This window comes from Hordeum vulgare, chromosome 4H (genome assembly GCF_904849725.1).
Source record: "Hordeum vulgare subsp. vulgare chromosome 4H, MorexV3_pseudomolecules_assembly, whole genome shotgun sequence".
Lineage (NCBI taxonomy): Eukaryota > Viridiplantae > Streptophyta > Magnoliopsida > Poales > Poaceae > Hordeum > Hordeum vulgare.
In genome coordinates this window covers 510,976,859-511,048,947 of record NC_058521.1, presented here as the reverse complement: position 1 = coordinate 511,048,947, position 72,089 = coordinate 510,976,859, and positions in this window count along the sequence as shown.

Below are 72,089 nucleotides of genomic sequence, written 5' to 3'. Positions count from 1 at the left end.
CGCGTAAAACTATGCATTTGGCGCCTCAAACTACTTCAAACAAATGTGCAAGTTATAAATTCGTGATCTACGCAAAAAGTTACACAAGATACATATGCTACACGTTGCGATCCGGTTTACGGATAATAATCTACGGGCGATCTAATATTCATCTAATTTCTGGAATTTATTGATTCCGAAAATTCCTAATTACTAACGGGCCTAACAGGTGGGCGCAAAATAGTTAACAACTGCCTGGGCGAGGGAAAAAACAAAAGGCCAGGGGAGGTTCACCTCGTGGGCCTGTGGTAGATCTGGAGGAGGCAGCCGGCCTTGGGCCGAAGGGGCGCGGGATCTGGGCCGGCCTGGGGCTGCTGGGGGAAGACGGCCCACGCGAGGCGTGGAGGCCCAGGCGAGGCGAGGTGGCGAGGCGTGGCGGCTCGGGCGGTGGGCATTCTCCTCGTCCTCTCGCACGGGACCGAGGACCTGGCGGCCGCCGCCGGCGGACGGCTCCGGCCAAGGCGCGGAGGGACCCGGAGGTGCAGATTCAGGCGGATCTGGGGCGGCCGGACCCATTCCCACCGGTGGCGGCTCGATCCGGCGCCGGGGCGTAGAGATCGGGACTTGCTTCCATGGTGGGTTCCTGCATGGCAAAGAGAGAGAAGACGAGTGAGAGGGAGGCCGAGATGGGGAGGAAGAGGGCGGTGGGCTCGACCCGGTGGTCGCCGGTGGCGGGATCTCGCCGGAGTGGTGCGGCGGCGGGGGCCGGACAGGGTCGGCGGGGCACTGCAGCTGGGGCTACTGCCTCGGGCACGGGCTGCCATGGATGTGAGCTTGCTAGGGTTAGGTTACGGGCCCGGGGCGGGCTCCAGATGGGCCTGGCGGGCCCTGGCGCGGGAGGAGAGAGGAGAGGCAGAGGGAGAGGTGGTGGCTGTGTGTGGGGGGCATGGAAATCGAGGCATGGGCTAGGGTTTGCCTAAAATGGCAGGGAGGGCGTCTATTTATAGGAAGGGGCTAGGTTAGAGGGTATCTGGGGGTTTTTCGACCCTCCGATCGCGATCGTACGGTCTGATCGGAGAGGCGGGTTAGGGTTAGCTATGTAGAGTGGCATTGGCTAAGATGAGATGGAAGTGGTGCGGCGCGGCAACGATTTTTAAAACACCGATAACCGTTCGACGATAGACCGAATACGGTGCCGCTACGCTCGACCGTTCGGGTACCAGACGGACTCCGATCGCGACGAAACTTGACAGGCGGCCTACCTATATTAAAATAAGACCGCATGTCAAATCTCAACCCCATCAGAGAATGTTTTACGCACACTTTTGGAAACAAGATTTAAACGTTGTCGCGGGCGCGTGCGAGTGCGGTCGGGCTCAGAACGCACAACGACAAGAACCCGTAACTAACAACGGATGCAAGTTTGAAAACTGGCGGCAACGGAGATGCCGATGCAATGCAGATGATGCGCATGATGCGTCAAAAGAAAATAGACACACGACGAAAACGGAATAAAAGGGGAATCTTCTGGAACGTCGGCATCGGGCTGTCACATACTCCCCCACTCGATGCGATGACGAACCACCTCGGGTCGCTTACAAAAGCAGAGGCCGGGAACCGTACCGGGCTCAACCCGGAGCTGATCTCCGGCACAGCATAGCCCAGATCAGAGGAGCCACTCACCCATTGTGTTTCACAGTTGAGGTCATGCAACACCAATTCCTGAAAGGGTTTGAGCCCGTAAGCATAGAAGATTTCCTTCTCCACATCCATATGGCCAAACGAGACGATCTCTATGCCATCAAATACATGTCCCTAAAACTCAAAGAACCGGCATGGCACTGGCTAAATAGCCTACCTGAAGACTCCATTGGGAGGTGGGAAGACCTCGAGGAGGCTTTCCTATCTAACTTTCAGGGAACCTATGTTCGGCCACCGGATTAATCTAACCTAAGGAACGTCGTTCAAAAGGCGTGAGAATCAGCGAGAGAACTCTGGAACCGGTTCCTCACCGAGAAGAATCAAATCGTTGACTGCCTGGATGCCGAAGCAATAGCCTCTTTTAGGCACAACATCCGGGAGGAATGGCTGGCCAGACATCTTGGCTAGGATAAGCCGAGAATAATGTCTGCTCTTACTTCCCTCATGATCCGCTTTTGCGCGGGTGAAGATAATTGGATAGCCCTGCAGAGACACAATGCGAACGACCTTGGAACCTCTGAAGTTCGGATGGAAATGGCATACCAAAAAAAAAGAACAAATGACACCATCATAACGGTGATGCTGACGACACAATAGTAAATGTTGGATTCTGCAGTTCAAAACCCGGACAGCGGAAGAAGCCCTTCAAAGGGAACAAGGACGGACCGACCGCATGGGATAAAATCATGGAACGACCTTGCCACATCAATAGCACCCAAGATAAGCCCGCCACGTACACCAACCGTAATTATTGTGTGTTCAAACAGGTTGGCCAGCTGGCCACCGACGAACAAAACAGGGGCCCAAAAGTGAAGACGACGAGGAGCCCCGCAGCCCGAACAATGGGGGCCAAAAACAGTTTCCTCGTAAGGTCAAAACCGTGAACATGATCTATGTCGCCCATATTCCCAAAAAGGAGAGGAAGAGGGCCCTTCGAAAGGTTCACGTCGTAGAGCCTATTACACCGAAATATAATCCATGGTCGGCCTACCCAATCCCCTTTGACCACACGGATCATCCGTGCAGTATCCGTCATGGAGGGTCGGATGCCCTCGTCCTAGACCACTCACTAGAGTCCTCATGGATGGAGGAGGCAACCTTAATATGATTTATTTATATACAATGAAAAAGATGGGCATAGACCCATCACGAATCAAACCAAGTCACACTACCTCTAAGGGAGTGATTCCATGCGTCGAAGCCCGCTGCTCTGGTACGATAACACTGGAGGTTATGTTTGGCTCACCCAACAACTTCCTCAACAAAGACTTGATCTTCGACATAATCTCCTTTCGCAGCGGATACCACGCACTGCTCGGCCGCATAGCTTTCGCCCGCTTCAACACTGTGCCCCACTACGCCTACATGAAGCTCAAATGCCTAGACCCAAGGGAGTCATCACTGTCAATGACAATACAAAGTTGTAACAGCCCAAGTGCTTTCTTTCCTCTTTTGTAAGATTTTCCATATGTGGCAATCATGTTGAGGCTATGTTATGGAGTTGAAGTGTGGTTTATCATTTCATGTGCATCTCATGCATCATGCATATCTTGCTTGATCCTTTTGCTTAGTCTTTGTTCTTGGTGTTGTGCCACCCTGGTGATGTGGTTGCATGTATCTTGTGATGTTCTTGTGGAGTGTGGTGTGGGTGCAACAAGGGACCTTAAAAATCTTAGTTGCACCATGGACCAAATAAACCCATCTCTCTTTTCTAACTTGAGGAAGAATTTAAGTTTCTGTTTTGGCCATTAAAACTGTCCAACATCTTTGGAAAACCTTTTAAATATTTGCGGGTGGCAACACTCACCTATTTGAATATTCCTCCTTTGTTTTATTTAAAAAAAACAGGGCCTATTTTTATTAAAACCAATTATTTTCATTGTTCAAAAATGCCACACCTATTTATAAAAAATAGGGGGCTCATTGTCGAGCTCTGCTTGGCCCGGTGCAACAGTCGCGTAGCGCCGCCGTCGTGGGCTAACTCCCAGTGAGTTATCCCCGGCAATGGATCCTCCAGGGACCCCGTATCTCTCGCCGGTGGTTGGTTTGCCGGATAGTCGCCGGAGTGCTCATCGCCGTCGTCCCCTGTTCCGGCTGCCGCTGCTCTGTCTGTTGCTTAGCAGCAACTTCAGTGGTAGCAGTAGTTGCAGCAGCTTCGGTGTGTTGTAGAGGCTTGGCTCAGGTAAAGTGCAGGTGCAGCAGCCCGGTAGTGCGGCTAGGCAGGTGCAGCGACTCTCCTCGAGTAGCAGAAGCAGCTTCGGCGATGGCAGCGCGCGGTAATTGCACGTGCAGAGAGCTTCGTGGTAGAACAGGCCCTGTGTGGTTAGACTTGTTAGGCAGAAGCCCGTTTCGTTCGATCCCCTCCTCCTAGCCTAGTGGCAACCTATCCATCCGCGCTGTGCAATGACCTGTAGGTTCATGGGGTCGAACCCCTACACACACCCCCCCGCCCCCCCAGTTTTATTCCTCTGTTTTTCTCTTCGTGCACTAGGTTTGCTGCAGATTTACCTTACCTGTCTGTTGACCCCCTATATGTTCAGTAGCAGCGGTGCAGCACAGTGGCAGAGGGGTGGACATGCCTGGATGAGGTCCAGGGTTCGAACCCCACTCTTCCTGTTTTATTTTTCCTGTCTCCTGCTGAGCAGGATCTAGTGTGGTTGTGTGTTCATGTGTATGTGGATGTATGTGTTGATCTGTTGTGCCTGTGGCATAGCAGTGTATGTGGCTAGAGTGTGTGCAGATGTCTGTGTGTGTATGAGAGTGGACCCCCTAGTCCCACATGTATATAGTGGGGAGCCACTGCTAGGTGGGACCCCCTCCTCATTATATTTCTCCTTGTAATTATTTATTTATTTTGTTGTGAGTATTCCTGGTGCTAAAAGTGGCATATTCCCATTTATGGAAATGTCCAAATCTGGACTTGCCAAATTGGGTTGTCTAAAGAACAGTTCCTATTCTTGAATTATTGACGTGGTTTGATTCAAAGTCAGATTCCTTTTCTTGTTTATGATGTTTTCTAGATGCAAAGGTGGCAATGTGATATACGGATTTGGGGTAGAAAATCCCAGTGAATCCAATCGTGTTGTTAGTTTCTGGTTTTGGGCATCTCAGTAAAAATCCCCTTGTGGTGAGGTGGCAATAGATTTATCGATGTAGGTCTATTTTATGTGCTTGTTTGGAGCAGTGTATGCATGCCTCAGATTGTCTGTTGCATCATTTCTTGCTGGGGTTTATTAAATGTTGTTTCTTTTGGGTAGTTACGAGGGTCGGAAACAAGTATGAGGATTCTGGAGAGTTCGTGCAGGAAGAACAAGAGCAGTTCAAGTCTGAAGAAATCACACGCAAGATGATCATGGCCTTGACACCATTTCTAGCTTTGTTATGCTTAGCATTACGTCTCCTTCGTTACATGTCCGCTGCCTACCACATGATATATAGGCCATCAAACTTTGCCATGAAACCTGAAACACCTCCCCTCCTAGCAAATATTATTTGGCTAAGTATGCTTGCTCAACCACAAATTGTTAGCGTTGCTAGTTGCAGGTACCAGCTGGTCCATGTGATAACATGGGCAATTTGTTGGAGAACGTTGCATGGGAAATAAAAAATTTCCTACGCACACGAAGACCTATCATGGTGATGTCCATCTACGAGAGGATATTAGATCTACGTACCCTTATAGATAGTTAAGCTAGAAGCGTTAAGAAAAGCGGTTGATGTAGTGGTACAACTTCGTGATTCAAATCACCGTCGTCCCACGATCCATTCCGATCTAGCGCCGAACGGACGGCACCTCTGCATTCAGCACCCGTACACCTCGATGTCGATCTCGTCCTACTTGATCCAGCAAGCAAGACGGAGAAGTAGATGAGTTCTCCGGCAGCGTGATGGCGCTCCAGTGGTGATGATGATCTACTCCTGCAGTGCTCCTTCCGAGCTCCGCAAAAATCCGATCTAGAGCCAAAACTATGTGGCATAGGCTTGAGTTGCACGTGGCAAAGTTGTGTCTCAAAAAGCCCTAAACCACCAATATATATAGGAGGAGGGGAGGGGCTAGCCTTGGGGCACAAGGGACCCGAGGGTGCGCCGGCCGAAGGTGGAGGAGGACTCCTCCTCCAATTCGGTTTGGGAAGAAGGAGTCCTCCTCTTCCTTCCCACCTCCCTCTTTCCTTTTTTTCTTTTTTTCCTTTGGTTTTTTCACATGTGGCGACATAGCCTTCTTGGGATGATTCCATGATATGTCTTCGTCGTATCTACTTTTCCAAACTCTTTTGCCCTTATTTGAACTCTAATTTGCATGATTTGAATGGAACTAACTCGGACTGACGCTGTTTTCAGCAGAATTGCCATGGTGTTGTTTTTGTGTAGAAATAAAAGTTCTCGGAATGTCCTAAAAATTTACGGAGATTTTTTCTGGAATAAAAGAAAAATACCTGCGCAAAGATCCACCGGAGGGGGCGTGCCAGTGGGCCACAAGCCCATAGGCCGCGGCCAGCCACCTAGGCCGCGCCGTGCAGGCTTGTGGGGCCCACGTGGCACCATCGCCCCAAACTCAGCTCTATTTATTCCACCTCGCCCGGAAAAAAAATCAGAGAGAAGGTTTTACCGCGTTTTGCGATACGGAGGTGCCGCCACATCCTGTTCTTCATCTAGAGGGCAGATCTAGAGTCCATTTCGGGCTCCGGAGAGGGGAAATCGTCGCCATCGTCATCATCAACCTTCCTCCATCGACAATTCCATGATGCTCTTCATCGTTCGTGAGTAATCTCGTCGTAGGCTTGCTGGACGGTGATGAGTTGGATGAGATCTATCATGTAATCGAGTTAGTTCTTGACGGGGATTGATCCCTAGTATCCACTATGTTCTAGATTGATGTTGCTACTACTTGGCTATGCTGAATGCTTGTCATTAGGGCCCGAGTGCCATGATTTCAGATCTGAACCTATTATGTTGTCGCTAATATATGTGTGTTTTATATCCTATCTTGCAAGTTGTAGTGACCTACTATGTGTTATGACCTGGCAACCCCGGAGTGACAATAGCCGGAACCACTCCCGGAGATAACCATAGTATGAGGAGTTCATGTATTCACCGCGTGTTAATGCATTGGTCCGGTTGTTTATTAAAAGGAGAACCTTAATATCCCGTAGTTTCCATTAGGACCCCGCTGCCAAAGGAGGGATGGACAATAAATGTCATGCAAGTTCTTTTCCCTAAGCACGTATAACTACATACGGAATACATGTCTACATTAGATTAACGAACGGGAGCTAGTGACTTATCTCTCCGTGTTATAGCTGTTACATGATGAATCACATCTGTCATACTCATCCATCACCGATCCACTGCCTACGAGTCTTTTACTACTGGTTCTCGCTACGTTACTTTATCTTGGCTTGTCCCTTGCTACAAAAGGGATTGGGCCATTTTTTCTACTACTGTTGCTGTTGCTGTTACTTTGCTGCTGCTGCTGCTACTGCTCTTCCTTGCTACTCCGCTGTAACTTGTTGCAACACTTTTCTGGAGCCGTAGCCGGGGAAGCATTCTTCTCAAGAATAATCCCCCGTCAACATGCTATTTACTGGCGCCATTGATACAACAGTTAGGAATAGTCTGCCTTGCCAACAGATCGTTTCTGGCACCGTTGCTATCATACTACTTTGCTACTGATACTTTGCTTGCAGACACTAATCTTTCAGGTGTGGTTGAATCTGACATAAGCAACTGCTAATACTTGAGAATATTCTTTCGCTTCCCTTGTGTGAACCAACAAATTTGGGTTGAATACTCTATGCTCGAAAACTACTGCGATCCCATACGCTTGTGGGACATCAAGGCTTTTTCTGGCGCCGTTGCCGGGGAAGCACAGCTATATTCTCTGAGTCTCCTGGGATTGACGTCTGCTGATCACTATGAGGAATCCGAAAGATCCAAGAACTAAAATCCTGCCTTCCACTACGAGGAGAGGTAAGGAACTGACATCTAGCTCTGCACTTGATTCACTTTCAGTTTTGACTAAGTTTGCGACTTCGCCTCCTGCTAGAAATCTTGATATGTCGCGGGTGCTTGATGATGCTACTTCTGTTACCCATGATGCTTATGATGCTATGCTTTATACTATGCCTGATGATGCTATGCTTGATACCATGCCTGATGATGCTATGCTTGATACTATGCCTGCTATGCCTGATACTGCTTTGCCACTTGGTGCATTCCTTGATCCACAACTTGCTAGAGCTGCTGCTAGATGTGATGATACTTCTGAAACTATTGATACTATTGAAGTAGAACCTGCTACTATGCCTGAATTGCCTGTTATGCCTGATACGTGCTATGTTATGGAGGGAGAGATAGCTGAGGATTTTCTTGCGTGTAAGGATAGCTATGATGTTGAGGAACTTCTGCGCAAGTGGAAAGAAAAATCTCTGAACGCTAGGATGAAATACGACCCGAAATTTGCTACTTCGCCTATCTTTATGACGATAAGGATTATGAATTATCTGTCGACCCTGAGATAAGCACTCTGGTCGAATCTGATCCTTTTCACGGTTATGAGTCTGAAACGGTTGTAGTCCATCTTACCAAACTGCACGATATAGCCACCCTGCTATTCACTAGTGAGGAAAAGATCCGCCACTACTATATGCTCAAGTTGTTTCCTTTCTCGCTAAAGGATGATGATAAGACCCGGTTCACTTCTCTTGCTCCTAGTTGTGTGCGTAGTCCCCCGGCTATGGTCTACTACTTCTCTGAAAAATATTTCCCTGCCCATAAGAAGCAAGCTGCCTTGAAGGAAATATACAACTTTGCTCAAGCTAAGGAAGAGAGTCTCCCACAAGCTTGGGGGAGGCTTATCCAGCTACTGAATGCTTTGCCTGATCACCCTCTTTAGAAGAATGAGATACTTGATATCTTCTATAATGGACTTACCGATGCTTCTAAAGACCACCTAGATAGTTGTGCCAGTTGTGTTTTTAGGGAACGAACCGTAGAACAAGCTGAGATTCTGCTGAATAACATCTTGTGCAATGAGAATGCTTGGACTATTCCCGAACCACCTCCTAAGCCAACTCCGATGAAAAGAGGTATTCTATTCCTCTGTCCTGAAGATATGCAAGAAGCCAAGAAATCTATGCGAGAGGAATGCATTAATCTCAAGATGTCAGAAATCTACCACCTATCAAAGAGATCCATGGTCTCGATAACCCGATACACGTAGTAGAAGTAAATTCTCTGCGTAGGTTTGATGAGAGTGATATTCCTTTTGATAAACCTGCTAGCCTATGCATGGATGAATTTGATAACTTTGTTGCCAAACAACAGAGTTTCAATGATTATGTTAGCAGACAATTGGAACAAAATGCTCATATGCTCAATCATTTAAGTGCTTGTGTGGACAGAAATGTCAATGATCTTAAGCTTCTGAGTAAACATGCCTCTATGGTTACTACTCAGGTAGAACAAGTACTTAAAGCACAGAATGACTTGTTCAATGAGTTGAATGACAATTCTGTTAGACTCGTCACTAGAGGCGGTAGAATGACCCAGGAACCTCTGTATCCTGAGGGTCATCCAAAGAAAATTGAACAAGATTCTCAAGGAGTTAGCACTGATGCACCTAGTCATCCTAGAAAGAAGAAGAAAGATGATAGGAACCTGCACGCTAGAGACCCTGTTGCTGCTACCCCTGAGAGTCCAAACGATGCCTCTATCTCTGATGCTGAAACACAATCTGGTGATGAACATGAGCTTAATGATGATATCAATAGTGATGTTCATGAAGATGCTCAACCTAGCAAAGAAAAGGATGTGGAGATTGAACCTAGTGTCGATCTTGATAGCCCATAGCCTAAGACAAAGAGATACGAGAAGACTGACTTCACTGCTAGGAAGCATGATAAAGAAAGGGAACCTTGGGTTCAGAGACCCATGCCCTTTCCTCCCAAACCATCCAAGAAAAAGGATGATGAGGATTTTGAGCGCTTCATTGAAATGATCAGACCTGTCTTTCTACAGATGCGTTTGACAGATATGCTCAAAATGTCTCCGTATGCTAAGTACAAGAAAGATATTGTGACTAATAAGAGGAGGATACCTGATCTTGAGATCTCCGCCATGCTTGCTAATTACACTTTCGAGGGTGGAACTCCTAAGAAACTAGGTGATCCCGGTGTGCCCACTATACTGTTGGAAATATGCCCCAGAGGCAATAATAAATTAGTTATTATTATATTTCTTTGTTCATGATAATCGTTTATTATCCATGCTATAATTGTATTGATTGGAAACACAGTGCATGTGTGGATACATAGACAAAACATTGTCCCTAGTAAGCCTCTAGTTGACTAGCTCGTTGATCAAAGATGGTCAAGGTTTCCTGACCATAGGCAAGTGTTGTCACTTGATAACGGGATCACATCATTAGGAGAATCATGTGATGGACTAGACCCAAACTAATAGACGTAGCATGTTGATCGTGTCATTTTGTTCCTACTGTTTTCTGCGTGTCAAGTATTTGTTCCTATGACCATGAGATCATATAACTCACTGACACCAGAGGAATGCTTTGTGTGTATCAAACATCGCATCGTAACTGGGTGACTATAAAGATGCTCTACAGGTATCTCCGAAGGTGTTCGTTGAGTTAGTATGGATCGAGACTGGGATTTGTCACTCCGTGTGACGGAGAGGTATCTTCGGGCCCACTCGGTAATACAACATCACACACAAGCCTTGCAAGCAATGTAACTTAGTGTAAGTTGCGGGATCTTGTATTACGGAACGAGTAAAGAGACATGCCGGTAAAACGAGATTGAAATAGGTATGCGGATACTGACGATCGAATCTCGGGCAAGTAACGTACCGAAGGATAAAGGGAATGACATACGGGATTATATGAATCCCTGGCACTGAGGTTCAAACGATAAGATATTCGTAGAATATGTGGGATCCAATATGGGCATCCAGGTCCCGCTATTGGATATTGACCGAGGAGTCACTCGGGTCATGTCTACATAGTTCCCGAACCCGGAGGGTCTGCACACTTAAGATTCGACGTTGTTTTATGCGTATTTGAGTTATATGGTTGGTTACCGAATGTTGTTCGGAGTCCCGGGTGAGATCACAGACGTCATGAGGGTTTCCGGAATGGTCCGGAAACGAAGATTGATATATAGGATGACCTCATTTGATTACCGAAAGGTTTTCGGAGTTACCGGGAATGTACCGGGAATGACGAATGGGTTCCGAGTGTTCACCGGGGGGCAGCCCATCCCGGGGAAGCCCATAGGCCTTGGGGGTGGCGCACCAGCCCTTGGTGGACTGGTGGGACAGCCCAAGAAGGCCCTATGCGCCATAGATAGAAAATCAAAGAGAAAAGAAAAAAAGGAGGTGGGAAGGGAGAGAAGGACTCCACTTTCCAATCCTAGTTGGACTAGGATTGGAGGAGGACTCCTCCTCCCCTTGGTGCGTAGCCCTTGGGGCTCCTTGAGCCTCAAGGCAAGCCTCCCTCCCTCCTATATATATGGAGCTATTAGGGCTGATTTGAGACAACTTTTCCAAGGCAGCCCGACCACATACCTCCATGGTTTTACCTCTAGATCGCGTTTCTGCGGAGCTCGGGCGGAGCCGTGCTGAGATTAGATCACCACCAACCTCCGGAGCGCCGTCACGCTGCCGGAGAACTCATCTACCTCTCTGTCTCTCTTGCTGGATTAAGAAGGCCGAGATCATCATCGAGCTGTACGTGTGCTGAACGCGGAGGTGCCGTCCGTTCGGCACTAGATCGTGGGACGGATCGCGGGACGGTTTGTGGGACGGTTCGCGGGGCGGATCGAGGGACGTGAGGACGTTCCACTACATCAACCGCGTTCACTAACGCTTCTGCTGTGCGATCTACAAGGGTACGTAGATCGGAAGTCCCCTCTCATAGATGGACATCACCATGATAGGTCTTCGTGCGCGTAGGAATTTTTATGTTTCCGATGCGACGTTCCCCAACATTGGCATCATGAGCTAGGTTCATGCGTAGATGTCTTCTCGAGTAGAACACAAAAGTTTTTGTGGGCGGTGATGTGCGTTTTTCTGCCCTCCTTAGTGTTTTCTTGATTCCGCGGTATTGTTGGATCGAAGCGGCTCGGACCGACATTACTCATACGCTTGAGACTGGTTTCATCGCTACGATTAAATCCGTTGCTCAAAGATGACTGGCGAGTTTCGGTTTCTCCAACTTTAGTTGAATCGGATTTGACCGAGGAGGTCCTTGGATGAGGTTAAATAGCAACTCATATATCTCCGTTGTGGTGTTTGCGTAAGTAAGATGCGATCCTACTAGATACCCATGGTCACCACGTAAAACATGCAACAACAATTAGAGGACGTCTAACTTGTTTTTGCAGGGTATGCTTGTGATGTGATATGGCCAACGATGTGATGTGATATATTGGATGTATGAGATGACCATGTTGTAATAGTTAATATCGACTTGCACGTCGATGGTACGGCAACCGGCAGGAGCCATAGGGTTGTCTTTAAACTAACGTCTGTGCTTGCAGATGCGTTTACTATATTGCTAGGACGTAGCTTTAGTAGTAATAGCATGAGTAGCACGACAACCCTGATGGCGACACGTTGATGGAGATGATGATGATAGAGATCATGGTGTGACGCCGGTGACAAGAAGATCATGCCGGTGCTTTGGTGATGGAGATCAAGAAGCACATGATGATGGCCATATCATGTCACTTATGAATTGCATGTGATATTAATCCTTTATGCACCTTATCTTGCTTAGAATGACAGTAGCATTATGAGGTGATCTCTCACTAAAATTTCAAGACGAAATTGTGTTCTCCCCGACTGTGCACTGTTGCGACAGTTCTTCGTTTCGAGACACCACATGATGATCGACTGTGATAGACTCAACGTTCACATACAACGGGTGCAAAACAGTTGCACACGCGGAACACTCGGGTTAAGCTTGACGAGCCTAGCATGTGCAGACATGGCCTCGGAACACATGTGACCGAAAGGTCGAGCATGAATCATATAGTTGATATGATTAGCATAGAGATGCTTACCACTGAAACTATTCTCGACTCACGTGATGATCGGACTTGAGATAGTGGATTTGGATCATGTACCACTCAAATGAATAGAGAGATGTACTTTTTGAATGGGAGTTCTTAAGTAATATGATTAATTCAACTAATTGTCATGAACATAGTCTAATGGTCTTTGCGAATTACGATGTAGCTTGCGCTATAGCTCTACTGTTTTTATATGTACCTAGAGAAAATTTAGTTGAAAGTTGATGGTAGCAAACTTTGCACACCGAGTCTGTAAAACCGAGGATTGTCCTCGTTGCTGCGCAGAAGGCTTATGTCCTTAATGCACCACTCGGTGTCCTGCACCTCGAGCGTCGTCTGTAGATGTTGTGAACATCCTACATACACGTTTCCGATGACTACAAGATAGTTCAGTACAAAATACTTAATGGCTTAGAAGCAAGGCGCCGAAGACGTTTTGAAACGTCACGAAACATAAGAGATGTTCTAAAGAGATGAAATTGTGATTTCATGCTTGTGCCCTTGTTAAGAGGTATGAGACCTCCGACAAAATTCTTTGTCCACGAAGTAAAGGAGAAAATGTCAATCGTTGAGCGTGTGCTCAGATTATCTGAGTACGACAATCGCTTGAATCAAGTGGGAGTTGATCTTCCAGATAAGATAGTGATGGTTCTCCAAAGTCACTGCCACCAAGTTGTGAGAGCTTCGTGATGAACTATAACATATCAAGGATAGATACAATGATCCTTGAGCGATTCGCGATGTTTGACACTGTGAGAGTAGAAATCAAGAAGGAGCATCAATGGTTGATGGTTAGTAAAACCACTAAGTTTCGAGAAAGGCAAGGGCTAGAAGGGATACTTCGTGAAACGGCAAAGCAGTTGCTGCACTAATGAAGAGACCCTAGATTAAACCCAAGCCCGGGACTAAGTGCTTCTGTTATGAGGGGAACGGTCAGTGAGGCGGAGCAACTCTAGATACTTGGTAGATAAGAAGGCTGGCAAAAGTCGAAAGAAGTATATTTGATATACATGATGTTGATGTGTTGTGGGGACCCCGACTAGCAAGTCGAGTTCGCCGTGCCCAGTGACCCCAAGGATCAATGTTCACTGAACACAGATACTGAATAATAGAGTCTTACATCCAAGTACCAAATTATTACATCAAATGACCAGAAGGTCGGGTTCAAGAGCAAGGCCTAAGCCAAATAAAAGGGACACATCGAGTAGCGGAAACTCATAAGGGCTAAGCGGTGCCCATGCCATCAAGCCTACACCGACAGGCATTCTGACTCGGAAGCATCCTAGATCGCAGGTCCTTCTCCGACGGCGTACTCATCGCCAACCTCCGGTCCTTACATGTATGGTCAATAACATAACCAGTGGCAAGCCAATGAGTACTTTGAATGTACTCACAAACAGCCCATGACATATGTATATGGTAATGAATAACAGTGACAGTTATCTTGAGTGGAATGCGATGAGGTGGTATGATCATGTATATGCATCGGGTTAAAGAATTACTTGTGAATATCAGGTTACAGATATTGACATATCCGTAAAGGGTTGAACACACCGGGTCCATCCTATAGGCCAAGTCATCGGACTTGTCATAATCTCAAGGTATTAATGTGGGCTAAACCATCCGGGTTTACCCTATATGTCAAGTCACCGAACTTGATCATATTATTGTGATTAACATGATTATAACAACACCTTTTTAATGCCACGCACACACACTTGGTTTATGCGGAAACTCAAGACGTAGTTTAAGCAGCACCACCCAACTGTCCTTGACCGTGGACACGGCTATTCGAATAGTTTACACTCTGCAGAGGTAGTACGATGGACCCACGAGAAACGGAATACCTCCATGTCATCCACGACTCGCGGTATATCACATATACCCAAGGTAAGTATCCGATCATCATCTTTCCCCTGACGATACTAGGCAAAGAGATCCACTCGATTGGTACCCAGCCCACATGTTGTACGTCTTACGAGCTCCGACTCTGGACTGTAACAACCATGAAGGGACCAACGGTGTGCCTGGAACTCATTATAATGGCATAGTCGTCCTACTTGGCACGACCCCATCACGAGAGTGACACCGATCACTCCCGCCACTAATAATGTGGCTCTTTGCTAGCACCGACCAGAGTAATCAACAAAGCCCCGTCCCATAAGGGGTATCGTGGTCGTACTAGTAAGGTTGGGATGGTCGACACATCATAAATCTAATCCATTTCTGAAACCATACTCACACCAAAATCACCGGTGCATCACTTCACCAAAAGTGATCACCAACTCATCATCACCCTCGGGCATTAGTGGCACCCGGCGGGGTTTTCATAAACTCTTTATTTAACTCATCATTATGATTGAGATGACATGCCTTAACATTACTTGTCAACATGATAATATCATGACCCTCACGGGGTAGGGTCAAGCTCAATGAAGTGATTATACTCTACTAGCCATCATGACAGTAGCATGATCCTCGTAGATGGTAGGATCAAGCTCATCATGTTTGTGCTCCGAGGAGCCATGTGAATATTACTACTATAAATGCAAGTGCTTCGAAGAAGCCTACGGTACCATCACATCAAGGATGAACAGCCATTGTGATCACATGCAACGGAAAAATACTTGCTATTCTAGCATGCATCATTTTATTTACTTAAGTCATGGCAAAAGGGCATGCTTGCCTTGGTCAGCTAGGTATCCGGGGTCTTCGAGGTCTTCCGCTCCGGATCCTCCGTCACTCGGTAATTCTACCGTCGAGAAAGGAATAAATAAATACTAGCTCTCACTAAAACAGATCACAAAGTGCTTTTAAAAATGTTTCAAGGCTTGAATAAATTCAGGATATTATTTTGAAAAATGTTTCCTATTGTTTTATTAGCTAATCATATTTATTTAAAAGAAAACAGAAGCAAACAAGTGCCTTTTAATATCATTTTGTTATACCAAAATAGTTTATGTTATTGATAAATGTCAACTATTACAGAATCAAATACTACTCATTTTTAGAAAAATACTGGTGGAAGAATTATATTTTTCTACTGGCTAAATCTTTTTATAAAAATCATTTAGTTTGCTGGATTAAAACAAAAGAAAAAGGCCAGGGAAACAGATCCAGCCGGCCCAGCCAGCAGGCCTCGCCGCCAACCGCGCGTGGGCCAGGTTCAAACCTGACCTGCGGGCCCCTGGGGTCAGCGTCAGCGGCTGCGCGCGCTGGCTGCCCCAGGACACCGACATGTGGGCTCCACCTGTCGGGTCCTTCTCCTAACTCCGGCCAGAGAGGTGGAGATGGACGCCGGCGAGGCTGCCGTTGTCCTCAGGCCTAGCTAGGAACGGGAACGGGTTCCTCGTGCCTCCGCCTACCAGCTCATGGTCGGGACGTCTCCGGAGGTGGTCTGGGTCGCCGGCAACGAGGTTCTCGTGGCGGAAGGGTTTTGGGTTCGTGTTGAACTAGGGGCTAGAGGTATGGATTTGCTCGGGATAGTTAGGGGAAACGTTCCTGGTGTTGAGGGGAGTGTAATGAGAGGTCGGGCAGCGCAGGTGCCGACGTGTAGCCGGAGATCGACCGGAGCTCCGAGGCGGAGGGGCCTCGGTCGATCTCGAGTACCGGGGTTCTGCGAGCTCGATTGGGCGGCTAGGGGGTGCCTACTGGTTGTGCTGGAGCTGTTTTGAGGGTGCTGGAGTGCCGGGCGGGGTCTATTTATAGGCCAACGACGGTGACCCGACTCGGGCACGCCGGTGACTCACCGTGGCAGCGTGCAAGCACAGTGAGGCGCTGGCCGCGAAACCACGGGTTTGGGACTTGGTTTAGGGTCTCCTGGTGCAACGGCCGCAGAGGGAAAGTGAGTGGCGATGAGCTGCATCGACCGTGCATGCTCGGCCGCGTCGGGTGCGCACGGGCATGCGTCGCCTCAGCTCTTGCGCGAGGGGGAGAGGGTCCCTGGGGTAGCTTTGCACTGAGGGCTGTTGGGGGAGTGCGTGGACACAACTGGGGAGGCTGGGACCGGCCGGAGCGTCGGCCCCTTGCGGGTGGCTCTCTGCAGCGCGCCCAGAGCGCAGTTTTGGCATGCCACGGCATGCTGGCTCGCTCTGGGCACTTGGGACGTGTCCTCCATGTCCTGAGTGTTGCTCGGAGTGTTCCTAGCCGTTGTGGTTTAGTGGGAGCTCGAGCTGGTCAAGGGAGCAAGGAACACTAGTGTTGCCAGTACTGTCGTGCAGCTTAAATTGGAGTTCTTGTCACTTGTGCTTCGATTTGGGGAGGGGCTGGTTCACTGGGTGTTCAGTGTGTTCTGGTGCTCTAACCCACCAAGTTTGGGGCCTTGACATTGGGTAAAACAGTGGCTAGGAAGGTTTTTACCTTTCTGTCAGTAGGTGTTCGACAGTGACTTGGGGTGCTTCCACTCCACCACTGTAAATGAAACTTAACAGGTTTGGTCTTGGGGTAAAAACATGGGGTTCCACCAAATATGAGCTCCATTGAACAAGTTTGGCTTTGCAAACTTGAAAATGTCTCAAAGTGACCAGTACTGTCCCTTACAAAGGAAGTGTGATCAAACAGAGTCTCACAAATCCCATTTTTGGTGTGGAGTCCTCATTTGGGGTGCCAAACATCTCTGCAAAGTTTCAGCTTCATTGGAGAAACTTTGCAATGTAGAGTTGTTCCAACTCTACTCTGGACAGAGAGGGTTTTGGGCTCTTTAAGTGCACTTCCCCACCTTGGATCAAGGTGAGATTTTAGGTGAGCACCTAATATGGTTTGGGAGGGCTCCTGTAATTTTATGGGAATTTACTGAGATACTTTCCTTTGGAAACATCTCAAAAAGCTAAAACAGACAGAAATGGTTTTCAGGGTTTTACAGAAATAAAATTAATATAAAATAGGGTTGAAAACTTATGTATGGAAAATATATGTCCTTCTGAGGTTCCATGAATTTACTCAGAATTTTCTAAGGCAGGAAAGTAATTTTCCTTGTGGAAATATCATTACTGGCCTTAGAAATACACATAGATATAGAATACGAAAATAATATTTTAAATCACTAAATAATGTTTTTAATGAATGAAAATGATATTAGGATCAGATCACCAACTTTAGTTGGAAGTGCCACTTGGCTTCATGAGCTAGTAGTGTATCCCAACATGATGAAGGTGATCTTGATGTAAAGGAAAAAGGGTTTTTGATGAGAGCAAAATAATAAGTTTTTCATGGGTTGAGTCATCAAACAAGCAAGCATACACTCAAACAAGGGTTGACATTGCACTCACAATATTATTTGGGAAAAGTTTTAACAAGCTCTGATTTTTGCAACACAGAAAACTTGGGGTGAAAAACAGGGTGTGACAGACCTATCCCCCTTACAAGAGTCTCGTCCCCGAGATTCCTAAGCTAAGCGTTAAACAGCTCGGGAAATTCTGATCGGAGATAGTCTTCACGCCCCCATGTGGCTTCTGCTTCGGTATGGTTGCTCCACTGAACCTTGAAAAACTTGATGGTGCGGCTTCTGGTGCAACGCTCTGCTTCGTCCAAAATGCGGATCGGTCTCTCGCGGTAGGTAAGATCTGGTTGAAGGTCAATAGCTTGATGATCAATGTCCTTGTAAAGATCGGGACGGTTCGGCACTTGCAAACACTTCCTGAGCTGTGATACGTGAAACACGTTGTGCACACCCGAAAGTTCAGGAGGTAGCTCCAACTGATAGGCTACTTCCCCGCGCCTTGTCGTGATCTTGAAGGGTCCAATGAACCTTGGAGCTAGCTTCCCCTTGACATGGAAACGCTTGGTCCCCTTGAGAGGCGTGACTTGCAAGTACACTTGGTCTCAGGGAATAAACTCCATGTTTCTGCGGCGAGGGTCCGCGTAGCTCTTCTGTCTTGACTTAGCTGCCTCCAAGTTCTCTCGGACAAGCTGAACCTTGTCCCCTGCTTCCTGCAGTGCTTCTTGCCCGAAAACTAGCCCTTCACCGGTTTCGGACCAATTGAGCGGGGTGCGGCATTTCCGCCCATATAATGTTTTGAATGGGGCCATTTGAAGACTGGACTGGTAGCTGTTGTTGTAAGAGAACTCGGCAAATGGTAGGTAGTCTTCCCACTTGGCACCATGGGCCAAAACACAAGCGCGAAGCATGTCCTCAAGTATCTAATTTACGCTCTCGGTCTGTCCGCCCGTCTGCGGGTGGAAAGCCGTACTGAAGGAGAGTTTGGTTCCGAGAGCTTCTTGAAACTTCTTCCAGAATCTTGAGGTGAACTGCATGCCGCGGTCGGACACAATCTCTTTGGGGACTCCATGGAGACTCACCACTCGATGAATGTACAGACTGGCCAGCTGGCTGCCGTCGTAAGTGGTGTTAACGGGGATGAAATGGGCCACCTTGGTCAAATGATCAACTATGACCCAAATGGAGTTATGACCCTTATTCGACCGGGGCAACCTGGTGATGAAGTCCATGCCGACTATATCCCACTTCCATTCTGGCACTTGAAGAGGTTGTAGCAATCCAGCGGGTCGTTGGTGTTCAGCCTTGACTCGCTGACATACATGGCATTTAGCGACATAGGAGCCAATTTCCCTCTTCATGCCATGCCACCAGAATCGTTCTCGGATGTCTTGGTACATCTTGGTACCACCTGGATGGATGGAGTACGGTGTGTCATGTGCCTCTTGCAGGATCAAGTCCTTAAGTTCGGCCTTGTTGGGTACGCATAAGCCCTTCCCGTACCACAATACTCCTTGCTCATCAATCGAGAATCCTGGGGCTTTGCCTTCTCGCACCTTCCTCTTGAGTCCCTCGTTACTCTTGTGCCCCTTCTGGGCTTCCTTGATGTCGTCTGCCAGAGTAGGCTTGACTTCGAGGTTAGCCAGGTACCCTGGTTCGACTATCTCAAGTCCTAAGCCCTCCATCTCTTCATACAAGGCGGGTAACCTTTCCTTGAGCGCGACGTTCAAGGAGCCTGCCTTCCGGCTCAGGGCATCGGCTACCACGTTCGCCTTGCCGGGATGGTACTGAATGCTGAGGTCGTAATCCTTGATTAACTCAAGCCATCTCCGTTGTCTCATGTTCAGCTCCCTCTGGGTGAAGATATACTTCAGATTTTTGTGGTCTGTATATATCTCGCATCGCTTTCCCAGAAGGTAATGTCGCCACGTCTTCAGATCAAGCACTACCGTTGCTAGCTCGAGATCATGAGTGGCGTAGTTCTCCTCATGCGGTCGCAGTTGCCGTTACAAGTACGCCACGACCCTGCCATCTTGCATCAGGACTCCACCGAGCCCGGTTCCCGAGGCATCACAATATATCACGAATTCCTTGTTGATGTCTGGGGTAGCCAATACCGGAGCGGTAGTTAGCCTCATCTTCAACTCCTGGAAGCTTGCTTCACACGCTAGTGTCCACTCGAACTTCCGGCCTTTCTTCAAGAGCTGAGTCATAGGTCGAGCGATGCTGGAGAATCCCTCGACAAACTTACGGTAGTATCCCGCGAGCCCGAGGAAACTCCTGACATCCTTCACGTCCTTGGGTGATTCCCAGTTGGTCACTATAGAAATCTTGGACTGATCCATGGCTAAACCGCGTGCCATCAGGGTATGACCCAGTAATCCAACTTCGATCAGCCAGAACTGACACTTGCTGAATTTGGCACAAAGTTGGTGCTCTCGAAGCTTTCCCAGAACTAGCCTCAGGTGTTGCTCATGCTCTTCTTCGGACTTGGAAAAGATTGGTATGTCATCGATGAACACGACGACAAACTTGAACAAATATTCCATGAAGACCTTGTTCATGAGGTACATGAAGTAGGCTGGGGCATTTCTCAAACCGAAGGGCATGACCGTGCATTCATATAGACCGTACCGGGTCACGAATGCAGTCTTGGGTATATCTTCTCGTCGGATCTTCAACTGGTAGTATCCCGATCGGAGATCGATCTTGGAAAATACCCTGGCCCCGTTTAACTGGTCAAACAGGTCTTCGATCTTGGGGAGCGGGTACTTGTTCTTAATTGTTACTTCATTAAGGGAACGGTAGTCGACGCAGAGTCGAATGGTACCATCCTTCTTTGAAACAAACAGAACAGGTGATCCCCAAGGTGACGCACTCGGACGAATTAACCATTTCCTGAGTTGCTCATCCAGCTGCTTCTTCAGCTCTGCCAACTCCTCGGAACCCATCCTGTAAGGCTTTTTATAAATAGGCCTCGATCCGGGCATAAGCTCAATGATGAACTCAATGTCTCGGTCAGGAGGCATTCCAGGTAGCTCGTCAGGAAAGACGTCTGGGTATTCACAGACTATAGGCACTCGATCAAGCTCTACCTCGGAGAGACTGTTGACTCGAGGTGCGTGAGCCGATACTGGTTCGGAGACGAACTTGACCTTGACCCCTTGGTTGCTTATCATGGTGATGGCTCTGTTGGCACAGTCCAAAAGACTTTGGTGCTTGGCCAACCAATCCATACCGAGGATTACTTCCACACCTTGTGATTTAAGCACAATGAGGTCTGCCAAGAAACTCGTCCCATTGATAACTATCTCGACCCTTCTACACCCTAGGTTGGTTCTTAATACTGCTCCAGGGGTTTGGATTGCCATCTGTCCGCGGAGTAAAGTGGGTTTTAAACCGCATTTCTCCGCAAACCCTTGAGTAACAAAAGAATGCGAAGCACCACAATCAAACAACACTATTGCTGGAGTTGAGTTGACGAGGAACGTACCCAGAATGCAGTCCGGGTCTTCCTGTGCTTCTTCTGCAGTGATGTGATTGATCCGGCCCCTACCATTGAACTGTTGGTTGCGGGGGGTCTGGTTCCTCCCTGGTGCACCTTGACCGGGGTTGGGTGCATTGGGACACGGTGCGTCGGGCTTCTTGTTGGGGCACTGCCTGGAATAGTGCCCAGTCAGACCACACCCAAAGCAGGTGACTTTCCCTGGAGGTTTGGTCTTGACTCCACCGTTGTTAGGCGGTTTGATTACTGGCTTGACTTGCTGCTAAGGCTGATAATTCTGGCGGAACACCGGGTACTTGTACTGTTGCTGCTGAAAGTTGGGTCTTGCAGGTGCTGACTGCCACGGTCTTGGTCTTGCATTACCGGTTCCTCCACTGCCTATCAGCTTGCGCTTGCAGGTGTCGTCCATTGCACGACGCTTGTCTTCCAGCATAAGCGCTTTGTTAACCAACTCGCTGAAAGTCTGGCAGTCGCAAACCACCAGCTGGTATTGCAGGGACTGCTGTAACCCTTCCAGGAATCATTCCACCTTAGCGGCCTCAGTGTTAACATCTTCAGGTGTGTACCTTGACAAGAGATTAAACTTCTGCAGGTACTCCTTAACAGTTCCACTGCCCTGCCTTAAGGCTCGGAATTCCCGCTTCTTAATGGTCATCAGTCCAGGCGGAATGTGAGCCGCGCGAAATCCTTCCTTGAACATCTCCCACGTGATGACTTTCCCTCCCCGCATGATCTGGAATCCATCCCACCATGCCCTGGCGGTGCCTCCGAGACAGTGAGAAGCATAAAGGACCTTCTCATGATCATCGGTGCACTTGACCAGCGCAAGGAGGTCTTCAATGGTGCGAATCCAGTCATCGGCGTCCAGGGGTTCAGTCGACTCCGTGAATATGGAAGGCGTAGTCCGCATGAACTCAGAAAGAGTAGAGCAACCACTTCCATACTCATTCCGCGGCGGGTTGTCCACCAGGACTTGGGTCAGCTGCTAGATAGCGGCATTGCTGGCTTGACACTCCTCTCGAAGAGCTTGAAGGAACTGAGCCATCGTCAATTTCTCAGGAGGAGGTGGTGGCGGAAGGTCTCTAGGCTGCTCGTGGTGACCTCCAGCATGAGCTTCTCCTTCGGTTCCCTGCGGCGTCCCTGAGGAGCCGGCGCCGGGGTTGCCGAAGGTGCTGTTGCGGGTTGCGTTCACCATCGCGTCATAGAAACAGACAGGTCAAAATGCCACCTTGCTCGGGAGTACAAGGATTTGCTCCTAGTAAGAGGGGGTCCAATACGTGCATGTGCCAAGTTTTTAAAACCAAAGTTCTTGACAAACTGGAAATTGCATTCATGACAACTAGGTGACGTAGTCACTTACAGGCTGCCCAAGGCAATAGGTGACTTACATCAAGCACACATATGCAAATTAAAAACGGATACAAGGATACCCTATACTCGGGTACTCCGATTACCTACGCGGCGGACTGCTCGGTCTCAAAGGCGGACTCAACAGGATCCTCATCTTCATCAACATCCTCTTCCTTCATAGGAGTGGAAGAAAGAATCCGCACGTCTCGGTGTCTCTTGGGCGAGGCGGCGAAGATCTCAGTGTACTCTTCCGCTGTCAGGCGGCGACTCCAAAGAGGGACTGCCTGGATGGGTAACACACCACCCCTAGTGGCAACAGCTGCCCTCCCTTCAGGTGCGCTTCCCTTCTTTACTTTGCGGTTCTGCATCTTCTCAGTGTGGAGCAGGCCTTTGACTAGGTGCAGCTCTTGACGAAGCTTGACCGATTCCTTAACCAGGAAGTGTGTGAGGGTGTCTGACGAGAGACTGAAGTAGGTCTGAAACCTCAGTGGCATCCCATCCTCCGTGGCTGGGGTGAGTGTCCAGCTCCCATCCACTCCTTCCTTAATGAAAGGTAGATGACGAGTGACAGGCTCATTAGCCATCTCAGGGAGGATGCTGCGGAGTTGCACGAGCGCCTCTCGTGCAGCCGTCTCGACTGCCAACATCAGCTCTCCCATCTGTGGTCCTTCAAAGAACCAACTAGACGGGGAGTCATTAGCCTTCACTATCACGTCCACGTGATATTCCTTGGTGTCGGCGTTGACCCAGTGCTCGTGGTAGAGGAAGATGGGCGTGCGTCGTACGTGGCACTTCTCGAGACAATCCACCAGAAGTAGTGGAAAGCCGGTCTCCAGAAGCGTCTCCGGTACAGCAGCCATCTACAAGGCATAGGAGAGAAGTCAGGAGGTTGTATGTGCAAGAGTCTTGTGCAAGGCTGGCGTCCTAACGTTCTTGGTTAACGTCCATGCTATCTAAGGCTTCCTATAGTCAAGATGGCTCTGATACCAGTTCTATGGGGACCCCGACTAGCAAGTCGAGTTCGCCGTGCCCAGTGACCCCAAGGATCAATGTTCACTGAACACAGATACTGAATAATAGAGTCTTACATCCAAGTACCAAATTATTACATCAAATGACCAGAAGGTCAGGTTCAAGAGCAAGGCCTAAGCCAAATAAAAGGGATACATCGAGTAGCGAAAACTCGTAAGGGCTAAGCGGTGCCCATGCCATGAAGCCTACACCGACAGGCATTCTGACTCGGAAGCGTCCTAGATCATAGGTCCGTCTCCGACGACGTACTCATCGCCAAACTCCGGTCCTTCCATGTCTGGTCAATAACATAACCAGTGGCAAGCCAGTGATTACTTTGAATGTACTCGCAAACAACCCATGACATATGTATATGGTAATGAATAACAGTGACAGTTATCTTGAGTGGAATGCGATGAGGTGGTATGATCAAGTATATGCATCAGGTTAAAGAATTACTTGTGAATATCAGGTTACAGATATTGACATATCCGTAAAGGGTTGAACACACCGGGTCCATACTATAGGCCAAGTCATCGGACTTGTCATAATCTCAAGGTATTAATGAGGGCTAAACCATCCGGGTTTACCCTATATGTCAAGTCACCGAACTTGATCATATTATTGTGATTAACATGATTAGAACAACACCTTTTTAACGCCACGCACACACACTTGGTTTTTGCGGAAACTCAGGATGTAGTTTAAGCAGCACCACCCAACTTTCCTTGACCGTGGACACGGCTATTCGAATAGTTTACACTCTGCAGAGGTAGTACGCTGGACCCACGAGAAACAAAATACCTCCTTGTCATCCACGACTCGCGATATACCACATATACCCGAGGTAAGTATCTGACCATCATCTTTCCCCTGACGATACTAGACAAAGAGATCCACTCGATTGGTACCCAGCCCACATGTTGTACGTCTTACGAGCTCCGACTCTGGACTGTAACAACCATGCAGGGACCAACAGTGTGCCTGGAACTCATAATAATGGCATAGTCGTCCTACCTGGCACGACCCCATCACGAGAGTGACACCGATCACTCCCGCCACTAGTATTGTGGCTCTTTGCTAGCACCAACCAGAGTAATCAACAAAGCCCAGTCCCTTAAGGGGTATCGTGGTCGTACTGGTAAGGTTGGGACAGTCGACACATCATAAATCTAATCCATTTCCTAAACCATACTCACACCAAAATCACCGGTGCATCACTTCACCAAAAGTGATCACCAACTCATCATCACCCTCGGGCATTAGTGGCACCCGACGGGGTTTTCATAAAATCTTTATTTAACTCATCATTATGATTGAGATGACATGCCTTAACATTACTTGTCAAGATGATAATATCATGACCCTCACGGGGTAGGGTCAAGCTCAATGCAGTGATTATACTCTACTAGCCATCATGACAGTAGCATGATCCTCGTAGATGGTAGGATCAAGCTCATCATGTTTGTGCTCCGAGGAGCCATGTGAATATTACTACTATAAATGCAAGTGCTTCGAAGAAGCCTTCGGTACCATCACATCAATGATGAACCGGCATCGTGATCACATGCAACGGAAAATACTTGCTATTCTAGCATGCATCATTTTAATTACTTAAGTCATGGCAAAAGGGCATGCTTGCCTTGGTCAGCTAGGTATCCGGGGTCTTCGAGGTCTTCCGCTCCGGATCCTCCGTCACTCGGTAATTCTACCATCGAGAAAGGAATATATAAATACTAGATCTCACTAAAACAGATCACAAAGTGCTGTTAAAAATGTTGCAAGGCTTGAATAAATTCAGGATATTATTTTGAAAAATATTTCCTATTGTTTTATTAGCTAATCATATTTATTTAAAAGCAAACAGAAGCAAACAGGTGCCTTTTAATATCATTTTGTTATACCAAAATAGTTTCTGTTATTGATAAATGTCAACTATTACAGAATCAAATACTACTCATTTTTAGAAAAATACTGGTGGAAGAATTATATTTTTCTACTCGCTAAATCTTTTTATAAAAATCATTTAGTTTGCTGGATTAAAACAAAAGAAAAAGGCCAGGGAAACAGATTGAGCTGGCCCAGCCAGCAGGCCTGGCCACCACGCGCGCGGGCCAGGTTCAAACCTGACCTGCGGGCCCCTGGGGTCAGCGTCAGCGGCTGCACGCGCTGGCTGCCCCAGGACACCGACAAGTGGGCTCCACGTGTCGGGTCCTTCTCCTACCTCCGGCTAGAGACGTGGAGATGGACGCCGGCGAGGCTGCCGTTGTCCTCAGGACTAGCTAGGAACGGGAACGGGTTCCTCGTGCCTCCGCCTACCGGCTCGTGGTCGGGACGTCACCGGAGGTGGTCTGGGTCGCCGGCGACGAGGTGCTCGTGGCGGAAGGGTTTCGGGTTCGTGTTGAACTAGGGGCTAGAGGTATGGATTTGCTCGGGAGAGTTAGGGGAAACGTTCCTGGTGTCGAGGGGAGTGTAATGAGAGGTCGGGCAGCGCAGGAGCCGATGTGTAGCCGGAGATCGACCGGAGCTCCGAGGCGGAGGGGCCTCGGTCGATCTCGAGTACTGGGGCTCTGCGAGCTCGATTGGGCGGCTAGGGGGTGTCTACTGGTTGTGCTGGAGCTGTTTTGAGGGTGCTGGAGTGCCGCAGGGGTCTATTTATAGGCCAACGACGGTGACCCGACTCGGGCACGCCGGTGACTCACCGTGGCACGTGTGCAAGCACAGTGAGGCGCTGGCCGCGAAACCACGGGTTCGGGACGTGGTTTAGGGTCTCCTGGTGCAACGGCCGCAGAGGGAAAGTGAGTGGGGACGAGTTGCAGCGATCGTGCATGCTCGGCCGCGTCGGGCGCGCACGGGCACGCGTCGCCTGAGATCTTGCGCGAGGGGGAGAGGGTCCCTGGGGTAGCTTTGCACTGAGGGGCTGTCGGGGGAGTGCTTGGACACAACTGGGAAGGCTGGGACCGGCCGGAGCGTCGGCCCCTTGCGGGTGGCTCTATGCAGCGTTCTAGAGCACAGTTTTGGCATGCCACGGCATGCTGGCTCACTCTGGGGCACTTGGGATGTGTCCTCCATGTCCTGAGTGTTCCTAGGAGTGTGCCTAGCCGTTGTGGTATAGTGTGAGCTCGAGCTGGTCAAGGGAGCAAGGAACACTAGTGTTGCCAGTACTGTCCTGCAGCTTAAATTGGAGTTCTTGTCACTTGTGCTTGGATTTGGGGAGGGGCTGGTTGACTGGGTGTTCAGTGTGTTCTGGTGCTCTTACCCACCAAGTTTGGGGCCTTGACATTGGGTAAAACAGTGGCTAGGAAGGTTTTTACCTTCCTGTCAATAGGTGTTCGACAGTGACTTGGGGTGCTTCCACTCCACCAGTGTAAATGAAACTTAACAGGTTTGGTCTTGGGGTAAAAACATGGGGTTCCACCAAATATGAGCTCCATTGAACAAGTTTGGCTTTGCAAACATGAAAATGTCTCAAAGTGACCAGTACTGTCCCTTATAAAGGAAGTGTGGTCAAACAGAGTCTCACAAATCCCATTTTTGGTGTGGAGTCCTCATTTGGGGTGCTAAACATCTCTGCAAAGTTTCAGCTTCATTGGAGAAACTTTGCAATGTAGAGTTGTTCCAACTCTACTCTTGACACAGAGGGTTTTGGGCTCTTTAAGTGCACTTCCCCACCTTGGATCAAGGTGAGATTTTAGGTGAGCACCTAATATGGTTTGGGAGGGCTCCTGTAATTTTATGGGAATTTACTGAGATACTTTCCTTTGGAAACATCTCAAAAAGCTAAAACAGACAGAAATGGTTTTCAGGGTTTTACTCAAATAAAATTAATATAAAATAGGGTTGAAAATCTTATGTATGGAAAATATATGTCCTTCTGAGCTTCCATGAATTTACTTAGAATTTTCTAAGGCAGGAAAGTAATTTTCCTTGTGGAAATATCATTACTGGCCTTAGAAATAGACATAGATATAAAATAGGAAAATAATATTTTAAATCACTAAATAATGTTTTTAATGAATGAAAATGATATTAGGATGAGATCACCAACTTTAGTTGGAAGTGCCACTTGGCTTCATGAGCTAGTAGTGTATCCCAACATGATGAAGGTGATCTTGATGTAAAGGAAAAAGGGTTTTTGATAAGGGCAAAATAATAAGTTTTTCATGGGTTGAGTCATCAAACAAGCAAGCATATACTCAAACAAGGGTTGACATTGCACTCACAACATTATTTGGGAAAAGTTTTAACAAGCTCTGATTTTTGCAACATACAAAACTTGGGGTGAAAAACAGGGTGTGACATGTGTACTTTACTAGTACTCCTAGTAGCACGAGGGTATTGGATACCTGTTCGATTGCTAAGTGATTAGTAACAGGAAATGAAAGCTACGGCATAAACGGAGACTAGCTAAAGTCGAGGTGATGATACGTGTTGGAAGTGTTTCCAAGGTTGATATGATCAAACGTTGCACGCTCCCTCTACCATCGGGATTGGTGTTAAACCTAAATAATTGTTATTTGGTAGTTGCGTTAAGCATGAACATGATTGGATCGTGTTTATTGCAATACGATTATTCATTTAAAGAGAATAATGGTTACTCTATTTGCTTGAATAATCACCTTCAATGGTTTATTGAATCTCGATCGTAGTGTTACACACGTTCATGATATTGGTGCCAAAAGATACGAGGTAATGATGATAGTGCCACTTACTTGTGGCACTGCCGCTTGAGTCATGTTGGTATAAATTGCATGAAGAGGCTCCATGCTGATGGATCTTTATACTCACTTGATTTTGAATCACTAGTGACATGCAAATCATGCCACATGAGCAAGGCCTTGTTTTCATTGAGATGAAACAAGATAGTAACTTGTTGGAAGTGATACATTTTGATGTATGCAGTCCAATGGGTGCTGAGGCACGAAGTGGATATCATTATGTTCTTACTTCAATGACGATTTGAGTAGATACAAGAGTATTTACTTAATGAATCACAAGTCTGAAATATTGAAAAGTTCAATTCTGTTTCAGGAGTGAAGTTCGTCGTAACAAGAGGATAAACTGTCTACGATATGATCATAGAAATGAATATCTGAGTTACGAGTTTTGGTACGCAGTTAAGACAATGTGGAAATTGTTTCGCAGTTCATGCCACCTGGAACATCATAGTGTGATGATGTGTGTGAACATCATAGCCACGCACTATTTGGTATGGTGCATGCTATGATGTCTCGTATCGAATTACCCCTATCATTTATGGGTTATGCATTAGAGACAACCACATTCACTTTAAATAGGGCACCGCGTATTTCCGTTGAGATGACACAGTATAGACTGAGGTTTAGAGAAATCTAAACTGTCGTTTCTTGAAAGTTTGGGGCTTCGACACTTATGTGAAAAAGTTTCAGTCTGATAAGCTCGAACCCAAAGCGGATAAATGCATCTTCATAGGATATCCAAAACAGTTGGGTACATCTCCTATCTCAGATCCGAAAGCAAAGTGTTTGTTTCTAGAAACAGATCCTTTCTACAGAAAAGGTTTCTCTCGAAAGAATTGAGTGGGAGGGTGGTAGAACTTGATGAGGTTATTGAACCATCACTTCAACCAGTGTGTAGCAGGGCGCATGAAGTTGTTCGTGTGGCGCCTACACCAATTGAAGTGAAAGCTGATGATGGTGATCATCGAGCATCGGATCAAGTTACTACAAACCTCGTAGGTTGACAAGGTCGCGTACTACTGCAGAGTGGTACGGTAACCCTATCTTCGAGGTCATGTTGTTGAGCAACAGTGAACCTACGAGTTATGGAGAAAGCAATGGTGGGCCCGGATTCCGAAAAATGGCTGGAAGCCATGAAATCCGAGAGAGGATCCATGTATGCAAACAAAGTGTAGACTTTGGAAGAACTACTTGATGGTCATAATACTACTGAGTAAAGATGGATCTTTAAAAGGAAGACAGACGATGATGGTGATAAGTCACTATTAAGAAAAGCTCGACTTGTCGCAAAGATGTTTCCGACAAGATCAAACAGTTGACTATGATGAGACTTCCTCACTCGTAGCGATGCTAAAAGTCTGTTAGAATTATGTTAGTAGTTGCTGCATTATTTATGAAATATTGCATATAGGATGTCAAAACATTGTTTCCTCGACGGTTTCCTTGAGCAAACATTGTATGTGATACAACCAGGAGGTTTTGTCGATCCTAAGGATACTAGCAAGTATGCAAGCTCTAGTGATCCTTCAATGGACTGGTGCAAGCATCTCGGAGTTGGAATATACACTTTGATGAGATGATCAAAGATTTTGGGTTTGTACAAGGTTTATGAGAAACTTGTATTTCCGAAGAACTGAGTGGGAGCACTATAGAATTTCTGATAAGTATATGTGGTTAACATATTGTGGATTAGAACTAATGTAGAATTTCTGTAAAGCATACAAGGTTGTTTGAAAGGACTTTTCAAAGGAATACCTGGATTGCGCTACTTGAACGTTGAGCATCAAAGATCTATGGAGATAGATCGAAAGCGCTTAATAGAAGTTTCAACAAGATGCATGCCTTGACAAGTTTTTGAAGGAGTTCCAAATAGATCAGCAAAGAAGGAGGTCTTGGTTGCGTTGCGAGGTGTGAATTTGAGTAAGACTCGAAACCCGACCCCGGCAGAATAAAGAGAATAGACGAAGGTCGTCTTCTATGCCTTAGCTGTAGACTCTAAAGTATGCCATGCTGAGTAACGCACCTGATGTGTGCCTTGCAGCAAGTCTGTTAAGAGGTACACAGAGTGATCCAGGATTGAATCACTGATCAGCGGTCAAAGTTATCCTTAGTAACTAAATAGACTAAGGCATTTTTCTCGATTATGGAGGTGGTTAAAGAGTTCGTCGTAAATGGTTACGTCGATGCAAGCTTTGACACTAATCCGAATAACTATGACTAGTGAAACAGATTCGTATAGTAGAGTAGATATTTGGAGTATTTCCGAATAACACATAGTAGCAGCATCTATAAGATGACATAAAGATTTGTAAAGAACACACGGATCTGAAAGTTTCAGAACCGTTGACTAAAACCTCTCTCACGAGCAAGACGTAATCAGACCCCATAACTATATGGGTCTTGGATTCGTTGGAATCACATGGTGATGTGAACTAGATTATTGACTCTAGTGCAAGTGGGAGACTGTTGGAAATATGACCTAGAGGCAATAATAAATTAGTTATTATTATATTTCCTTGTTCATGATAATCGTCTATTATCCATGCTATAATTGTATTGATTGGAAACACAGTGCATGTGTGGATACATAGACAAAACACTGTCCATAGTAAGCCTCTAGTTGACTAGCTCGTTGATCAAAGATGGTCAAGGTTTTCTGACCATAGGCAAGTGTTGTCAATTGATAACGGGATCACATCATTAGGAGAATCATGTGATGGACTAGACCCAAACTAATAGACGTAGCATGTTGATCGTGTCCTTTTGTTGCTACTGTTTTCTGTGTGTCAAGTATTTGTTCCTATGACCATGAGATCATATAACTCACTGACACCGGAGGAATGCTTTGTGTGTATCAAACGTCGCAACATAACTGGGTGACTATAAAGATGCTCTACAGGTATCTCCGAAGGTGTTTGTTGAGTTAGTATGGATCAAGACTGGGATTTGTCACTCCGTGTGACGGAGAGGTATCTTAGGGCCCACTCGGTAATACAACATCACACACAAGCCTTGCAAGCAATGTAACTTAGTGTAAGTTGCGGGATCTTGTATTACGGAACGAGTAAAGAGACTTGCCGGTAAAACGAGATTGAAATAGGTATGCGGATACTGACGATCGAATCTCGGGCAAGTAACATACCGAAGGACAAATGGAATGACATACGGGATTATATGAATCCCTGGCACTGAGGTTAAAACGACAAGATCTTCGTAGAATATGTGGGATCCAATATGGGCATCCAGGTCCCGCTATTGGATATTGACCGAGGAGTCACTCGGGTCATGTCTACATAGTTCTCGAACCCGCTGGGTCTGCACACTTAAGGTTCGACGTTGTTTTATGCGTATTTGAGTTATATGGTTGGTTACCGAATGTTGTTCAGAGTCCCGGATGAGATCACGGACGTCACAGGGTTTCTGGAATGGTCCGGAAATGAAGTTTGATATATAGGATGACCTCATTTGATTACTGGATGGTTTTCGGAGTTACCGGGAATGTACCGGGAATGACGAATGGGTTCCGAGTGTTCACCGGGGGGGAGCCCACCCCGGGGAAGCCCATAGGCCTTGGGGGTGGCGCACCAGCCCTTGGTGGGATGGTGGGACAGCCCAAGAAGGCCCTATGCGCCATAGATAGAAAATCAAAGAGAAAAGAAAAAAAAGGAGGTGGGAAGGGGGAGAAGGACTCCACTTTCCAATCCTAGTTGGACTAGGATTGGAGGAGGACTCCTCCTCCCCTTGGTGCGCAGCCCTTGGGGATCCTTGAGCCTCAAGGCAAGCCTCCCCTCCCTCCTCCTATATATATGGAGCTATTAGGGTTGATTTTAGACAACTTTTCCAAGGCAGCCCGACCACATACCTCCACGGTTTTACCTCCAGATCGCGTTTCTATGGAGCTAGGGCGGAGCCCTGCTGAGATTAGATCACCACCAACCTCCGGAGCGCCGTAACGCTGCCGGAGAACTCATCTACCTCTCTGTCTCTCTTGCTGGATCAAGAAGTCCGAGATCATCGTCGAGCTGTACGTGTGCTGAACGCGGAGGTGCCGTCCGTTCGGCACTAGATCGTGGGACGGTTCGCGGCGCGGATCGAGGGACGTGAGGACGTTCCACTACATCAACCGCGTTCACTAATGCTTCTGCTGTGCGATCTACAAGGGTACGTAGATCGGAAATCCCCTCTCGTAGATGGACATCACCATGATTGGTCTTCGTGCGCGTAGGAAAATTTTTGTTTCCCATGCGACGTTCCCCAACATATACCTTGCTCCATTAAAGGCAACTACGTTAGAACTGCGTTGTGCGACCTTGGAGCCGGTGTTAGTGTCATGTCTCTCTCTCTCTCTCTCTCTATCGTAGACGTGAACTGGCTAAGTTGACACCCTCTGAAATCTCTCTGCAAATGGCCGACAAATCAATTGTTTACCCTATCGGCATTTGCGAGGATGTGCCTGTTGTGGTTTCTAACACCACTATCTTAACAGAATTTTTATCTTGGATATTCCTGAGGACAATGCCATGGCTGTCTTCCCCGGAAGACCCTTTTTAAACACTGCACGGGTTGTTATAGATTGCAACAAAGGCAATGTCACTTTCCATGTCAATGATAATGAGCATACGGTGCACTTTCCGAAGAAACAATACGAGTACATTGCATCAATGCTCTCGAAAATACTTCATCGATTCTTATTGGGAGCTTTGAATGCCCTATTCCTCGTGTCAAGATGAAGTATGATTTGCTTGTGGGGGAGATACACATCCCCATTGAGGTGACCTAGTGACTATTCGAAAATTCTCCGTTCTCTTTTGCGATTCAAGAAAGTTTTGTCGAGGGGATTTGATCAACCCCATTGACGGATTTATTTCGATGACCATGAGATGGATGAATCAAGGAGTCACAAACCTCTGTTCCAAGCTTTCACTTTAGGTTGCTTAGAAGAAAAATGATAGGTTTAGTTTAGTTTTCCCTGTTTTCTGTTTTAGCGTCCGGTAGAAAAGTACCCCGAAAATAGAAGTTCTCCGAACGTCCTGAAAATCAAGTATGATTTTTTCTGGATTTTTAAAAAAATACTCGGACAAAGAGTCTGTGTGGGGGCCACACCAGTGGGCAACAAGCCCTAGGGGCATGGGCAGCCCCCTAACCGCGCCACCCAGGCTTGTGGGGCCAACAGGCACCCCCTCCACTCATTCTTGCTCTCATCCGCTTCTCCTACCTCCAGAAAAATCATTTCGCAGCTCAAACCCGTGTTCTTGCTCCTCTTGTTGGGATTCTCGATCTCTTTCCTCAGATCACTGTTCTCCGAACTGTTTTGGGGAAATTACTCCTTGGTAAGTGACTCCTCCATTGGTCCAATTAGTGTTTTTCTCTAGTGCCTTATACTCTGCGTATTTTTGCTGCCATGGTGACCATGTTCTTGAGCTTTGCATGCTAGTTCTAGCTGGTCCCAAGTAGTTTTGATGCGTAATATGGCCTCTAGGCACTTGTGGGAGTAGTTGCTATGAGTTTTGTTGGGCCTTATTCACTTTTCCTTAGAATCACTAAAAATTTCAGAAAATTTCAGAGATAGAAAAGGGAAAAGATGAGGAGGTTCTTAAGAGGATCTTCAAGCCGTGACCCCAAGGATGATGGGAGAGAGAAGAAGCCCAAGTATCCAGTCCCTCGAGTCGCAGAAGTGCGAGCGTGCGAATGGCCAAGTGACGTGTTCTTACGCGCCGCTGGAATTTATGAGGACTTTTATCACTTGGTGGAGAACGTAGGCCTTACCGCCTTCGTGGAAGATAAGTGTCCGCAATACCTCCTCCTCACTAATATCTTCGTACAAAGCTTTAACTTCTATTCGAGGAAGAATCCTGCTATGGTTGATTTTAAAATTTATGATATCCCCCAGCGCATGTCACTCCGGGATTTTTGCAATGTTTGCAAATTGCCTTTTGTTGGGGATATTCATGAACCTCGTCCACGGGACTTGGAAGCTTTCATCGGTACTATTGTTGTAGGAGAGGAGAGAGGAGTGTCTTGCGCTAGAGCTGCTAGCATACATTTTCCCATGCTTCGGTACTTCTCATTATTTGTGGGAAAATGTTTGATTGGCCATGGGAAAGCTGGGTCACTTAGTTCCCCAGATCTTGCGGTCTTGCGTGAAGCCCTTTATAACGATAAAACTTATAGCTTGGGCGCTATAGTAGCTCAACGGTTGAACCTGAACCGTTCTAAAGGTGTTGTCTATGGAGGTATCTATGCTACCCGTCTTGCCAGACAATTTGAGATACCTATTAGACTAGATGAGGAAGAAGAGATTCTTCTTCCCGAGAGATATCTAGATTACGATAGCATGGTTCGCCATGACTTTCTTGATAGAGATATATGTAGAAGGATGATTTATAACCTGGTATTTAGTCAGGGTACTCGTGAGACTATTACTTTGCCTACTCCTTCTTTGTTCAATCTTCATGCTGGCAGGTACACTATTATGCCCTCGGACATCTACGCATATTGGGGCTTATCCCAACCATAGGTGCCCGTGCCCGAGCCACGAGTCGAGTACCAGACACCAGTTTATCAGTGGGAGCCAGAGGAGTTCACACAGTAGTGGCATCCTCAGTCCACTCAGGAGTACCCCGGAGCTGGTTATTTCCCTCCTTGGGAGTAGACCAAGTTAGGCCAAAATCCTAAGCTTGGGGGAGTACGTGTTCTCACCGACTTTACATTCTTGCTTATGCTTTCACTTTGTTAGCTGGTGTTCACACTTTGCCACTGTATCATCCATGTTAGTTTATTTTCTTTTTCTCGTTTTCTTTTCGTGTGTCTGTCTAGTTTGAGAAAACCCAAAAAGATTTTCCTTTTCTTCTTTTGCTTGTTGGGAGCTTTCCTGTGTAAATAGTTTTCTTTTTATTTGGGTCAAGGTAGAAGATATTGGTTACAATGTTTAGTGGATCTTGCATGCATACCTGTTTAGCTTTCAAAGAGCCATATTACTTTGTCTTCTCCTTTCTGTTTGCCTGCAGATTCCAGCGTAGTCCAATGCACGACCAGGCTTATTATTGTTCATATCGTTCGGTCGTGCAAGTGAAAGGCAATAAAGACGATATATGATGAAGTGACCGAGCCTGGAAAAGCTGGTATGAACTCGATCTATTTTGTTTTTGTAAATATGACTAGCTCATCATGCCTGATTCAGCTTTGTTGTGAGAGAAACATGTTTGCAATGACAACTTAGAGATCATAGTTTCTTATGCCATGCTTATTTAGCTAGGAGCTTATAATGGTTTGTCTTGGTTGCCAACATGAATGTTGAGATGACTATGATGTAGTATGATAGGATGGTATCCTCCTTTGAATGTTTCAAGTGGCTTGACTTAGCGCATGTTCACGCATGTAGTTGAAATAAAATCCACATAGCCTCTATGATGTTCATGTTCATGGTGATTTATGTCCTACTCATGCTTGCACTCAATGTTAGTTAATCTCAATGCATTTTGATGACTGTTGTCGCTCTCTAGTTGGTCGCTTCCCAGTATTTTGCTAGCCTTCACTTGTACTAAGTGGGAATACTGCTTGTGCATCCACTTCCATAAACCCAAAGTTGTTCCATATGAGTCCACCATACCTACCTGTATGCGGTATCTACCTGGCGTTCGAAGTAAATTTGCATGTGCCACTCTCTAAATCTTCAAGAAATAATATGTTTTGCATACCCGAACCGCTCATGTGGTGGCAGGGGGCTATTGGTATCTTCCATGCTAGGCGTGTTATCCATGATATGTGTTTATTCACTATCATTCACGAGAAAGGGGCCGATAATTGGAATTCCCAGTTCCATGCTCAAATCAAAAAGATAATTGCAAACAAAACTCCCCCAGGATTGATGTTGGTATGGACGGTACCCGAGGATTCGGCTAGCCGTGGAGTGTGATTGATTGGTGGTGGGGGAGTCAAAACTTTACTTTTCTGTTTGGGAACCGCCTATAGCATGTGTAGCGTGCAAGATGTTGAGAACTCTTAGTCATTGCATTAAAAATGAAAGCATGCCACCCAAAATTATTATCTCTGTTTTCAAAGCTTCAGCTCTAGCACCTCTGCAAATCAATGCTTCCCTCTACGAAGGGCCTGTCTATTTATGTTCCTGTTGAGTCATCCTCCTCTTACAAAAGCACCAATTAGAGAGAACCTCTGTCATTTTTATGCTTTGCTTTTAACTGTGTTGAGTATGACTGTGACTGGATCTTCATTGCCTTGAATTACAATGTTTAGTCAGCCCTTGTTCTTTGAAGGTGCTCTGCATTTATGTTTTGCGGTCTCAGAAAGAGCTAGCGAGATACCATCTATTCGTACTGCTTCATGTTGTTTTGATTGAAGTGTTGACGTTTGAGGCTTATTATTATTTGCTCGCTAGTTGATTATGCCATTGATATGAGTTTACCGTGAGACCTAGACGTCATTTGCTTATGTGGTTTGATTATGATCTTGCTGAAATTCTGGTTGTGAGTTAGACATAGTTGCAACAACAAGATCAAACAGAGTTCGTTAAAGTTTTTCTTTTGTCTCTTTCAGTCTGTCAACTGAATTGCTTGAGGACAAGCAAGGCTTTAAGCTTGGGGAGTTGATACGTCTCTGTCGTATCTACTTTTCCAAACTCTTTTGCCCTTGTTTTGGACTCTAATTTGCATGATTTGAATGTAACTAACCCGGACTGACGCTGTTTTCAGCAGAATTGCCATGGTGTTGTTTTTGTGTAGAAATAAAAATTCTCGTAATGTCCTGAAAATTTACGGAGATTTTTTCTGGAATAAAAGAAAAATACCTGCACAAAGATCCATCGGAGGGGGCGTGCCAGTGGGCCACAAGCCCACAGGCCGCGACCACCCCCCTAGGCCGCGCCGTGCAGGCTTGTGGGGCCCACGTGGCACCACCGCCCGCAAACTCAGCTCTATTTATTCCGTCTCGCCCGGAAAAAATCAGAGAGAAGGTTTCATCACGTTTTGCGATACGGAGGCGCCGCCACATCCTGTTCTTCATCTGGAGGGCAGATCTGGAGTCCATTCCGGGCTCCGGAGAGGGGAAATCGTCGCCATCGTCATCATCAACTTTCCTCCATCGACAATTCCATGATGCTATTCATCGTTCGTGAGTAATCTCATCATAGGCTTGCTGGACGGTGATGAGTTGGATGAGATCTATCATGTAATCGACTTAGTTCTTGACGGGGATTGATCCCTAGTATCCACTATGTTCTAGATTGATGTTGCTACTACTTGGCTATGCTTAATGCTTGTCACTAGGGCACGAGTGCCATGATTTCAGATCTGAACCTATTATGTTGTCGCCAATATATGTGTGTTTTAGATCCTATCTTGCAAGTTGTAGTCACCTACTATGTGTTATGACCCGGTAACCCCGGAGTGACAATAGTCGGAACCACTCCCGGAGATGACAATAGTATGAGGAGTTCATGTATTCACCGCGTGTTAATGCGTTGGTCCGGTTCTTTATTAAAAGGACAACCTTAATATCCCGTAGTTTCCATTAGGACCCCGCTTCCACGGGAGGGATGGACAATAGATGTCATGCAAGTTCTTTTCCCTAAGCACGTATGACTACATACGAAATACATGCCTACATTAGATTGACGAACGGGAGCTAGTTACTTATCTCTCCGTGTTATAGCTGTTACACGATGAATCACATCCGTCATCCTCATCCATCACCGATCCACTGCCTATGAGTCTTTTACTACTGGTTCTCGCTACGTTACTTTGTCTTGGCTTGTCCCTTGCTACAAAAGGGATTGGGCCATTTTACTTCTACTGTTGCTACTGCTGTTACTTTGTTGCTGCTGCTACTGTTGTTCCTTGCTACTCCGCTGTTACTTGTTGCAAGACTTTTCTGGAGCCGTAGCCAGGGAAGCATTCTTCTCAAGAATAATCCCCCGTCAACGTGCTATTTACTGGCGCCATTGATACAACAGTTAGGAATAGTCTGCCTTGTCAACAGATCATTTCTGGCACCGTTGCTATCATACTACTTTGCTACTGATACTTTGCTTGCAGACACTAATCTTTCAGGTGTGGTTAAATCTGACACACTCAACTGCTAATACTTGAGAATATTCTTTCGCATCCCTTGTGTGAACCAACAAATTTGGGTTGAATACTCTACCCTCGAAAACTACTGCGATCCCATACGCTTGTGGGACATCATTCCACCAGCCCACTAAGGGCTGGTGCGCCACCCTAAGGCCATGGTCTCACTCCCGGGTGGGTGGGCCCCTCTCGGTAAACACCCGGAACCCATTCATTACTCGAGGTACACTGCCGGAAATGCCCGAAACTTTCCGGTGACCAAATGAAACCATCCTATATACCAATATTCGTTTCCGGACCATTCCAGAAATCCTCGTGACGTCCGTGATCTTATCCGGGACTCTGAACAACATTCGGTAACCACACATATAACTCAACTATACTAAAATATCATCGAACCTTAAGTGTGCAGACCCTGCGGGTTTGAGAACTATGTAGACATGACCCGAGACACTCCTCGGTCAATATCCAATAGCGGGACCTGGATGCCCATATTTGGATCCTCCATATTCTCCGAAGATCTTATTGGTTGAACCTCAGTGCCAACGATTCATATAATCCCGTATGTCATTCCCTTTGTCCTTCGGTATGTTACTTGCCCGAGATTCGATCGTCGATATCCGCATACCTATTTCAATCTCGTTACCGGCAAGTCTCTTTACTCGTTCAATAATAGAAGATCCCGTGACTTACACTTAGTCACATTTCTTGCAAGGCTTGTGTCTGATGTTGTATTACCGAGTGGGCCCCGAGATACCTCTCCGTCACACGGAGTGACAAATCCCAGTCTTGATCCATACTAACTCAACAGACACCTTCGGAGGTACCTGAAGAGCACATTTATAGTCACCCAGTTACATTGCGACGTTTGATACACACAAGGTATTCCTCCGGTGCCAGTGAGTTATGTGATCTCATGGTCATAGGAACAAATACTTGACATGCAGAAAACAATAGCAACAAAATGACACGATCACATGCTACGTTCATAGTTTGGATCTAGTACATCACATGATTCTCCTAGTGATGTGTTCCAGTTATCAAGTGAGAACACTTGCATATAGTCTGAAAACCTTGACTATCCTTGATCAACAGGCTAGACAACTAGAGGCTTGCTAGGGACATTGTTTTGTCTATATATGCACACATGTATCTATGTTTTCATTCAATACAATTATAACATGGATAATAAATGATTATCTTGAAACAGGAAATATAATAATAACTACTATATCATTTCCTCTAGGGCATATTTCCAACACAATTTGATATCATCATATTATCTGTTAATTAAATAATGCACCTATATAGTTGGTAAATAATAGAAGGCCAAGCCTTTTGTCGGGTGATTTTTTCCGTTGTTGCCTCCTTAGTTTCTGCTACCGGTGTTTTATGCCATAACTGAGCGCTCCTAACGCGTTCGGGGTTGTTATGGGGATCCCCTTGATAAATAGTATAGTGTTAAGACTTGTATGGCATAGGGAATAGCTTAATAATAAAAAGCATAGGGAATAGCTACCCCGAGGAATCTAATCAAACCCCTGGCCAGTGCTCCTCATGAGTGTTGGTCCAAACTAGAGTCGTGTGCGGGGCCAACCTGGGGCAACTCTCGAGATCTCTATCAGGCCACTTTATGTTGCGCTCATCCGGTCATGTCCTGAGAACGAGATACGCGGCTCCTAACGGGATCGTCGACACGTCGAGAGGTCTTGCCAGATTTGTCTTACCTTAGCGATATATCTTGCGCATTGGGATTCCGGTGAGACTTTGGGTTTCCTCAGAGTTGAGGTTTTTCCTCTAAGGAATCCGATAGATCACGAGTGTCGTGGTAGAGGATTACTGTACGGCCTGTGGCAATTTGTGATGGACTAGTTGGAGCACCCCTGCAGGGTTTAATCTTTCAGAAAGCTGTACCCGTGGTTACGTGGCAAACATGGATATTTTGTTAACATCCAGTTCTAGAGAACTTAAAGTAATTCTAATAAAACTTGCCAACTAATTGAGCAACCGTGACTGTCTCTTTAGAGCTCCTTCTATGATCGAGAACACGGTGGGGTTATGACTGACGTAAGTAGGGGTTCAGGGTCACTTAGTGATCATCTAGATATCGACCGTCTTGCGTAGTCCACATATGATAACTCTGTTCTTCATAAGATAGCCACCATATAAGCTTAGGTTGCTGCAAACTCATACACTTAACCTTCTTCACCCATTTAACTCAGTTAACTCAATACCAAGGTCATAGGATTGTTGAGTCCTCGTGGCTCACGATTTACTACAAACACCCACAAGTACAGGTACCCCTGATGTAGGAGCTCTCGATGGTAGCCAACTGAAGTGGGAGTTAGATGAGGACAGCGGCAGGCTGTACGTGACTTATCCGGAGGACTAGAGGTCGTGGTCGTGATCGTGGTTCTAGTATGCGGGATATCATAGCTTTTTCTATTTATCTTGTCCTTAACCGGACCATTCCATGTTTTGTATGACTGTATTACTATGTTCTTATCAGATGGAAAGTGTATGCCCTACTTGTCACTCTTTTAGTTATTGTAACGTTATGATTATCTCGCTTGCGAAACGCGTAGATGCGCCTCTTTCCCCTTTGAGGCCTCGCCCCCAAATAAAGAAAGGACCTCATCTTAGTCGTTACAAGTTGGTAATCAGAGCCTTACGACCATAGGAGCCTTTGTGTGATCGAACTTGGCCGAGTCGGGTCTAGCAAAACTATTTTGAGTCTTAGTTATATCGCAGAGTAGGTTTCTTTGTTCTCCTCTTCTATGCTTTGGTGAGGTTCACGACTTAGGAAATTTTAATTCTACCCCTCTTCTCGCTGAAAAAATTTTTAGGACCACGCGGATATTTTTGGAATCTATATGATGTCGATGTGATGGAGGTCTGTCTTGGTGCCTCCTGTCTGACTTGATTTCTTTTGGGGAGTTGAGCTCCAGGGGATTCTTGAGCACATCGCTATCATTCAGATTTCTTAGTATCTGAGGACAGAGGATGTCCGAAATTGCTTCAATACTAGTAGTGACGAGAGGAGTCTGGCTTCCCCAGAACTAGTGCAGATAGTTCTGGATGTATCGCCACACTTACTATCGTTGTGATTATGAGGGTCTGTGATAGATGAAGTTCCAAGATTCTGGTTATGTGTTGACGGATGTGATACACTGGACGGGTTAGATAGGAGTTGAGTGATTATTACTCCTTGTATTTGTGGACCAGATTGCATGACCAGTAATTTCTGGAGTTCTTAGGTGGGATCTCAGGTAGTTACTTATAGGACATTCTTCCAACAGATGCATGATGTGAGGTTGGGATTCAACATTCAGTGGGTCCGTTTGTTCACGGTCATCTTACAGCGGTTCTCGTTGTGTCTTAAGAGTCCTTGTAGCTTGCTATGACTCGGGGACGCTTCGTATGTCGTGTGCACTGCCTTGCACAAGATGGCTACTATAAGGTCGAGCCCGTGCAATCATATCCATGAAGATATCGGATGGAATCTCGTTCATACGTTTGTTCCGAGCAATCCTAGCTCATACTTGGTTTGCGACTGGCCTTTAATCAGATGTTGTCGGTAGTTACTTTGATGGAGCATTCCTACTAATTATTGTTCGAATGCAATTGCTAAGTATTCTTGTTTAGATATTCTATCTATTGATTCAGCTTTACCTGGAATGTTAATCTCTGGTCTAACGTGTTGTCCATCTATATGATGGCTCCACCAACTCGCCAAAATCCAGGTCGTGAGGGTGCTGATCCTCCGCCACCGCCTCCTCCGCCTCCTCAGCCGCCGCCTCCTCCTCCAGAGGCATGGAAAGCGGTGATGGCTGCAACAAATGCTAACACTTAGATGTTACTTCAACTGTTGCAAGAGAGGAACAATCAACAACAAGGTAATTTCAACCATGGTGGTCATTAGTTTGCAACTCTGAATCAATTCCTAGCGAACCAGCCGAAGTCCTTCACGTCTTGTGACCAGCCATTTGACGCTGAGGACTGGATTCGTGATAAGAACAAACACTTTGATTGCAGTAATGTGTGATCAGAGGACTTCATCAAGTTTGCAATATTTCAGCTCAAAGGACAGGCGGCAGAATGGTGGCAACAGTTGAGGGACTCCACGGGCGGCAGAATGATCAGCTGGGACGATTTCTGCAGAGATTTCAGGTCTCACTACATTCCGTCTAGCTTTGTGGAATAGATGGCTGAGAAGTTCAGACACTTGAAGAAAAGAGGATCTTCTGTGTACAAGTACAACGTCTAGTTTCATGAGCTGGCTCGGTATGCTAAACACGACATCCCAGATCAAAAGAGCAAGATTTATCAGTTCAAAGGTGGTCTGAAGGAAGACTTGCAGTTGGCCCTTGCCTTGCACGATCTCGAGGAGTTCGATAAGTTCTACAACTTGGCTCTCAGGGCTGAAGCAGCTTTGCTCAAAGTGGAGAATTCGAGGAAGCGTTTCAGAGATTCCAGTTCCTCGCCCTCAACTGAGGTGGTCGAGAAGCAGCAGAAATATTGTGTGTCACCTCCTCCTCGGCAGATTCAACGGTTCAAGCTGTCAGGTGGTTGTCGTTCTTCCCACCCACCCAACCCAGCTTTCCAGTAGAGGTTTCAGCAGCAGAAGCAAGGGAATCCTCAAGTGCAATTCCATCCGCTGTCAGATGTGACTTGTCACAAGTGTGGGCAGAAGGGTCACTACTCCAACAAGTAGACTACTCAGCAGCGTCTTCCGCCCCCTCCTCTAGTGAAGCCTTGAGGCAATGCAATGGTGAAGTTCAATTCTAGGTCTGCGCGAGTCAATATGGTCAATGCAACAGAAGCAGAAAACTCATCACACGTGATAATGGGTAATCTCTTGGTTAATGATATTCCTGTTAGGGAACGTTGCATGGGAAACAAAAATTTCCTACGCACACGAAGACCTATCATGGTGATGTCCATCTACGAGAGGAGATCTGGATTTACATACCCTTGTAGATTGCACAGCAGGAAGCGTTAAGAAATGCGGTTGATGTTGTGGAACGTCTTCACGTCCCTCGATCAGCCCCACGAACCGTCCCACAAACCGTCCCGCGATCCTTCCCATAATCCGTTCCGATCTAGTGCTGAACGGGCGGCACCTCCGCGTTCAGCACACGTACAGCTCGACGATGATCTCAGCCTTCTTGATCAAGCAACCTAGACGGAGAAGTAGATGAGTTCTCCGGCAGCGTGATGGCGCTCGGGTGGTGGTGACGATCTACTCATGCAGGTCTCCGCCCGAGCTCCGTAGAAATACGATCTAGAGGAAGAACTATGGTGTCTAGATCTGAGTTGCACGTGGCAAAAGTTGTCTCAAATCAGCCCTAAATCACCACTATATATACGGCCAAGGGAGCAGAGGAGTCCTACTCCAATCCTACTCCATTTAGGATTGGAAAGTGGAGTCCTTCTCTTCCTTCCCACCTCTCTTTTTTTTCTTTTCTTTGGTTTTCTCCTTATGGCGCCAAGGCCCTCTTGGGCTGTCCCATCAGCCCACTAAGGGCTGGTGCGCCACCCCTACGGCCATTGGGCTTCCCAAGGGTGGGTTGTCCCCCTCCTGGTGAACTTCCGGAACCCATTCGTCACTCCTAGTACATTCCCGGTAATGCCCAAAAACCTTCCGGTAACCAAATTAAGCCATCCTATATATCAATCTTCGTTTCCGGACCATTTTGGAAACCCTCATGACGTCCGTGATCTCATCCGAGACACCGAACAACATTCGGTAACCACACATATAACTCAACTATACTAAAAACATCATCGAACCTTAAGTGTGCAGACCCTGCGGGTTCGAGAACTATGTAGACATGACCCGAGGTACTCCTCGGTCAATATCCAATAGCGGGACCTAGATGCCCATATTGGATCCTACATATTCTCCGAAGATCTTATCGTTGAACCTTAGTGTCAAGGATTCATATAATCCCGTATGTCATTCCCTTTGCCCTTCGGTATGTTACTTGCCCGAGATTTGATCGTTGGTATCCGCATACCTATTTCAATCTTGTTACCATCTCTTTACTCGTTCCATAATACAAGATCCCGTGACTTACACTTAGTCACATTGCTTGCAAGGCTTTTGTGTGATGCTGTATTATCGAGTGGGCCCCGAGATACCTCTCCGTCACACGGAGTGACAAGTCCCAGTCTTGATCCATACTAACTCAACAGACACCTTCGGAGATACCTGTAGAGCACCTTTATAGTCTCACAGTTAAGTTGCGACATTTGATGGACACAAGGTATTCCTCCGGTGCCAGTGAGTTATATGATCTCATGGTCATAGGAATAAATACTTGACACACAGAAAACAATAGCAATAAAATGGCACGATCAATATGCTACATATATAATTCGGGTCTTGTCCATCACATGATTCTCCTAACGATGTGATCCCGTTATCAAGCGACAACACTTGCCTATGGCCAGGAAACCTTGACCATCTTTGATCAACGAACTAGTCAACTAGAGGCTTACTAGGGACAGTATGTTGTCTATGTATCCACACATGTATTTGAGTTTCCAATCAATACAATTCTAGCATGGACAACAAGCGATTATTATGAACAAGGAAATATAATAATAACTAATTTATTATTGCCTCTAGGGCATATTTCCAATGGTCTCCCACTTGCACTAGAGTCTAATCTGTCTATCCCATGAAAGCCAGGTTACACTGCGGGGTATATCACCATGTTGGATAGGGCGAGTCAGAAAGCTCAAGCGCCACCCAAGATAGCAGTTTCGTCTGCTCATAAGGTCGCGACTGGATAGATCGAGTCAAACAAGCTCAAGCGCCACCCAAGGGAGACTTTTGTATCAAAAGCTCAAGTATTTAGACCAGCTTAATTTTTCTGTAATGACCCGGGGTTCTTGAATTATTAATCCTAGTTGAGCCTGTCGAGCCATGTCCATGTAGCCCCCGAGTCTTAAGTCGACTCATGGAGGCGGCTTGAGAGTCTCCATACTTGATTGTGGCATAAACCGGCAGAGAAAAGATACTGGTACTCGCTCCATCTCCGAGATATAAAGCCACTGCACCGGCAAGTTGATGTTATCCGGACCGTGAGGGTGGCGACTTGCGTCCTTCTGTTAGGTGGCTCGTACAGGCGAGCATTGCACCGGCAGGTTCATGTAATCCGGACCGTGAAGGTGGAGTCTTGCATCCTTTGTTGGGCGACTCGTATAAGCGAGCACCGCACCGGCGGGTTGATATAATCCGGTCCGTGAGGCCGGCGACTTGCGTCCTTCTGTTGGGCGGCTCATACAGGCGAGCACTACACCGACAGTTTGATGTAATCCGGACCCTGAGGGTGGCGACTTGCATCCTTCTGTTAGGCGGCTTGTACAGGCGAGCATTGCACCGACAGGTTCATGTAATCCGGGTCGTGAGGGTGGCTACTTGAGTGCGAGAGTTGTCTGGCGTTTTGGCATGGACTCGAGAATCAACTGTAGCATTGTAAGCCGCCTAGGTTGCACATACGCGAAATCTGGCCTTGTCATTGTAAGCCATTCTAGTTGCGCAGACGCGAGAGTTGGCTGCATCATTGTAAGCCGCCTTGGATAATGATTCACCCTCGTCGTTTGTAGATCGGCGCGGATGGTGAGTCGCCCATGACATTACAGGCCGACGCGAATAGTGAGTCGCCTGTGGCGTTGATTGACACGAGCTTTGTGCTCGCAATATAACGCCAATTTAGTAATGAATATTTTTCCTGCGTAAAAAATATCACAAATCGAAGTAATTGTTTTCAAGAATATGAATTGACAAAGTATATAGGATGGATATCACCTGGATTAGGGGACGTTGTGTATTTCCTGAATGGCTTCTCGTGATAGACATAATAAAATATACGAGTCATACTTTTTCTATCTTCTTTTTGTCTTGATGTGAACACACTCTGGCTCTTGAGCTCCACCTTCACGTGAGAAGTAGTACTAGTAGGAGTACTACGCAACATAGCAACAACAGCCCTTTGCAGTCTGTACATGACGGAGCTCATCTTCATCATGCATGAAGAAACAGATGTGGTGGGCACAAGCAGCTCCTCCTCTGCAGAACCTGGTGTAGTACTATGTCGGTCGCAGTCGGCTCAAGGCAAGGCGAGCCACGACAGCTGCGGCAGGTGCCTCAGAGTGAGCCGGCTCAACGCGAGGCAGCGGTGGCATGGCGAGCCACGGCGGCGGCGGAAAACTTGACGAGGCGAGTCACGACGGCGGCGGCAGAGCGTGATGAGGTGAGTTACAACAGCGGTGGTAGGCTCGACGGGTCGAGCCGACTCAAGGTGAGGCGACGGGGGCGAGGCGAGTCACGGTGGCGGCAGCAGGCGGGCCAGGTGAGTCGGCTCCACACAGGGCCGCGACGGCGGTGACTGAGTTCGTTGTCACATATCCTTCCGGCTCGGGGCTTGATTCGTAACTTTTCCTTCCTTTATTCTCGAAGTAATCTCCTGATAGCCTCCTCGTATCTGCGTAGGAATTAGGCTTCCCGTGAAGTAGCACTAGTGGAGTACTACATGACGATCCCTTGTATTTGACGCGGTCTTCACGGATTTGGCGAGGCGGTTGTGGCTTGTGCGGGCGCAGTGGAGGCGACGGTAAGCGGGGTATGACGCGAGGAGGGCAGAGAGGCGGAAACGGCAGCTGCAAGCCAGCGACTGGGCGTACGTGTATACAACGGTGGCGGAAGACGTCTCTGCGATGAGAGGCGGCCGTGGTGAAAACCGGCATGTTAGACATCCCTGCGTGCGTGCAAGCTAGTCTCCGTGCAAACCTTCCACCTCCCTGCCTGCTTGTAAGCTAGCTTCCGAGCAAACCATCCACCTCCCTGCCTGCTTGTAAGCTAGCTTCCGAGCAAACCATCAACCTCCCTGCATGCTTGTTCAGGCTAGTTTAGTATGGGCGCGTATTGCACTATACTAGGATCCATCCATCATCTACATATTCCATAGTGGCAGAGGCGCATAGGAGGCGAGACGACAAAGTAGCTCGAGGCAAAGCTTGGCGTGTAGAGGCGAGGTGACTCGAACACGCGGCAATGATGGCTACACGACGGCTAAAAGCGTGGCAGCTCAAAGCGAGACGGAGCAACACAGAAGCAGCGCATCAAGCACGGTGGGGTGGAGCCGACGGCTGCGCAGAAGCGAGCGATGGCACAGGCGACGTGCGGACACGCGCGGAGGATCAGCCGGAGGTGGCGCGAGGCTCTGCCATGACCCGGGCGGCTGCGATGAGGGCGACTTGGATGGCGTGCATCGACACGGGAAGCCGGCGAGGCGGCTACGGCAAAGGTGACTCAGATGGCGCGCATCGACATGGTAGGGCCAGCAAGGCGGCTACGGAGGGAGGCCGAGCCGACCATGGTGTGGTGGCAGTAGAGGTGAAAATCGGCTCGAGGGCATCCAGCTGCAGCGTTGGAGCCAGGCGGGTGATGCGGCGAGCCGTCTTGTGCGAGAACAGCTGTTGCGGCGAAGCGCAGTCGAGGGCGACTCAGGTCAAGCCTGACCTGAGTCAGAACTTGATCCGTTTCTATCGTGGTGACAGCCAGGCTCTGAAATCAAGCGGTGGATGGATCGATTGCTTCTCGAAGCCGGTATCCCTGGGCTGCAATAATAGATGTATAATGCTCATTGGAAGCGCGCACCGGAGGCGACTTGCGGCGGCGGAGGCTGGCGGCTTGGACCCGAGGCGGCAGCGGCCGGCTCGACGGGGCGAGGTGGAGAGACGTGGCGACCGGCTCAGCAAGGGGACGTGCGGCGATGCAGGCGGACTACTACTAAGTCCAAGTAGTATATTTATGTGGTTAGGAAATTGAAGGTGTTTCACAAACCGCCTCGGATTCGTTGGAAACCTGGCGCATCTGATCTTGCCGATCTCCTCATCTTTCTATTTCGCTGATCACCATGGCACACGCAACGGCTACAGAACAAGGCGAATCCAAGTCCTGCCCGGTTTGGCGAATCCATCGTTGAAATTTCTTCCAATCTGAAGTGATGAACTTCGAGTTGATGTAGATCTGAGTCGGCTCTCTTTTTTATCCGGCCAATTGCGAGCCTCTCGATCCCTGGTTGGGCTCCCTCTAAGAACACAATACCATCGTGCGATAAGCCCCATGGTGGGCGCCAACTGTCGTGGTTTTGTCATGGCAGATGTCCTCGTGAGAGAACTTAGGTGTGAGGCCATCGCAACCATGTGGCGGCTTGAAGGTGTTGGTCGGAATCAGGAGACGCGATTTTACCCAGGTTCGGCCCCTCCGATGGAGGTAAAAGCCTATGTCCTGCTTGTGCTTCATTGATGAAGATGATGATCTCAATTACAGGGGTGCAGACTCGCCACCTCTAATCTCGTGGGTGTCTAATATGTCTATTTCATGATTTGTCTTGTCTAGACCTAAGTTGTGAATCTTGTCTCTCTTGGGGTGCCTTACCCCTTCTTATATAGGTGGAAGAGGTAAGTTTACATGTATAGTCCTACTGGAAGTAGGAATAGGACTAGTCTCTCTAGAATCCTAATCTGGGTCTTGTTTCCTTCTTGTGGGAGTCTTTCCTCTTCTTGGGCCTTCTCTTGTGAGTCGGCCCTCCTGGCCTCTCTATGAGTCGCCTTATGCCAGGGTGCACGCTGGGTCTTGGGCCTTCGTCATTTATCTAAGTCACCTGTGGGGACAAGTATGAGTAGCACGCCAGGTCAGGGCTGAGTCGTCGGTGAATCGCCAAGTCCTTTGGCGGGTCATACTCCAAGCCGGGTTACACTGCGGGGTATATCCCCGACACATATAGTTCTGGGTCTGATCACGTCTTGTTCGTGAAAGAGGTTTTAGTCAATGGTTCTGAATCTTTCAGATCCGTGTGTGCTTTACAAACCTTTATGTCATTTCATAGATGCTACTACTACGTGGTATTCAGAAATACTCCAAATATCTTCTCTACTATACGAATCCGTTTTACTACTCATAGTTATTCGGATTAGTGTCAAAGCTTGCATCACCGTAACCCTTTACGACGAACTCTTTAACCACCTCCAGAATCGAGAAAAATTCCTTACTATATTAGTTACTAAGGATAACTTTGACCGATGTTCAGTGATTCAATCCTGGATCACTCTCTGTACCTCTTAACAGACTTGCGGCAATGCACACATCAGGTGTGGTACACAGCATGGCATACTGTAGAGTCTACGGTTAAGGCATAGGGGACGACCTTCCTCCTTTTTCTTTCTTCTACCGTGGTCGGGCTTTTGCGTCTTACTCAAATTCACACCTTACAACACAACAAAGAATTCTTTCTTTGCTGATCTATTTTGAACTCCTTCAAAAACTTATCAAGGCATGCATTTCATTTGAAAGTTCTGCTTAGCATTTTGATCTATCTCCAGAGATCTTGATGCTCAATGTTCAAGTAGCTCTATCCAGGTCTTCCTTTGAAAAAAAACCTTTCAAAAAACCTTTATGATTTATAGAAATTCTACATTACTTCCAATCAACAATATGTCAACCACATGTACTTTATCAGAAATACTATACTTCTCCCACTCACTTCTTTGGAAATACAAGTTTCTCATAAACCTTGTACAAACCCAAAAGCTTTGATCATCTCATCAAAGCGTATATTCCAACTCCGAGATGTTTGCACCAGTCCATAAAAGGATTGCTGGAGCTTGCATACTTGTTAGTATCCTTAGGATCGACAAAATCTTCTGGTTGTATTACATACAACCTTTCCTCAAGTAAACGTCAGGAAACAATGTTTTGACATCCTATGTGCAATATTTCATAAATCATGCATCAACTACTAACATAATTCCAACAGACTTTTAGCATCGCTACGAGTGAGAAAGTCTCATCATAGTCAACTCTTTGATCTTGTCGAAACCATCTTTGCGACAAGTTGAGCTTTTCTTAATGGTGACTTTTGACTATCATCGTCTGTCTTCCTTTTAAAGATCCATCTTTACTCAACAGTCCTACCACCATCAAGTAGTTCTTCCAAAGTCTACACTTTGTTTTCATACATGGATCCTCTCTCGGATTTCATGGCCTCCACCCATTTGTCAGAATCCGGGCCCACCATCGCTTCTCCGTAGCTCGTAGGTTCATTGTTGTTCAACAACATGACCTCCAAGACAGGGTTACTGTTGGGTATGTTACCTGTGGGTAACCCGCCCTTAATGGGCCGGGTCACCAAAGGGGCGACTCACCTTTGGCCATGTGTCTCGTGGCCCAGGAGTTGTGGGGCGGTTCAAGAAGACTGTACGGATGATGGAACGTCAAGGAAGCTCTTGGTCGTGAGGAGCACAACAACTTAGAGATAAGGAAAACTACCAAGTGTAGGATAGCAGGACTTTGTAAACCCTAGGGCCTCGACCTGTATATAAAGGCGAGTCCCAAGGAATGGTCGGGCGAGTTAGAGAGAATCGAGATCTAGGTCAGGCGAGTTACGCCCTCCTTGTAATCGAAACCATCATCAATCTACACAAAGCAGGGCGTAGGCTTTTACCTCCTCACGAAGGGGCGAACCTGGGTAAATCTGAGTCTCGCTTTCGCTCACCCTCTTTGAGTCACCACCAAGGTGCGATGGCTCCATCTTTAAGTCCTTTCACGAGGACATCTACCGTGACAAAACCATGACAGTTGGCGCCCACCGTGGGGTTAGCGCACGGTGGAGTTGAGTTCTCGAAGGGAGCCCTATCAGGGTTAGAAAGCTACGCTGTCGGCATCATGACCAAGATTCGCCATGGGAAGTACTACATCGACAACTCACTATGGGAATCGGTGGTCGATTCCGTCGAATCTGGCTACCGAGTCCCCTTCGGCAAGATCAACATCTTTATCGGCATGATCGGGACGCCCGTTCCTGAGCCGGACACCTCCATCGACATCATCGAGCCGGCCAGGTACGTCCTCCCCGTCACACGGAGGAATAAGAGCCGCCAGGTTTTTGTCAGCTTTACGCAGGGAGGCGACTCGCAAGACAAAGAGGCGGGCCAGGACGTCAATCCCGTCAATTCCGACGGCGAGTCATCCATGGGCGAGACGGCGTCGATCCACCCCCTTGAGGAAGGGCAACTCGGGGGGCTATCACTGGCGATGGATCCCGAAGTCCTCGAGAGATCTCGCCGGCAAATGGTCATCTACATGGCGGGATCAGCACAGCCTCCTCAGAACCCGACTGGCAACAACGAGACCGGAGGAACACCAAACCTCCAGCGCAAAATATGACAGAACTGGCAACGGAGATAGCCAACCTTATGGCAACCCCGGTCACGTCTGAGAATCAGGAGTCAGTCAATGCTGAGCTGGCCAAGCTGCGGGAGGGAATGGCCAATGGAAGCAGAAGCCACCAAGTTCGACACGCAGCGAGCTGCGGTCGCCGTAGAGACCGATCGACTGAACACCGAAGGCTGGCGGCTCGGGATACAGCAACGCGCGTCAGACGTCGTCCACCAAAGAAGACACGGTGGGCGCGTCCCAGCAGACTTACACCCAACTCGCCTCTTTGACACCTCCCGCACCCCTGGGGCGGGTCCTGACCGGCCTCTGCAAGCCGCCCCGAGTGGAGGAACGATTCCGCCACCCAATCCGCCGCCGGATCAGCCCATGAACGCTCATGCGACTCGATTCTAGACACCGCGGGGTCACTTCTCAAACCCCGTCGACAACATGTTGGCCGCAACCAGCCACCTACGGAAACACCCCGACCGAGATAGAAGCTAGAAACACCATCGAGATGCTCAAAACGGCCGTGGTCCAACACGCGCAGTATTCTCATAGCCTTAATCGGCTCCACTCTATGCCTCAGGCGAGTCACACCAGAAGTCGCCACGAGGATTTCCCCGCAGTGACCAGCGGGCCGCGACGGCTCCCCCAACATGATCTGCTTGGGATGCCTGACACACGAGCCCAGGATATTGTGGACGCTGCACGAGCCGCGCGGCACATGGAGCCAACGACCATGGCGGGTCAGGTCTATCCGGCCTACGTGCCACAAACGCCCGCGCCCCTGGATGGTGGAGGCAAGCACATTGGAGTATCATGTCTCGTACCGGCTTTGCGCAACGAGCGCATGCCAAAGGACTTCAAAGGACCCAGGAAGGTTCCCAATTACTCGCCAGATCTCGAGCCCGGTCATGGATCCAGAGCTATGAGCTCGCGATGGATATGTTGGACGTTAGCGAGGCGGTTTGCGCAAAGTACTTCACCATGATGCTCGAAGGGACGGCATGCACTTGGTTGAAAAATCTGCCGCCCAACTCTATCAACACCTAGGTGGAACTGAAGGAGCGCTTCATTAAGAACTTCAGAGGGACATGCAAACGCCCGATGACCATCGTCGACTTACAGCATTGTGTTCAGCGACCGAATGAGTCGGCCAACCATTGGACCCAGTGAGTTGCGGAAGTTATTCATTCGTCAGAAGGTATTTCGTCAGCTCAGGCGGTGTTCATCATGGAGAAAAATTGCCACTACGAGCCTCTGGTGCTGAAACTAGGGAGACTCAAGCGAAAGGTACAGGACATGGGCGAACTGATGGACGCCCTTACCAGATATGCTGAGTCAGATGACACTAACGATCCCGGGGAGGGCGACGATAAAACCGTAGCTACCCGCAAGGGTGAATTGCAAAAGTGCCAATCCTAGTTCCAGAACCGGGGAAATAACCACCATGGCGGGCATGGCAAGAAGCGGCAGTAGGAGGGTCCTGTAGAGTTTGTAGCTAATACTAATACTGGCAATTCAAACCCGCGTCAGAAGAAACGGGGATTCAGTGGGAAGAAACCGCGTAACTACCATGAAATGCTCAAGGGCCCGTGCCCACAGCACGCCAGAGCTGATGGACCGGCGACTCACTCATGGGAGGATTGCTATGTGATGCAAGAGTTCTGGGCTGAGGCGCTGAAAAGGAGCCAAGGCGGCGAGAAGGGTCAGCGACCAGAGCAACCCGGCCCGTCCGGGTCACGACAGGTCACATTCGGGGGCTTTCCCAACCAAGGACAACAGGGCGGGTCGCAGCATAATGCCCGTCAATACCAAGTTCATAACCAGCAATATCACCCACCGAGAATATTCCAACAACCTCCCCCGCCAGGAGACCCCCAGCGACAGGAAGACCGGGGCGGGTTCCAAAACAACCCCAAGAAGTTGAACAGCGGGCAGTATCATGTGTTCACCACTAACACCTCTAAACGGGATCGCAAGGTAAAGCAAAGAAGGGTCATAGCTGAGCCGGCGCTTCCTCGATACCTTCACTAGTCAGAGCAGCCCATAACATGGAGACGGGAAGACCATCCGCCCCGGGTCGACAACCCTGACGACTTAGCACTGGTCGTGGCTCCTCAAGTCGGAGGATACACCCTCTCCAAAGTCCTTATGGACGGGGGCAGCAGCATCAACATCTTATACTTCGACACTTTCCAGCGGATGAACCTCCTCGAGAAGGACCTGATGCCATCGTCCACGGTTTTCCACGGTATTGTGCCTGGTAAGTCGGCGTACCCCATTGGGCGGATCAAACATAATGTGGCATTTGGCATGGAATCAAACTACAGGAGCGAGTCTCTCTTTTTCTAGGTGGTCAAGATCAAGAGCCCCTACCATGCGCTGTTTGGACGACCGGCTTACGCCAAGTTCATGGCCCGCCCATGTTATGTTTATCTCAAGCTCAAGATGCCTGGACCCAAGGGTCCCATCACCGTCCACAGCGATAGAAAAATAGCCCAAGAATGCAAGGAAGGAGATGCCGCCTATGCCGAGTCAGCTTGCGTGGCCGAGGAGCTTAAGTTTCATCAATCCCGCGTCAACCTGACAGACATGACGCCGCTCAAAAAGCCGACTATTGATTCTGAGCCGCCCCTAAAGTTCAAACCAGCAGACGGCACCAAGGTCATTGATTTTACGCCGGGCGACTCAACCAAGCAGTTCACTATTGGGGCGGGTCTTGACCCCAAATAGGAAAGCGAGCTCATCAAATTCATCCGTGAGAATCGGGACATCTTTGCCTGGAAACCTTCTGACATGTCGGGTGTGCCGAGAGAATTCACTGAGAACCATCTCAATACTGACCCCTAGGTTAAGCTGGTGCAGCAGTACCTCCGCCGGTTTAATAAAGAGCGCCATAAGGCGATTGGAGAAGAAGTGGCCCGGCTCCTTGCCACCGGGTTCATCATCGAGGTTTTTCACCCGGAGTGGCTGGCTAACCCGGTCTTGGTACTCAAGAAGAACGACACTTTCTGCATGTGCATCGATTACACGGACCTTAATAGAGCCTGCCCAAAGGATCCGTTCGCCCTTCCTCGCATTGATCAAATCATTGACTCAACGGCGGGTTGTGAACGTCTATGCTTCTTGGACGCTTACTCAGGATAGCACCAGATAAAAATGGCGGTGGCGGATCAGGAAAAGACATCCTTCATAACCCTTTCGGAGCTTTCTGTTATGTGTCCATGCCATTTGGGCTTAAAAGCACGGGGGCGACTTACCAGCGCTACATCCAGAACTGCCTACACAACCAGATAGGCCGTAACATCCACGCTTACATGGACGACATCATGGTCAAATCTCATCGCAAGGAGTCGTTGTTGGAAGATCTCAAAGAAACATTTGACAACCTGCGTGTTTACCAGATGAGGCTCAACCCCACCAAGTGCGAGTATGGTGTCCCGGCGGGGAAGCTGTTGGGTTTCTTGGTGTGAGAACGAGGAATCGAGGCCAACCCTGAGAAGATTGCCGCGATTACTTCGCTTGGGAAACCAGCCAACGTCAACCAAGTACAGTGCATGGCGGGTCGAATTGTGGCTTTGAGCCATTTCATAAGTCGCCTTGGGGAGAAGGCCATCCCTCTCTATCAGCTACTCAGGAAGACCGATCATTCCGTGTGGACAGATGAGGCCAACGATGCTTTCGAAGCCTTGAAGCAGCAATTAGCTAATCTGCCGGTGCTAACGGCCCCGGCAGACAAAGAGCGAAAGGAGGAAGGGAAGGAATACCCCATCCAAAGGCCGGTATACTTCATCAGCGAAGTCCTTACTCTCTCCAAGCAACGTTACCCACATTGGCAAAAGTTGGTTTTTGGGGTGTTCATGGCGAGTCGAAAGTTGAAGCATTACTTTGAGGAACACCCGGTCACGGTCGTCAGCTCCGCTCCACTCGGCGACATTATACATAACCGAGAGGCCACTGGACGGATTGCTAAATGGGCCATCGAGCTGGGCCCACATCAGATTCGGTATACACCTCGGATGGCTATCAAGTCTCAAGCGCTCGTGGACTTCATCAATGATTGGACCGAGTTACAAATCCCTGAGGAAAGACCAGATCTTACATATTGGACCATCTACTTTGATGGGTCCAGACAGTTGGAAGGCTCGGGGGCTGGCGTGGTGATAACTTCGCCTCACGGTGACAAGTTTTGCTATGTCCTCCGACTCATGTTTCCATGTACTAACAATGCAGCAGAATATGAAGCTTTGCTTCATGGTTTGCGACTCGCCAAGGAGATGAACCTCACAAGAGTGAGATGCTTGGGCGATTCCGATCTGGTGGCGGAGCAGGTTTATGGCACTTGGGATTCACAAGACCCATTGATGGCGGCTTACAGACGGGCTGTGTCGGACGTGGCGGGTCATTTCAGTGGCTACCAAGTGGATCACATCGATCGACGGCTTAATGAAGCAGCAGACGCTCTTTCCCGCCTCGGTTCACAGCGTAAGTCGCTTCCTCCCAATGTCTTTTTGGATATATTGTATAACCCGTCAGTAAAAATGCCTTCGGAAGAAGACCTAGCGGTACCAGACCCCGAATCTCAACTTGTGGCGGCTATTCACGCTACTCCGGATTGGGCGACTCCCTATATGGCGTATCTCACCAGAGGCGAGTTACCTGCCGATGAGTTGCTAGCTCGCCAAGTTATCCACTGGTGCAAATCTGTGGTCATACATAATGGCGAGTTACATAAACGTAGCACCTCAGGAGTATTCCAAAGATGCGTTTATTCTGAGGAAGGCTGTATGATCCTCAATGAGATTCATGCGGGCGAATGTGGTCATCATGTTGGATCACGATCCTTGGTTTCTAAAGCCTTCAGGCATGGGTTTTATTGTTTGACGGCTCACGCAGACGCGGAGGAAATCGTTCGTCGATGTGATGGCTGCCAAAAGTTTGGGCGACAGACGCATGTGCCGGCTCAGGAATTGCGGATGATACCAATCACTTGGCCGTTTGTAGTATGGGGGCTCGATATGGTCGGCCCTTTCAAAATGTTGTCTAATAAAAAGACTCATCTGTTGGTGGCGGTTGACAAATTCACCAAATGGGTGGAAGCAGAACCTGTTAGCAACTGCGACGCCGAGACGGCTGTCAAATTCTTGAAAAAGCTAATCTTCCGGTTTGGATATCCACATAGTATCATTACACATAACGGTACCAACCTTTCCAAAGGCGCAATGCAAGAGTTCTGCTCACGGGAGCATATCCGACATGACGTTTCTGCGGTGGCGCACCCCCAGTCTAATGGACAGGCAGAAAGGGCGAATCAGGAAATATTACGAGGGATTAAGCCCCGACTCATGGTGCCCCTGGAACGCACGCCAGGATGTTGGGTTGAGGAGTTACCCTTAGTTTTGTGGAGTATCAGGACGACTCCAAACCGCTCCACGGGTTTTACTCCCTTCTTCCTGGTCTATGGGGCGGAGGCGGTGTTACCAAGCGACATCAGACATGATTCTCCGCGAGTTGCCGCTTACGTGGAGCAGGAGAACGAGTCGGCACGGCAAGACTCGTTGGACGCCTTGGAGGATAAACATGACTTGGCCGCGTCACGGTCGGCGATTTACCAATAGGATTTACGCCATAATCATAGCCGCCCGGTCAAGAGCTGAGCTTTCCAAGAAGGTGACTTAGTGCGCCGTTTGATTCAAGATCATAATGGTATGCACAAATTGTCACCTCCATGGGAGGGACCGTTTGTCATCAGCAAAAATCTTCGGAACGGCTCCTACTACTTGATGGATCTTCGTCCAGATCGACCAACCATGGAGGTTGAGACAACTCGCCCCTGGAACATAGCCCATCTGCGGCCTTATTATACATAGAGCCATGAGCTCCCTTTTCCTCTTTTATCAAGTTTTTGTAATCCATGAATTATGAAAGCAATAAAGCCGGCACCCACGAATTTCGGGGTCCTTTCCCGTTTCAGCTTTTGAAAGCATGAGTCTTTATTGTTCTATAAGTCGCCCAAACATGGACGCTATCAGCATCAGAGAGCATAGGTCGCCATACTGCACTTATTTTAAAACTAGATGCTGTTAAGCCAAAGAGGACCAAAAGTTGCCATGTCGCACGGTTCAAACATAAGCGCCTTATATGGTTTTTTAAGAAGTAAACCGGCTTACTTGGGGGCTACTAGTTCCCAAGTCATTTTGCAGTAAGAGCGTATACGCTTCTGTAATCCTATGCCTGGTTTCTTCCTAAACCGTAGGTCACTTGCGGGCTTCCACTCATTGAGTTCAGCCTGAATACCCTCTTGGCTAGCGAAAAATTACCGCATTACAAATGGTTATACTAGACTATGTGTTGAGGAAGTCGCCACATGGACCTATGTACTCAAGGCGAGTCAATCTGTTATTTGGTCCGTGAACTCATCTTGGTTAAAACATAAAAGGTACCGGCCAGAGTCACACATGGAAAATAGAGAAACCATTGGTTCATTGAACCCGCTTCACGGAAGCTTGACTCGCGCCTGATCAGCCGGTCTAAAATAACAAAGCTTTCTTAAAAAGCTTCCCAAGGGTAACACTAGAGTTACTTGAACTCGTCTTATCCTATCAAAACTCATTGAGTCGATAATTTTTTTTGCACTCGACTTGATTATAACTCGCCTCGGCTCATGTTTTTGCTAACCCGGGGGCTGATTTATCTCTCGCCATGATTCAGGGGGCTGGTTTATTCCTGGACATACACTTGCCGAAATAAAGGTATTGTTTTCCTACCAGACCAGGAAAAATTTGGAGCCATTGCTTGATTCATGCAAAAGTCGCAGGCGAGTCATAAAAAGGTTCACGGACTACAAGTAGGTTCCATCCAAAAGACAATATGGCATGTTTGGTGTTTCACACACACTAGCAAGATAATTACATGGCTCTCGTGGCCAAAATGGGCATCATTCCCCAGCACAGGAAGAATCCATGGGCGAGTCAAGCCGCCGCCGAGTCGCCTTGCCTTGAGATTTCTCCGCTTTCAATGCATAAGTCGCCCAATTTCCGGTTACACTTGGACAAGGCGATGAACTCATCCTCCTCAGCCAGGAAGTGAGACAAGTCCAAGTCAAGATTAAAAGCATTCCTGGGGCGGCTGGGAACCAAGCTAGCAATCTGATATGAAGGAGGCGTCACTTTATTTTTATTTTCATCATAGGCGGACTGATACTTCTTCAGTTCAAAACTCGCCGCCAATTGAGTCGCCGCGTAGCGCGATTCTACGATTATCTACTTATAATCCACTTCGGTGAATTCTGTGCCATCAACCTTCAGCTCAGGGTAGCCGGCGACTATTTCCTCGGTTTTATGCTTCGGGGCATACGCAAGGCACCGACTTAGGGTGTTCAACACACCTATTCTTGCGGCTGATCTCTTTAGTTCTTCTACTTGAGGAGGGAGCGTGGACAAGAAGCCGAGCATTTTCTTGATGGTCATTGTTGGTTTTTTACTGCCCATCACTGCCTTGATTGATAACACGCCTCCCGTGTATAGCTGCTCGGCAAAGGTGTATATGGCTCTCAATTTACTCATATAGTCATCTAGCAGCTTGACGGCTCGGGCACCTGCAATAGTGGCATAAGTATTTGGAGATTTTTTTGATCCCAACCTGGGTAGTCAAAAGAAGTTCGGTGATCAAACTAACCAAACATGGCGATTGTTATATTGGATATATGCTTTTTCAAGCCAGTCAGCTCCTGTTGGGCGGCCTTCAGTTTTTCTTCTGCTTGTTCAGCACGCTTCAAGGTGGTGGCTTGGTTGGCATTGGCTTTCTTCTCAAACTTTTCTTGGTCAGCCTTCATTTTTTCTAACTCGGCTTGTAGGAACCGGAATTTAGCCTCTAGCCCAGAGTAAGCATCATGTTGACCAGTCAAATTCTTCTTTAAGTCGGCTACCGCCGCCTCACTCTGGGCCATAGGCTCCTGCACATAATATTTGGGGAGACAAGTCTCAGAATTTTTAGAAGATGAGCCGGGTCTTGGGGGCTAGAGGTTTAAGTTTTCTATTACAAGACCCGACTCATCTTCTAAAAAGATGACCCGGCCCTTGGGGGCTACAGGTTGAAGTTTTCTATTACAAGACCTGGCTCATCTTCTAAAAAAAGATGACCCGGCCCTTGGGGGCTACAGGTTGAAGCTTTCTCCTGCAAAGACCCGGCTCATCTTCAAAAAGATGACCCGGAACTTGGAAGGCTAATGAGTATAGGAACATATATCCACATACCTCGTGTTTGGTCCTCATTAGTCGGAGAAGGCTTTTGTTCAGCTCAAAATCCTTCTCCAGGTGAGTTGTGAAGCCAGAGCATAGCTGGTCGAATTCCAGCTTCTCGTATTGAGGAACTTTGAGGTGTTCTAAGTCGCCGTCAGGAGAAAGGCGACTTCCCTTTGATGTACGTTTGGAGAGCACGACAGTTGGAGGAGTAGAGTAGCCAAAGCCGGTAACGACGACGACTGGATCGTCAGTTGCCTTGACACAGCTTGGCAGGTTACTTGGGCCAGCGGTTTCTTTAAAAATGACGGGCGAGTCATCCAGGGCATCGGGAATGTCGCCTATAGGAATGTCGCCTGCAGGAATGTCGCAAGCCGCCTTTTGCTCTGCTTCAGGCTCAGGAATAGATGTGTCCGCACCTAAGGCATCAGATGATTGTTGTGCAAAAGGAGAGTCGCGGTTTTCCTTTTCTTTGCTTGTGCCCTGCGATAAAGCGCCAAGGTTAAAAGCATATGTTATGGTTTAAAGAGCTTGGGTTAACAGTGTAAACTTACCCTTGCACGCGAACCATCGGCGGGAGAGCAGAGATAGCCGAGTCACTAGATGTGGGAGGAGAAGTCTGACAGGACAAAGACTTGAAAGTCACAAAAATGGCGGATTATATTTGACACGTCAAAAGATATAACAAGACAGGCACACCTCACTGGTCCGTTTGCGACTGGTCGTTTTCTCGGGCAGTCCAGTGACCAAGTCGCCAGAGCGACTGCGGGTCTGGCGAGAGGGGGTGAATCTTGCTTTCTTCAAAAGGAAATCAGGGTCCATATAAGCATGAGGATGAGATTGGGCACTTTTCCGAAGATCCGCCTGGCTGGTATAGGGGAAGAAGAAGCTGAGTCGGAAGATATGAAAATTACCTCGACTGCATCATTCTTGCTCTCATCGTCATCACCCTACATTAAAATATATATGGTATAAACTTAAGTCGGAACATGTAGAGAAGGGACAAGGAAAAAGCCTTACCTCAGAATTTGCCTCGTCTGCATGAGAGTCGCCAACAAAAGAGGAATCTTTGATAGCGGTTTTCTTCCCGCTCACCGTCTTCTTCTTCTTGGGCGGTGCCTTGGTGGACTTTGGGGGGACGGCTTTGGGACCCCTCCTCCAAAACACATCGGTTTTCTGACAAACAAAGGCAGGTCTTTAACAACGAAAGTTGCTAAAGTATAAACAAGACAAATGGCGGCTTAGATTCTTACTGGAGGCACCGGGTTGGCACGGCAGAAGCCTCTAAGGCCGATCTTGGCACATTCTTCTAGAGACTCGCCGGTTAATCTCTTGATGACTCCGACGATTTCGCTCTCTGAAAGTTGGCGGCGACTGGCGTGTTGTGGATGCTCTAAGGTGCCATCATAATCATACATCAACCCGTCGTGGTGGCTCAAGGGAAGGATATTCCACTCTATCCAGCAGCGGAACAGGTCGATCCCGGTGAGCCCGTTGTTGTACAAGAATTTAAGATCTAGAAAAAGTGGAATGAACTCCGACTCTTCTTCTTCAGTAAGCTTGTCACGGAATTTGAAATCCATAGGCAAGCGATCCGCTTTGAAACCCGGAAGAGGGTTCTCGCTTGGTGGAGCAGTGTTCTGGCAGTAGAACCATGACTCAGCCCATCCTTTGGGGTGGCTGGGCAAAATAACGGCCGGGAATCCACGCTCACAACTTCTCTAAACGTTGACCCCTCCAAGCTCATGGTTAGGACCATTGGAGAACTCGGTCTGGCGGTTTAAGTGGAAGAAGTTCTAGAACAAAGGGATCGAGGGTTCTTTTTGTATGTACACTTCACAGAAGACCGGGAATTGGCATAGATTGGTGATGGAGTTGGGTCCTAGGTCTTGAGGATGAAGGTTGAGGAAGTGCAGGGCGTCTCGGAAGAACTTTTATCCAGGCAGCTTGAATCCACGCTCGAGGTAGTCGGTAAAGATCACCACTTCTCCTGGCCCCAGGTTGGGAATCGGCTCGCCCGGGGCGGTTCTCCAACCAATAATCTCTTTACTGTCAAGGAGACCCGCCTCGACGTATTTCTCGAGTGTGGCATCGTCGACTTTGGTTGGCAGCCAATCACACTTCGTGATGGTCATGACTACAAAAAAATGGAGTGCGAGGCAACTCAGCAAAGATTAGAAAGTATTCTAACCTGCTGGTACGGGTGCATGGTGTTCACAAGAGGGTTTAGTAACTCGCCCACCAGACTGAAATAAAGGGGCGTCCTGACTACAGTAATTAAACTGAGTCGCCACGAGGACTAAATTTAAAAGGCGACTCTTGAAAACGTTCTTGTCCTTAGAGATATTCTCAATGGGTGAAATTAACATGTTCCTATGGATAGGCAGAAAGCTATGGATCTACGGACAGGTAAAAAATACGGAAATATCATCCGAGGTAATGGCGATGAACTGCGCGCACAGTACAACTACAGAGCTGGTCAACAGAGCACGGGTTTGAACTAGCGGGAGGTTGAGATTAAAATGGCTGATGCTTATTGCAATCTAAAGCTAATCATGGCAACGGGGAGCAGATCTAACGTATCTCAAGGTGTTCATCCCGCCATTGAGTTGAGAGCTATAGCCATGGAGTTCTTAATCTGCACCTAAGAGAGGGAAGAAGTGTACCTAACAACATGGGATCACCGCCGGGGACGGAGGCTCGGGCCTTCGTGTTCCTTGCCGCCGGGAGGCCGCGGTCGATGGAGAAAGACTTCGGGAGCCGAGGGTGACGCCGGGATGCTGTAGCCGAGGATGACGCCGGGACGCTGGAGCTTGGAGACAGTGTCGAGAGGCTGGTGCGCGGAGACGAAGGCGGAGATGAAGGTAGATTGGGGGTAGGTGACGAGGTTTCCCTTCCCCCCATTTCTCTCGCTATTTAAGGAGCAGGAACGGGAAACGAGGCTGTCCATGCAGGAATCGAGGCGACAAGTCAGTAAACGCAATGATGGTGCCTAGATTTTCGGGATAAACAATTATGGGCGAAAGATTGGCTAACAGTTACAGTGTTTGGGAACTGGAACCGAGGAGCTGAGGCGACACCCTTTAAATATTGTATGGTGACTCAGGTTAGAGCGCCACGAATGGCGGCTCAGCATTCACCGAAGGCTGGAAATAAGGAGAGTCGCCCCAAGATTGGAGGGAGTTTATTGAAACAAATGAATTCATGACGATCTGAGGCCTAATGTTGGGGATGTTACCTGTGGGTAACCCGCCCTTAATGGGCCGGGTCACCAAAGGGGCGACTCACCTTTGGCCATGTGTCTTGTGGCCCAGGAGTTGTGTAGGCGCCACAGGAACATCTTCCTGCACCCTGCTACACACTAGTTCAAGTGACGGTTCACTAACCTAATAAAGTTCCACCACCCTCCCACTCAATTCTTTCGAGAGAAACCATTCCTCGAGAAAGGACCCGTTTCTAGAAACAAACACTTTGCTTCCGGATCTGAGATAGGAGATGTATCCAACTATTTTGGATATCCTATGAAGATGCATTTATCCGCTTTGGGTTCGAGCTTATCAGACTGAAACTTTTTCACATAAGCGTCGCAGCCCCAAACTTTTGAGAAAGGACAGCTTAAGTTTCTCCAAACCATAGTCTACACTGTGTCATATCAACGGAAATATGCGGTTCCCTATTTAAAGTGAATGCGGTTGTTTCTAATGCATAACCCATAAACGATAGTAGTAATTCGATAAGAGACATCATAGTATGCACCATATCAAAATAGGGCATGGCTATGACGTTCGGACACACCATCACACTATGGTATTCTAGGTGGCATGAATTGCGAAACAATTTCCACATTGTCTTAACTGTGTACCAAAACTCGCAACTCGGATATTCATCTCTATGATCATATCATAGACAGTTTATCCTCTTGTCACGACGATCTTCATCCTGAAATAGCTTTGAACTTGTCAATATTTTAGACTTGTGATTCATCAAGAAAATACTCCTATATCTACTCAAATCGTTAGTGAAGTAAGAACATAACAATATCCATTTCGTGCCTCAGCACTTATTGGACTGGATACATCAAAAATGTATTACTCCGAACAAGTTACTCTCTTGTTTTATGTGGCATGATTTTCATGTCTCAAGTGATTTGAAATCAAGTGAGTCCAAACGATCCATCTCTATGGAGCTTCTTCATGCATTTATACCAACAGGTATGGTTTGCATGTCTCAAACGTTTCAAAAATGAGTGAGTACGAAGATCCATCAGCATGGAGCTTCTTCATGCATTTTATACCAACATGACTCAAGTGGCAGTGCCACAACTAAGTGGTACTATCATTATTAATTTGTATCTATTGGCACCAATATTATGAACATGTGTAACACTACGATCGAGATTCAATAAACCATTGAGGGTAATTTATTCAAGCAAATAGAGTAACTATTATTCTCTTTAAATGAATAATCATATTGCAATAAACTCGATCAAATCATGTTCATGCTCAACGCAAACACCAAATAACAATTATTTAGGTTTTACCACCAACCCCGATGATAGAGGGAGCGTGCGATGTTTGATCACATCAACCTTGGAAACACTTCCAACACTTATTATCACCTCGCCTTTAGTTAGTCTCCGTTTATTCTATAGCTTTTATTTCGAGTTACTAATCACTTAGCAACCGAACAGGTATCCAATACCGTCGTGCTACTCGGAGTACTAGTAAAGTACACATCAATATCATGTATATCAAATATACTTTTGTCGACTTTGCCACCCTTCTTATCTACCAAGTATCTAGGTTAGCTCCGCTTCAGTGACCGTTCCCCTCATAACAGAAGCACTTAGTCTCGGGTTTGGGTTCAATCTTGAATTTCTTTATTAGAGCAGTAACTGGTTTGCCGTTTCATGAAGTATCCCTTCTAGCCCTTGCCCTTCTTGAAACTATTGATTTTACTAACCATCAACAATTGATGCTCCTTCTTGATTTCTACTTTCACAGTGTCAAACATTATGAATCGCTCAAGGATCATCATATCTACCCTTGATATGTTGTAGTTCATCATGAAGCTCTAGCAGCTTAGTGGCAGTGACTTTGGAGAACCATCACTATCTCATCTGGAAGATTAACTCCCACTTGATTCAAGCGATTGTTGTACTCACACGATCTAAGAACATGCTCAACGATTTGAGCTTTTCTCCTTTACTTTGTAGGCAAAGAATCTTGTCGGAGGTCTTATACCTCTCAACAAGGGCACGAGCATGAAATCTCAATTTCATCTCTTAGAACATCTCTTATGTTCCGCAACGTTTTCAAAAACGTCTCCGGCGCCTTGCTTCTAAGCCATTAAGTATTTCGCACTGAACTATCACGTAGTTATCAAAAACGTGTATCCAGATGTTCGCAACATCCACAGACGACGCTCAAGGTGCAGCACATTGATTGGTGCATTAAGGACATAAGCCTTCTGCGCAGCAACGAGGAAAATCCTCAGTTTTGCAGACTCAGTCCGCAAAGTTGCTACTATCAACTTTCAACTAAATTTTCTCTAGGAACATATAAAAACATAGAGCTATAGCGCAAGCTACATCATAACTCACAAAGACCATTAAACTATGTTCATGATAATTAGTTCAATTAATCATATTACTTATGAACTCCCACTCAAAAAGTACATCTCTCTAATCATTTGAGTGGTACATGATCCAAATCCACTAACTCAAGTCCGATCATCACGTGAGATGAGAATAGTTTCAGTGGTAAGCATCTCTATGCTAATCAAATCAACTATACGATTCATGCTCGACCTTTCGGTCTCATGTGTCCGAGGCCATGTCTGCACATGCTAGGCTCGTCAAGCTTAACCCGAGTGTTCCATGTGTGCAACTATTTTGCAACTGTTGTAAGTGAACGTTGAGTCTATCACACCCGATCATCATGTGGTGTCTCGAAACGACGAACTGTCGCAATGGTGCACAGTCGGGGAGAACACCATTTCGCCTTGAAATTTGAGTGAGAGATCACCTTATAATGCTACCGTCGTTCTAAGCAAAATAAGGTACATAAAAGGATTAACATCACAAGCAATTCATAAGTGACATGATATGGCCATCATCTTGTGCTTGTTTATCTCCATCACCAAAGCACCGACACGATCTTCTTGTCACCGACGCCACACCATGATCTCCATCAACGTGTCACCATCGAGGTTGTCATGCTACTTATGCTATTACTACTAAAGCTATGTCCTAGCAATATAATAAACGCATCAGCAAACACAAACTTTAGTTTAAAGACAACCCTATGGCTCCTGCCGGTTGCCGTACCATCGACGTGCAAGTCGATATTAACTATTACAACATGATCATCTAATAAATACAATATATCACATCACGTCATTGGCCATACCATATCATAAGCATACCCTGCAAAAACAAGTTAGACGTCCTCTAATTTGTTGTTGCATGTTTTACGTGGCTGCTATGGGTATCTAGTATGATCGCATCTTACTTACGCAAAAACCACAGTGGAGATGTGAAAATTTCTATTTAAACTCTCCAAGGACCGCCTTGGTCAAAACCAATTCAACTAAAGTTGAAGAAACCGGCACCCGCCAGTCAACTTTATGCAACGAGGTTGCATGTCAATCGATGAAACCAGTATTTTGTAAGAGTACGAATAATGTCAGTCCGGGCCACTTCAATCCAATAATACCGCCGAATCGAGAAAAGACTAAGGAGGGAAGGAAATCGAACATCACCGTCCACAAAACCATTTGTGTTCTACTCGAGATAACTTCTACGCATGAACCTAGCTCATGATGCCACTGTTGGGGAACGTTGCATGGGAAACAAAAAATTTCCTACGCACACGAAGACCTATCATGGTGATGTCCATCTACGAGAGGAGATTTGGATCTACGTACCCTTGTAGACCGCACAGCAGGAAGCGTTAAGAAACGATATAGATGTTGTGGAACGTCTTCACATCCCTAGATCAGCCCCACAAACCGTCCCAGAACCGTCCCGCAATCCATCCCACGATCCGTTCCGATCTAGTGTTGAACGGACGACACTTCCGCGTTCAGCACACGTACAGCTCGACGATGATCTCGGCCTTCTTGATCCAGCAAGCAAGACGGAGAAGTAGATGAGTTCTCCGGCAGCGTGATGGCGCTCTGGTGGTGGTAACGATCTACTCCTGCAGGGCTACACCCGAGCTCCGCAGAAATACGATCTAGAGGAAGAACTATGGTGTCTAGATCTGAGTTGCACGTGGCGAAAGTTGTCTCAAATCATCCCTAAATCACCACTATATATAGGAGGGACGGGAAGGAGGCTTGCCTTGAGGGCCAAGCCCTCAAGGGTGCGCCGGCCATGGGAGAGGAGGAGTCCTACTCCAATCCTACTCAAATTAGGATTGGAAAGTGGAGTCCTTCTCTTCCTGCCCACCTCTTTTTTTTCTTTTCTTTGGTTTTCTCCTTATGGCGCCCAGGCCCTCTTGGGCTGTCCCACCAGCCCACTAAGGGCAGGTGCGCCACCCCTAGGGCCATTGGGCTTCCCAAGGGTGGGTTGCCCCCCTCCCAGTGAACTTCCGGAACCCATTCGTCACTCCCAGTACATTCCCGGTAATGCCCGAAAACCTTCCGGTAACCAAATTAAGCCATCCTATATATCAATCTTCGTTTCCGAACCATTCCGGAAACCCTCATTACGTTCGTGATCTCATCCGGGACACCGAACAACATTCGGTAACCACACATATAACTCAACTATACTAAAAACATCATCAAACCTTAAGTGTGCATACCCTGTGGGTTCGAGAACTATGTAGACATGCCCCGAGGTACTCATCGGTCAATATCCAATAGCGGGACCTGGATGCCCATATTGGATCCTACATATTCTCCGAAGATCTTATCGGTTGAACCTCAGTCACTACAAGAAATATGGTCAATAATGAACCACAATTTAGGTCACTGAATTGTCATTATTTTTGATTTATGAACTTCTTATGACCAAAACGAAGAGGTCAACAGTTGGCCGTCAAGAAGAGACAAACTTGACCTTTCCTAGTTTTTGGTCATGGATTCTATGACCAAAAGCAATTAGTCGTGTAATCTATTGACCAAAAAATTGGTCACTACCCATAGGCCTGATCCACGTATAATCTCATGTGGCTCAGCTGACATGGCACCATCCACTTGGCACAAGGTGACATGGCAAAAAAATGACATGGATGCCACATAGTCTGACAAGATATTCTTAGTGGCACAATGGACCAAGCCCGTAAATACGACCCATTTAGGATCTTTTTTATTTGGGATATTTTTTCTCAACCAAACATTATTGGGCCATGGGAAATTGCTTATTTTTAGCAATTTTTTAAAACCAACTTTTCATTATTCTACTTGTGTGGCCTAATTAGTATAGTGCATAACTCATCTTCTATCCAGCCAGTTATGGTCTGTTTCAACTCATCTTCTATCCAGCGAGAAGACATTCACATTACAATACATAACTCATAGCAAATTAAAACGGCACATGACAGCTAGCAGTAGTCAATATTTCATCAACTTACAACCTAATGACATGACTAAACAAAAACCATCACGTCACATGAAAGTTCCATTTTGTTCCAACTTGAATTAAGCTTCTTCCAACTTTATAGTTGGAGATGTTCTACATGGACGTCAGCAACACCATTTGATCCATCCTTAGAAGCTACTAGTCATGCACAAACCTGCACATGCAACCATATTACAAGCATGCAAAAACCAATAGCTTGCTTCCATAATACCACATAATAGGAAGAAGATAGCATGGGCAAACAAAGTATACTCGAATCTCTAAAAGAACTTATATTTAGGAACATAGGGAGTACAAGCATACAACTGAATGTGTAAGTGGAAGAGAATATTTTTACATATGATAAAATACAACAATAAAATAATGATGTGAATGAACAGGTTATCACAAGCTTCTTGTTAGAGACTAAATACCAACAGACCCTGCCAGAATTATGAACATGGTGACTAAAAAAATTGTGGTAATACAGTACCTTCAGGTTATCATCCAATAAACTTGATACAGATCGAGAAGTCTCGATCAAACAAAACATACCTGTGCAATTTGAATGTATTTGGCCCATAGCAATGGGTGGCAAGCTTGGGTGCTTCAGATCTTGTATCTTGTTCTTCAAAGTTATTACTCTATGTACCTACATCAATGCTCCATCAATGTTTATTTCCAAACAACAACAGCAAAATAAATGTGAGCACCTGGTGTAGTAGTTCTACTGAATGACCCAAAACAGATCATAATATTACTTTAGCTTATGTAGAGATAAGAAAGTGCAACATCGAGAAACAGATCAGAATTATAGTTCCATTAAACTCTTCTCTCACTATTAAAAGAATCTATATTTATTTATTGGATATAAATTAAACTTGAACTAAAGCCTCCATGTTAATCCACATCATTAAAATTAATTAAACTGTTAGACCTTAGATTTACTACTCGGATGAACTGAGCGATAGACTGTATCACGATGTGACATACGTTGGGAACAAGCATACCTGCAGAGGCATGTAAATTGTACGTGGGATGGCAAAAGGAGATGGTGGTGACCTGGACTCTTGAGTCTAAATCAAAGACTAATCTAATAGGACTACAGCAGAATGTGATCCACGTGAGTATAAAATCCATCATGCAAAGGCAAAGAAGGCAAAAGGAGACATGTTTGCAACTTAGACTCTCGAGTCCTGATGATATACAACTTTTTTGCGTGGATAGAGTCATGCTTATATAATACTATGTGGTTGGCTAAATCATGGAAACCAAATGGAATTTCATGTAGCCTCCTAGTTGGGTATCTGCATACGCACATGTACAGTCTTGTAAGTGAGATATATTGCTGAGAGCCAAATTGAATATTTGATTCTTCTGTGCATACACAGTATACATGGGTGTAGAGACTTCTAATGTGTTGGTCCACATTTATGTCCGGACTCCATCCTGTGTTCCCAAATTCAATTATTTTAAAATGATAGTTAATATAGAAGATCAATGTTTTTGGCGTAATTTTTGGTTAAAATATATTCTCAAAAGTTAACATAACTAGTTGTCAACCTGTGCATTTGCACATGCTAGACTTTTTGAATGAATAACTTAGAATTGAAGTGATGTGTACTAAATGGAGAATATAAAGTCAAAGACACTGTGTGAGAACATTCCACATGCACATGATCAAGTTACACAAACGTTGCTACATAGTGGGCAGGTCTACCAATTGGTATTGGCTCATAACTCACGGAAATAACGCAAAAAATTATAAGAATAAAAATACATACGAACGCCGGCATATATCTTGACATGTCCATTAGATGGATCCACTTGAAGTCCTCATGTAGGACCATGTGCGCTTATCTTCTAGAAAATATGTTATAAAGGTGACGCAATAGAACTTTGGACAGTTGAGGCTAACGAATAAGGACCATGTGCGAACATGCATGTGTGCTTAGGTACGACAATTATTTGGAGACTTGTACCTATGATAATGGAATACTAAATCAACAAAATGCTACTGACTGAAGCTCCACTGTAGGAAGTATGCATAATACTTCTATTTCTAAGAATATATTTCACAGTTGAAGACATAGTTGAATAAATCACACTCATGTTTACATCCTACAATTCTGCTAAGCCAAAGCATGTATCCCTATCGCTGTCAAATACTTGAATTCCAGCATATGCTGCAATATATCCCTATCTGTTGCTTTTACAACATGACTGAGAAGGTCACTTATTTGGGTTTCTTTAGTGTGTGCAAACCAAATACAAAATTTAGTGTGATATGCTGCAATATTGTGTTCTGGTCACCCATGTACCCAACTACTAAACACTCAGCAAGACAAAATTATATATACATATGTGATACACACTACTGGAATTCAGAATTTTGCCGTCCGCCTTGCCTTTGCCGTCTGCTGACACATGGCAAAGGTACTCTTTGCCGTCAGCTGTCACAGTGCTGACGGCAAAGAGGTGGCTAATGGCAAAGGTTTAATTTGCTGTCGGCCACCTCTTTGCCGTCCGCTGGCGGACGACAAAGAAGCCCTATGCGGACGGCAAAGGGTGGGCAGACGGCAAAGCCCCCCCCCCCTAAACGGCCGAAACCCCACCCCGCCCCTTGGTCGTCTTCCTGGGACTCCTTTGTCGTCTGCGTGGAAGCACGGCGGACGGCAAAGGGGACGGCGACCCACCAACCACACTAACGGCTGCCCCCACCCGATGCCTCCCCCACCCGCCCCTTTGCCATCTGCGTGGGACTCCTTTGCCGTCTGCCTGGGAGCACGGCGGACGGTAAAGGGGACGGCGGCCCACCAACCACACTAACGCCCGCCCCCTCCAACCGCCGCTTCACACGTACGCGACCCACCAATGCATCTGCGCCCCGTGCCGCCTGCCGATGCCCACGATCTCCGCCAGCCACCCCTAGGTTTCTGCCTCAACCCCACTCCTCGAATCTCGCTGTCCCGCACCAGGTGCTCCGCGCCGATGTCCCGCTGCTCTGGCCCAAGGAGGCCGCACTGCGCCGCCCCGTCGTCCCTCTGCTCCGGCCCAATGACGCCACGTCGCGCCGCCCCGACTCCCCGACAACCGTCACAGCCGTCCTCCTCCTCGACCTGCCGCCGTACGAGCTACTCCTCTTCACCTCTTGTCTTATTATAATCGAATTAGTACAGTTGAAGGATGCGTACTAGCACTAGTTTTTATCGAAAATTAGTAAAAGTTTGAAATTTTCATAGTAAGGCAGCCCCTGCTCTTAAGAATTCATGTCCAAGAGTATTGTAATGCCAAAGATTTATCTTTTATTCCATTCTCCCATTGGTTGCTACACATATTTGAAAGTAAAATCAATGGTGTTCCTGCATTAACCTCAGATCTACTCCCCGTGTCCA